We start from the raw sequence: 70,625 nt of genomic DNA, 5'->3' as shown, positions 1-70,625 counted from the left end.
CTATGAATGATTTGGCAGACAGCTGATCTGAAGAAAATTTTAAATGTGAGTACCTCTTACACAAACCATTTAAATGTGAAGTCAGAAAAGTTTCTAATTTGCTTATGTCTCGCTCTGTGTCTTTACTCTTTCAATCTTAATTCAGACCTTCTATGCAACTCACAACTTGAGTTGCCTGCTAGCATTCCTCTTATCTATAATAGTGAAACAGCTAATTAGCAAAGAGAATATGGTCGTTAGTAGTACTTGAACTCTTTCTAATATGTATTTCTAGTTATGTAATATATGGGATGATACCCTTCTTATCAACGTCTTCACTGTGGTTTGAAATGAAATTTATCTGTAGTTTACCTAACGATTATGCTTCAGATATTAGTATTCTCTATTAACTTATTTGTTAGAGTACAGTTTGTGTCCTAACAGACCTTTCTATTTCTTTAAATGTGCTTTCATAAATAGATCTTGTTATTTGCTTTCAATACTCAAAAGATACCCTTTTGATTTCCTTAATCATTTTGATGTCGATATGCTATATAATTCTCGATTAGTTCCTCCATGTGATATGGTGTATCATTGTGTGTTGGATGCATCAAGGCACCCAAAAAATAGCAGAGTTTGTTGCATTGGTAAGCAGGATTAGTTAAATGATACAACCATATGTAGACTGATAAAAGTGACAGATTTTACACTGTACAGTAGGACAATAAGTTATGTCTTGGTACACCAGAACCAGGCTTACGGCAGGTTGGAATGGTGTGGGTACAGATAATCTGTAGTTTGCTAGTTTTGTTTTGGAGTAAGTTTCCTGATGTAAGAGTGTTTGAGCAGACCACTTGCTGATAAAAAAAATATAAATAAATAACTATAGCGTTAAAGGCAGTTTCAACATCAATCAACTTTGTAATAGTTTAAGGCTTGGGGATTTTAAGCGGTGTGTATTGTTCAATTTTGTCTTTCAGATTAGGGAATTTCTGCAAGTTATGAGCATCATTCATAAGCGTTTGTTACTGTACGTTAGAACTTAGAAACTTGTCAGAGAGAGGTTCATCAGGGATATTGTAGGGTGGTAAAACTATTGTCAAGAATGCTCCTCTCTAGTCTCCTCATATATAGTTTATGAGGTAGAAGGTGTTAAGGTGGCATAATCAGGGACTTCATTTGGGATGACATTGAGAAGAACCAAAATTACCATGTTGTCTTTCTCGATGAGATATAGTTTATCTGTCATATGGCAAGGGTTCAGTGTCACAAATTATAGTTACCATGAATGTGACCCTTCTTTTGAAATCGTTTGTTTTTGTATAGAGGTGTCTTTCAAGCTTAATTGTAAGGATTTTCTGGAAGAAAGTGACAGGATGGCTCTTGTATCTGCTTCTGGAAAAGAATATCGTCTTTCTATTGTTTTTCTGTCAGTGGTCGAAAGGAATTAAATGAAGGCATTATGTTGAAATAGCAAGTAAGATTAGGGTCTGGTTTCTTGAGCAGGTTGCTCTCGACTAGGATATCCCATTTCTCACTTTATTACATAGTAACGAGATTGTTGTCTGTTAGAGACTTAGAGTTTACATCACCTGGTTTCTGGTGTCGAAGAACAAGTGTATCTACTCTGGTAGCAGTAGTAGCATTTGGTTTTTTAGGAAGAAAAGTGTCTCATCTGGTAAAAGACAATCTTTTTCCTTGCTAATTAAGTCCAACTCCCTCAGTTGATGTCATTGAATGACAGTCGTGATATAAATGCTTGCAAATCAATGGTTTTCAGTTAGGAAGTCGGTCTACAATTATTAGTTTATATCCCTATGATATCATTAAACTACTAAATAAGAGATATACATGCATCAATTACTTGCTCGTATCTTGTAGTTGTGAGATCTGTTTTTCCTAGAAATTTCGTCAAAGAAATGAAACTGGATCTCAAAGTTTGTGTTATGGACATTATTAAGAACCTCAGCTGAGCCTACCCTTTGAAAACAAAAATACCAGATCAAAAACCTCTTTTGGTTAATTAAGACAGCAATACATGATTGTACATAAACCATATCTCCTTCCAAATGTATCAAAATCTAAACAACCATAGACCATGTTTGCCAAAGCAGAGGAGTCCCTTCTTGCTCCAGCATTTTCTAGTCATATCCAGTCCCTTAGGGAGAAGTGTTGGGATTTATTATAAAAATAGCCAACATTATGCTATCATCTATAAAAAACTACTAGAAAGTAGGCATGTGCATACGCACCGGTTCTTTTGAAAACTTTTTCAATAACAAATACAAATTTTGTGACAAATCACATGTTGAAAACCTATATTAATTTTTTAACTAATCGTTTTAATTATGCTTTAAATCCTTGTTTTTAATTATGCTTTAATTATGCTAATCTACGTTTCTCAATATAGAATGAATTTTGATTGGTTATTTGTTAATATTATTCTCATATAATATCTTTAAACAGTTGAATTTCGAAAGAGAGATATGGAAGAATATGAACAAATAGAGAAGCTAGGGACAGGCTCGTTCGGATCGGTTTTTAAAATGAGAAAGAAAGGTACAAATGAATTTGTTGCCGTTAAGAAAATTCGAGTCCCCAAATTAAAAGACGAAAACGGAATTCCAATTAATATTCTCCGTGAGATTGCAGTATTAAAAATGTTGAATGATGGTCAACATATTGTTAGGTATATACACTACTTCCTTCATATTTCTTTTAGGGCTTCATTGTTTATTTATTTTATTTATCTTTATTTTATTCTACTCAGATTGCTTGATACACAAACAACTATCAACAAGTGGAGAGAAACAATCTACCATCTAATTTTCGAGTACATGGAAATGAATTTACCTACGTACATCAGTAATTTCGGCATAGATGGTGACATGGTAAAGGTAAGATGGTTTCCTTAATCGTAATATATTAGTATAATTATCACTCCATTTTTCAACTGATAATGGGAAAATTGGCCATGATAATAATGAAAGAAAAGTAAACTGGAACAAATCTTTTTGACCATATTAAGTTTGTATGCATATACTATCAACAATCTTAATTCCAGATAATGGGGTTTTTCTCGACCTACTTTGTTTGTCGAATTAATTTTTTCTATAGCCAAAAGTGAAAGAAAATAAGAAAAGCTTTGATCAGTACCCACGAGCTTGTTAACTAATTGACGATTGACATTGTAAACGCATATTTGGGCATTACACCATATATGATCTTAGCTTGGTAGAGATTCATTGTAGAAGTATTTGATTAGTAGAGATTGCTCATAATAAAGAGAATGACACGAGATTTTACGTGGTTCAGCATGGTCGTTGCCCACGTCTGCAAGGGTTGGGTTTGATCTTCATTAATGGATGTTGTGGTGATTACAATGATTTGAGTGTGTATGGAATGAGTTTATAGTCTACTCCATTCCATTTACATATAAAGGGCATTGGAAGCCATTAAAGAGTGTGGAAGAAAATAGTAGAGAGGAAGCCCCCTGAGAGTGTGGAGAGGTGTCTCTTATGTAGTTGTGATTGAGGGAGTAGGTGGCAGGATGAGTGACACTTGTAGCAGTATGTCCAACACTTGGTGGCAGGTAGCAGCATGTGCATTATTTGTGAGAGTAGTGTAAAGTATGTTGAGTGAGCAAGTGGTTATTTGTGAGAGTAGTGTAAAGTATGTTGAGTGAGCAAGTGGTTGATAATGACAAGTCTTGAGGTAGAGTGGAGTAATTTAGTAGATAATGACATTGGCTGTCCCTTACAGATACACACAACAAGCACATTTGCTTCTCGTGGATTTCCACGAACAGAATTGGGATATGGATATTTTTTTAATATGTATAACTAGTAAGCTCACATTATTTTCTGTTATTATTTCTAATAATCACTCTGTGATGTAGAATTTGGTGAGGATCACATCAAAAGCTTTTCCTTTCAATTTTTGGTGTCCAATGCCTTTGTTTATTTTTACATTGTTGATTAGTCAGTCGAATTGTTGACATATTGGACTTGTAATGCAGAAGCTGATGTACCAACTGTGCAAGGGGGTTGCTTTTCTCCACAGTCGCGCCGTGTTGCATAGGTAATTATTCTCATCCCACTCATTTAAGACTAACGGAGATAAAAAATCATGTTCGTTCAAATCATAACCTTCTGATGTGTTGGAAAAATCTGATGAACCCGTGTTAGCAATCTCCTGAATAGTTCACGATCAATATGTGAATCGGTGAATCCTATGGTCTTTCCTACAATGTGTTTTATTGCCTGAATATCTGAATTAAAAGCGTACAAGATGTTATTCAATTTTTTCATATTTGCAACATAGTGGAAAATGACTGTCTACTACCCCCAGGGTTCCTCTCTTCCTTTTCCCCGTTTCAGTATATCCACGGAATGTAAAACTGCAAACAGGCAAACTTAAACCCCGAGAGGGGGAACATGGTAGTAAAACAGGTTGGATCTCTCCTCTCTACTTGTCTCTCTCAAAACCCAGACAGACTTGAAAAATCGACTTCTTCATTGGTTTCTTATTGATCCGAATACCTGTGTTGTTCTTCTACTTATATTAAAAAAATATTCTCGCTAAAGGGTAAGTTGTGTTAATAGCGAAAGAGAGTTACAAAGGGGAAAAAAAATAGTAAAAGAATTACATATTTATGCCAAAGGGATTGAGCTCCCTTCATACTTTGGTTGAAATCTATAGTAGGTTTCATCTGGTTTCCCAATTCTAGAAAGAAAAGGAGCCCTGTGATCCCTCCATATCTTGCTGTTTATGGCCATAGACGCTCCCTTACTGGCACATACGTCCGCTGCAGAGTTTGCCTCCTCCAGGAGCTTGTATTGAAGATGGTTGTGTCGGTTGTCTTGATTTGATCCAATAGAGCTCTAGCTTTCCAAAAAAACATTATTGGTGTGAAATCATGTAGCAGCTGCTTTGGAGTCAGTCTCCACCCAAAGTTGCTTCCCCCTTGTTGTATTGCATTCTCAATTCCATGAACAATGGCCATGCACTCTGCCTCGTAATTGGTTGCTTGATCAAGACCCCCCATGTACATGCTCTTTATTTCACACTCGTCGTTTTGGTAGACTACTCCCAATCCTGCATTGCCTGTGTTTGGTTTCATGAAGCTTGGGGGCACCAGTAATGCTCTAGCCTCTAGGATATCTAGTCACTTTCTTGCCTTGGTTTCCAGCCTGAGCTTTCTCCAGTGTTAAAGTCCTGTAGCATCACTGCGCCACTTAGAATCAACATGAGCATGTCTGATTGCTTTTTTAACTGTATACACTACAGAATGAAACTTGATAGCTTTGGTGTCATACAATTGCTTGTTCCTAGCTTTCTATAACACCAGGAAACGATTCAATAAAATAAATATTCGTCAAATGCTTCGTAGCAGTTGGCACCAAAAGGTCTGAGATATTGTTATTGTTATGCGATGTCATTTTTCGAACACTATGCTGTGTTGGTTTAGGCCTTCTTTTTTTTTTTTTTTTTTTTTTGATTGGCAAGCCTATTTTAAATGAGATCAGTAACTCTTTGATGCTGGCGGGGTTCGAGCCCCAGACCTCTGGTATCATGACCCAAAGGTTTTACCGACTTTGCTAGTCGGCAACTGCATTGGTTTAGGCCTTCACTACAAATTATATAAGGTTCCCATGTCGTTAATGAATTTTATTCCTTATTTATTCCGAATTAATCATGAAACTGGACCATCTTGATTTTTTCTGGTATTGAATTTGTTGACTGTATTCTTTTGTTAGGAAAATAGAATGATAATTTGGCTTCAGCCTAGTTCCAAACTCTTACTGTATTTTGAATTGCACATGGTGTTGAATAGAGATTTGAAACCGGACAACATTTTGATAAATTCAACCAATATGGAGCTTAAAATAGCAGATTTCGGCCTCAGTCGACAATTTGTGATTCCGACAGGGGAGCATTCACTTGATGTATGTATCCGTAGAGTTCAATTGGTCTGCTTACTTCAACGGATCAATGCTCTAGCTTTACTTGTAATCTAAATTATTTTTCATTTTGGATTGAGAACAATCAGTTGATTAATACGGTTGAGCACAACCACGGTTGCAGGTAATGACTCGATGGTACAAAGCTCCTGAATTGCTTCTACAGATCAAAGAATATACAGTAGCGGCAGATATGTGGTCTGTTGGTTGCATATTCGGTTAGTGTCTTGTGTAATCATATGATATATTTTTGAAAAAATTATCTTGTTATTTCAAAGAAGTTGTAATGCGTTCATTTTGTTAATCTTTGAATTTAGCCGAACTGACTACTACCCATGTACTCTTCCGAGGAAAGAGTATCCCAGATCAGCTTCAGCGTATATATGGGTAAGCTTAAGTTCATACAGTTTTTGTGCCAAGTCTGTATATCAGTCCCTAATTATGCTAGTCTCTATTTATCATGGTGAAGGTTACTGGGAACTCCTACTGAACAATTATGGCCAGGGATAACCAAACACATTGGAGCTCAGAGTGAGTTATTGAGCGCAAAAGATTTGTCATCATACTTTCCTTCTCTTGATGCCAATGGTCAAGAATTGCTCTCTGTAAGCTGTTTATAGCCTTTTAACGATTACACCCCACCCCCCCCCCCACCCCCACCCCCAAAAACACACACACACACACAAAAAAAAAAGTTGAAATTGAAAATGAAAAAGAAAAACAATCTATAATAGTAGTGCATGATAACCACAATGTATTTCATATTTAGGTACAAAAGGTACGCGATATTCAACCTAATTTTCGTTGACTACCCCAGAATATCCCAAAAATACGGTTGACATATCGCCGGTATTGTCGTTATGCGGCACCCTCGATATAAAGTTCAATACGGATGCTGCAAACCATGCTACAACAAACAGATACAAATTAAAAATGGAAACATCAACGAAAGGCAGCCATGATTCTACATTTCTACATGTAGACCCAACCCTTCCTTCATCCACCAGCAGCTCCTCCTTTTCTTCATTACCAAAGTCCTCCTCTTCATAACAAATGAAGATGTGATGATCCCTCTTCATCTTCATCATCGTATTAGACATCCCATTCTCTTCCATCCTCGGTCCCACCTTGCTAATCCTCCATTCTACTTCTTTCAATCCCTTCCACCAGCATCTTCATCTTCTCCTTTTATCTTGGTTAAACTTACAAGTGCATATTGCACTCCCCAGCATTGGATCATTGCCGCTAAGCACTGATCTTGTTTTCCTATCTCTCCCACACTTACCAGATGTGTACCCATCTCCTTTCCCAGCATCAATCCTCATTCCCAAGAAGCTCTGAACACCTGAACCAGATCAACACCCACTAGTGCTTAGTGGATTCAGACCATATCATCCATTGGCAACATCCCTTTCACACACTCGCAACATCATTGTCACCTTCCTTCCCTCTTCACCCTAGGTCTTCTTTAGTTCTCTCAGCAAAGTCAGCACACCAACTGAAGGTCTCATTTCTGCAACCGCTTTCATCCTGATCTCTTCCTATCTTCTTTAATCTCAATGGCGTCAACCTTGATCTTGGTCTATCCAGCTCAATCAAAACCTTTGCGCGCCTCCAAGCTTTCAAGAAGCAATCTGGTCTGATCGATCTCTTTATCCACTCCAAATTTGTGCACCATCTCAGTCATGGTCTGAGCATGCCAGATGTGCAACAGTAGTCACTTAAAGTAGACTAATGTCCCTTCTATTGAACCATTCGAGAGGTGCTAAAATTAACACTGACTTCCTCCAAGCATTGATAGTGATTAATCTGTTGATCTCCATGACCAGTTGGTTCTTATTGCTATGATTCTCCCTGAGGTCAAAAGGTTCAATCTGAACCTTGACACTCTAGATTCATACAACCTCTACTCATAATAACTTTCAATTTTTTGTTTTTCTACAATCCCACACCATTATGGTCATAACAGAATTTGGATATGGCCTTTGAATCTCTAGCTTCACCTTTTCTTCAACCGGCCTAGTATGTGAACCTGAACATGTTTCATATTTGTGTATACAGTGTACAATTATGAAATTCCGAATCTAGGGCTATGCAATTGTTTGTGATGAAATTTTCCTTGCAAATTCAATAAACTTTTTCAGCTTTTGCTCAATAAATACAATATACTCGTTTAGTTCTTTCCTTTTCAGTTTTCCAAATATATTGAACACTGCACTGGTTTGTGATTGCAGGAGATGTTACAGTTCAATCCTTTAAAAAGGATTTCTGCAAAGGATGCTATGACACATTCTTACTTTCATCACTTAGATAATGTCGATATGTAGCTGCTTTTGGTGAGTGTTTCAAAAGGGTTCATTGCCCTCTTAAAGCTTGTCTTGTTTCCCAAGAACAAATTTAGTTTCAGGTGTTGATGCGGTTTTAGGTTTTATTCAGTAAATCGTTGTGTTTATCTTTGCAATTCAACTCTAAGAAAACACTACATTGGTGAATTGTGAAGCCGAACAAAACTCATATTTGTAACAGATTTGTCTCTAACTTTGAAAATTAGTTGATTTTACCCAGACTTTTAAGCATCCCTTCCACATGAATGGTAGTTTGTTAAAAAAAGACATGGAAAATATGTCATAGCATCACATAGACTGTCAGAGTGTCAGCTGTCTTTGGTTCATGAAAACTTAATTCTGCGGAGCTGTAGAGATGGACTGGCGATGGAGATGTAGTTGAAGAAGATGGGTCTCATCTTCTGACAACACCTGATGTTCAGCTCAGGTTTTACTGTTTTCATTCTCTTTTCTTTAAAATGGGGACCTATGACTCTTACTGTCCAACCTTTTTAAAAAAGGAAATAGTCCCTTGGTCCAACGCAGCATGCAGGTTCAACATTCTGTCATTTTCCTTTTAACAGTATAGTGGTTTAGTGGCTTTTGTCTTTTTGATCTGAAAAAAGTGAACCAATAAATTTCATTTTGTGTATTGTGTTGTGTTGATCTGATTAAATATCACATGTCAGTATGAGTTGAACATTCTAAATTTTTTGTTATTTTGTTTTTCTAGGAAAGGTTTCTGGAATATATCTATTGGTTTATCTTCTGGAAAGAAAATGTACCTCTAAATGAGACTCTCATTGAGCTGCACGAAATAATAATTATAGGTACAGCTCGCATAACCGCCTGGTGTTTTCCTTCCAACTCTTTTCTCAGTACTACTATTTTCATTTGCGGAGGACATACATAGATGAACTCTTTTTGCTGCGTGGGTTACATACGCTGTTATAAGAAAAAAAAAACACAAACAAACATACATGCAGCTCATTAAGGTTTTTTTTATATGTGCATGACAGCATGAGCAATTCGTAGTCTTTTCTCATTTATAACTTTTTTTTAACTTTCACCATTTTTCTGAAGTTGCAATTTTTGTGTTTGTTTTTCTGATTCTAAAAAAATATAGATATATTAGTACCAAATCGTTGAATTAATTGTTATAGTTTCATTTAACAGGCATAATTGCCTGATGTGGAAACCACTTAACATTCTATTAAGAGGGAGCATGTAAATTTTGCAGATCTCTACACTAAGAAGATGTCCCAGCTACTATTGTCTGGATATTCAACAATAAGCTTCAAGGACACAGCTCTATTTTTTGGAATGAATGAAGATTGAAGAAGATGCCAGCAACTGTAACTATTCTTAGCCATATTCTTTCGCTTTCATCCAGCTAAACCGTGGTTGAGCTATGCCTTACATCAGTGCACAACTGATGTAAGGCAGGCTTTGAATGTATTTAATAGTTTAACTAATTGGTCCCAGTTTGTATATAATCTCTTGGGCTTCACCGATGTATCGTGTCACATGGAGCTTCTTTCCTTATCACGCTTTCAAGATTTTGGGTTAATCCAGGCCACCTTGAGAAGTAGTTTTTACTGTTTGCTAAACTCTTATTTGAGCTGACAAAGAGTTTCTCATGCAGATGCACTACAGAGAGCCAGAGAGGTTGGACTGTGGACCCTGTTCCTGGAACGCTGGCTGTGAAGAAGCAGCCTATTGTGACTGAACAGACCCTGACAGTGCCTTGACTGAATTTGTGTTTCACCTTGAGCATTGATTTCAGCTCTTGTAGCTCCGGTAGTATGAGGTTGTTTAGGTCAATTTTGGATATGAGCAAAACTACTATGATCTGTATACCCAGCTTTCTTATATTATATATATGTACTTGGCTTGGATTATAGACAGTGACCTTGTCAGGTTTTATACAGTTCGATACTTCCCACATGGTATATCTTTTATTTACTGATTTTGATGTCTTGAACTGTTCAACTAAAGCACAATGGACAGAGATGCTCAGAAGGACATTGATTTGTTGTTGAGTAGGATGATTGCAATTTAGCTTCTGATAGATATATTTCTGAAGTCGATGCATGTATCACGTGGCGTGTGATACGTAATGGAAAAAATTAACGTTTGTTAACGAACAACAGTGTGTTCCACTCATACATTTTTTTGGGTCAGAATTCCACTCTCATACATTGAGTTTGTGAACCTATGATCTTTTGGTAAATGGTAATGTTGCCGTTCGTTTGGCAGAGGCACGAGTATTAACAAATAACCTGATATATGATATATAATATATGTGGTCGCTCTTATGTTGGGACTTTATTATTAACAATTTGGAAACCTTGAAGATGTGTGTGAACTGTGAAGAATTAAACATCCACTAACCCACCCCAACTGCATACAAATTAATACCGTGTAAATCAAATCATACCAACCTTACAAGGCTCTCCGGATATGTGTTTCATGGAGCATGCAAGGCTTACAGCAATCATTTCATCTGCCCTCTTTGTTATACTCTCTGTGCCTACATTGGTAGAAGAACTCGCAAAACTCCAATTACAAGAGTAGCACAATGATCAGGTAACTTGACCAATGTACATGCTAAATTTCCATTAGCTATCTATGATGTTAATATATTCGATTAATGAAACTGAAGTATTTATTTCTTCATGATTTTTCTGATGTGCTGAACTTCTGATAAGATTGAAGATGGTGCAGTGTGAGCAGGGATTCATCATTTTACATTAAGCAATACGCTTAATTGGCATAATATACAATGTATTATATATATATTTTTTTACACTTTGGCTACTACACAATTTTCTAAATACCATATTACATTGTACTATCAAATAATTTGCACTTTAATACTTAACAATATTTCTAGTCATTTTGTGCTAATGTGGCCACTGGAGGCTACTACGTGTCCAGCCATTTCAACATGTAGCGATAGTTGTGCATGTGAGGTAGTTGTGCATGTGAGGAATTGTTTTTTCATTCCGAGAAATTCAAGCAACCCCATAACAACTCCTTATCCTCAACAGTTTAGTTTTAGTTTTTTTTTTTTTTTTTATAATAATTAATCTTCAACAGTTCACACTTCAACCCAATAAATAACTAACTGTATTGCTATCAACTCCTTATCTTCAACCTCTAAATCTGAGACAATTCAAGCAACCCCATAACAACCACCAAAAAAGAATCAGAGAACCAAAAGGAACACTGTCATGGGAGATTAAGATATCGAGAAATAAACCAAAAGACCCCATTCGAATTTTAATTATAGTCCAGGACAGCTGGGTTTTGAAACCATTGATAAGGACATTTTTTAGCTTATAACTACTAAAAAAACCAGATTTCACGTTTTAATTATTAATAAGGACAGACTTGATTTTTTTTTTTTTACTCTTTCCAATTTTACCTTTCTATGTTTGGTATGCACTGACTTCTGTACATACTTCGCATACTAAGAAGTGGTATGCACTGACACTTGTGCATATCAATTTTTTTTCTTTCATGATGTTTGGTATCTGCGCCATCATACATACATCACCCACATTCAGAGATAGTATGACCGACACTCATGCATACTATTTTCTTTAATGATGTTTGGTATCGATCGACGTGCAGACATACCTCGCGATACAAGAGGTAGTATCTTGGAATGACACTTGTGCATAACATTTTCTTTTGTGATGTTTGGTATGATTGATGTTTTGCATATGCATAGAAGATATCTTAAGGTGGTATGCACCGACACCTGTGCATACTAGAATACTATTATCTTTTTCGGACAAAAGTCAACTATTGTCTTTGAGAGTGTTTTTGAAATGCGGTGGGTTTTTTGGTTCATTATTTCAAAATTGTGTCCTTTTTAGTTTTGTCCCCTTAAAATATACCTTGTCACGTCTACACCATTTTGATTTTGGATACTGAGAGAGTAAGAATCAATTTAGATTTAAATATCATATCAAATTCTAGATTAATCATCGGTCACGTGGATCAAGACGACACAAAATCAACAACCACACAACAATCTAAACATATTTTTGCCAACCAATTAAAACATTCAAACAAAATAACGCAATGTCAAGAAAAATAATTACACACCTCTGAATCTTGAATACCCAATTCTATCTCTATGAGTGGGTGCGGCTTTCGAAGAAACTATATTGAGTACTGAGTTTCTCGTAAAGGAAGAAGATGATAGGAAAGGGGGCAATTAATTATTTAATAGTGGGAGGGCTGATTGGTGGCGGAGGGGCTTGATTAGGAAGAAGTTGGGGCTATAATTAAAGTATGGGCATTAGATCATAATTTGATTTTTTTTTTCTACGGTTCAGATTAGATCTTAAGTTTGTTCTGAGATAAAATCTTTACTATTGAATTGGATGGTGGAAATTTAATCTTATTAGGTGATGACATGTTTCTTGAGCTTGTGTGTCAGCAAAAACGTGACACGTGTAGGACAGCCTTAGCTTTAGTTGAACGGAATCTGAGTCGTGGGTCGTCACTTGAAACAAAACTGACAGTACATTGTAGAAAACTGCATAGAAAATAGTATTGTACCTAAAGTGCAAAAATAGACACAGTACATTGTATAGTATACTATGCCTATTAAGTGTTAAGCAATACATTACGCAATCACTTATTTAGGTACTGAAGTGCCTGTAGATATCTTTCATATTCACGGAACTTGTATTCAAATATTAAAACACGAAAGAGAAATAGATTGCAACTCAGATTGATCTCTCTCTGGGAACTTAGATTATACATTTTTCACCAATACGGACACATTAATATGTGATGTACCTGAATTTTGATATTTCACTCACCTTCCTCAATTCTCTATTCTTTCCCTCCACAATTTATACGAACTTTTCACCATGTTCTAAAAAACGCTAGGCAGTAGTCGGGCGGTGGTAGAGTGCCTAGACGGTCTAGGTGTTAGACGGTTTTTTTCCCCCTAATATATCTTATAATATATATATTAATACACACCTATACTACAAGAAATGAAGAAAATCATTTACTATATAACTCAAAAAATAAACACAAACAAATATACTTATTACAAAAATGCGTAATAGTTGAAGAATATTGGCTTCATATAAAAACATATCATTTCTTATAGTGGCATACAATTTACATTAGACTTTAGTTTTTTAAACTCATTCAAATCTTAAGCCTACACGAGTTTTAAATTTTTGATATTTAATTATTCAAAAAAAAAAAAAAAAAAAAAAAAAAACAAACAAACAAACAAACTTGACTGGACTGCCTAGAGGCCGCCTAGCCTGCCTAATCGGTCCGCCTAGACCGCCTAATCGGCCCATCGATTTTTTAAACGACCGATTTTTTAAACGACTTGGGCCTAGGCGAGTCGGCTGGGCACCGCCTAGTGTCTAGAGACCGCCTAGACCGATTTTTAGAACAGTGGTCATCACACCAAATTTGATGGGCTTCCAGAGTTCCTGTGAAAAATTTACAGGTCAGCCTATGTCAATTATAAGCCCATGTCTATCCTTAGATATATATTATAGCTATATCTTCTTGGCTCTATTTTTTAAGGCTTTACAGAGTCTCCAACTTTTTCTAAACTTTAATACTAATTACAAAAAAAAAAAAAAATTCAAATCTTTAGATATATATTATAGTTATACCCTCACCAATCTATTTTTTGGAGCACTCGAGAGACTCCAATTTTTTCTAAACTCTATTACTAATTATGAAAAAGTAGGATATAAATAAATAAACAATCTTATCTAGAGTTTCACAGAGTGTCCAACTTTTCATAAACAATATAGTTAATTACGGGGAAAAAAAACTAAATTGCAAAAAATAATATTTTCAACCAAAAACGATTTTCCTAAAACCCTTACGCCACAAAGAATAGTTTCCACACTAATCTCAGACGAAGTTTAACATAACAAAGTTTCTTTCTATAAAATGATAATGAAACTATGAAAAAACAAAGGAAAAGATGAATTGAGTTGCTTGAACATTTACTTTATGCATTTGTTAACCACACATTTGACTGGGAAAAAAGGAAAAAAAAATAAACTAATCATAAAATAAGTAATAGTGTACACCAAAAATAAATAAAATTGTATTGTATGCACTATATATATGGGCCTAACAAATAAAGTTGAATCAATTTGAGAGGTGTAAAATTTAGTCATAGTTAAGGATTTCAAAAACCACAGGCCACAATAATTATGACATATTCTAATTAAATTTATGAATTTTATAATTTCCAATTTTAGCGGAATAACGAGATTCAGTTAAAACGGACGTTGGCTTAAATAAATTATATAACTATTGATTTAGTTAAAATAGATGTTGGGCGTAAATAAATTATATACCAAATCAAACCAAAACAAATTACATATGGAAAATTAAATTATACAAAAAATAACATCACAAAATATATAATAGCAACTGGGAAACCCCTAATAATAACAAATATTTTCAAATATATATAATACTGCATGAAACTAATGTCAAAGAACAATTAACGAGAAACATAAAACTAGATGCAAATGCATCGAACTAACTTCAAATAATATTTAATGAGAAATCAAAAATTGGATACACATGCAAGCATTAAACTAATCTTAAAAATTAATTAATGGACAATCAGAATATTGATACAACTGCATTAAACTAACCTCAAAGAATAGTTATCGGAAAATCAAAAATTGAATGCAAATACATCAAACTAACACCAACAAATAATTGTCGGAAAATCGGAAACTGGATGCAAATGCATTGAACTAACCCTCAGAGATTAAATTACCGGGAAATCGGAAACTAGATGCAACTATATTGAACTAACCTAAAAAAATAACTATAAATTGGAAACAGGATGCAAATGCGTGAAACTAATCTTTACAAATAATTAACGGGAAATCATAAACCGGATGCAACTACACTGAACTAATTTAAAAAAAAAAAAAAAAAAAAAAAATTGATGCAAATGCATTGAACTAACCTCAATAAATAATTAACGGAAAATCGGAAATTGGATGCAAATTCATTGAACTAACCTCAAACAATAATTAACGGGAAATCAGAAACTAGATGCAAATACAACCTCATAAAATAATAAACGATAAATCGGAAACTGGCCGGATGCAAATGTATTAAACTAATCTCAAAAAATTATTAACGGAAATCGGAAACTGGATGCAAATGCATTGAACTGAGCTCGAAGAATAATTAGCAGGAAATTGAAAATTGGAAATTGGATGCAAATGCATTAAACTATAGCAAAGAATAATTAATAATAAATCAGAAACTGGATGCAACTGCATTGAACTAACCTCAAAAAATAAATAATAGAAAATCAGAAACTGGATGCAAATGCATTGAAATAACCTCAAAATATAGTTGTGTTATATGTTGTGGGAATGTCTCGATAAGTATAGTTTTGCATTTAAAACGGTGTTTATCATATCTTTTTTCGTATAATTGGGAACACCTTGCTATTCAAGTAGCTTCAATATGACTTCATTTTATTAGACAATTTCACAAAACTTCAATCAAACTTCTATTATTAAACAACAAATGAAGTTGAAGAGTTTTATCAATGGTGAGTTTTTTTTTTTTAATAGAGAGTACGTGAGGTTTTCATGTTATAAGAAATTTGGATGAGTGAGCAATATAATATCTGCATATAATAGTTATGCATATATAGTTGAATATATTTTTTTAGAATAATTAATATGACAGGACCCGTTCGTAGATAATCTTTGAAGATCCCACATAGTGAGTCAGGTATATAATTTAAATAATAATTAACGGAAAATCGGGAACTGGATAATCTTTGATGATCCAATATAGTAAATCAAGCATAATTTATTTTTATGTCATGTTTGCAAGGACACTACAGATGGATAAGTAGAAAGTTGGTATTACACACCACATTGGATAATTAAAAGAAAATTGAAAACTGGATTCAAATACATTGAACTGAACTCAAATAGTAATTAACGGGAAATCGAAAACTTTATGCAAATGCAATAAACTAAACTCAAAAAGTAATTAATTAGAAATCGGAAATTGGATGCAACTGTATTAAACTAACGTCAGAGAATAACTAATAGGAAATTAGAAATTGGATGCAAATACTTGAAAAATATTTAACAATAAATCGGAAACGGTATGCAAAAATGCATTAAACAAACCTCAAATAATAATAGTGCGATGAATCGTAAACCTGGATGCAAATGTATTGAACTAATCTCAAAATATAATTAACAGGAAATCAAAAACCAAATACAACTGCATTGACCTAACCTCATAGAATAATTGACGGGAAATCAGAAGCTACATGCAAATGCATTAAAATAACCTCAAAGAATAGTTAACGGGAAATCAGAAACCGGATGAAATTGCATTGAACTAATTAAAACCTCAAAGCATAAATAATCATAAATCATAAACTAGATGCAGATGTATTGAACTAACCTCAAAGAGTTATTAATGAAAATTTGAAAATTGTATACAAATGTAATGAACTAATCTAAAGACTAATTAACGAATATAGAAACATAAAAAAATAGATGCAAATGCACTGAACTAACCTCAATGAATAATTAATGAGAAATCATAAATTTGATGCAACTGCATTGAACAAACCTCAAAAAATAATTAACGGAAATCGAAAAACTTTTTGCAAATGCATTAAACTAACCTCAAAAAAATAATTAATGGAAAATCAGAAATGGATTTAAATCGCATTGAATTAACCTCAAAGAATAATTAACGGAAAATCGAAAACTGGATGTAACTGCATTAAATTAAAATCATATATTAACTAACAGGCCGGGAAATCAGAAATTGGATGCAATATCCTTGATGAATATTTAACGGAAAATCATAAACTGGATACAAATGCATTGAAATAACCTTAAATAATAGTTAACTAGAAATCGGAAACCGGATGTAACTACATCGAACTACCCTCAAAGCATAAATAACCGGAAATTGATTGGAAGCTATATGCGAACTAACTTCAAAAAATAATTAACGGGACATCAAAAACTGGATGCAGATGTATTAAACTAACCTAAAAGAGTAATTAACGGAAAATTGGAATCTTAATGCAAATGCAATTAACTAATCTCAAAGAGTAATTAACGAAACATTGAAAACTAGATGGAACTGCACTGAATTAATTTTAATGAATAACTAACGGAAATCGTAAAACTTGGTGCAAACCGCACTAAACTAACTTCAAATAATAATTAACGGAAATCAAAAACTTGATGCAACTAAATTGAATTAACCTCAAAAGAATAATTAATGGGAAATCGAAACTAGATCCAACTACATACATTGAACTAGCCTCAAAGAATAATTAACGTAAAATTGAAAACTTGATGCAAATGCATTAAACTAATCTCGAAACATAGTTTTGCATATAGGGAGAATATAATATCTCGACAAGTATAGTTTTGCATTTTAAGTAGTGCTTATTATAATTATTTTATTATGATTGGAAATGTCTTGCTATTTAAGTAGCTTCAATATCATCTTTGCCACATTGAACATTATCACAAAATTTCAATCAAACTTCTATTATTAAACATAACAACCAAAATAAATCGATGGGTTTAAAACAAGTGATTAATATAATTTCCATATCTCATAGCTATGAATAGTTGCTAATATTTTTTAGAATAATTTAATATAACGACACCCGTTCGTAGGACGGGTTCGAAAGCTAGTGAAATCTTTAAAGCCCAACTAAGAACCAACCCGGATTGCGAAGTCAGTGCTGGAGACAAAAGGGCTTTTTTGTCATAACACCTCTAAAGGGTTTTTTCGTCATAAAACTCGAACGTTTCCGGTTTCCGATCATCTCCTTCATCTCTCCGACGAACAGCATGAATTTCGTTTTTTTTTTTTTTTTTTTTGTTTCTTTGTTTTTTTTTTTGATTTTTTTTTTTCCATTCCACAGAGAACAGTTAACGATTATATATCAGAACAAACTTTCAAACGTCAGGCGAAGGCCGATAAGGACGGTGTATGCTACCCTTATTCTTTTGTGTTTTAATTTTTACATTTTACGGTTTGGTAAGAAAGTTAGGGTTAGGGTTAGGGTTTTATTTTGATTTTTGGTATTATTAATTTCTTTTCTTGGGAAAATATGTTGTACTAGGTATATGGGCAGTGTCAAAATTTAGAAATTTTTATTTTGGATTTGAGTTTGGGTCAATTTATGACAGGACTCGGCTGCTGATGCGTTCATGTGTCCTCCCCTACACATCAGACATTTTAAGTTTCTACAGCAGCGTGGAGGTACTATTCTTCTTTCATTTTCAGTTCGTCTCTTTCAATCGGAATGTTACTTAGTAGTTTTGGTTAAGGGGTGAAGCTGCTAGTCTTAGAATTGGTGTTAAATGACCCATGCCTGAACTTGGGAGAAGTGCTATCTGTGGTCATTGGGTTTTGCTTGAATTTGACATTTTTAGACTTTGAGACTGGTTTTGTGTTTTATATGTTTAAAAGTGGTTTTCTGTTAACTTCTCTCATTCGTAATTATATGGATTTTGTAATAAAATGGTGAATCCACTATTTACCTATGTTACATGAACACGCCATAGTTTGAAAATAATCCATGTCGGATATGTATCCACTTGTCCATGTCGGGTACATATACGACAATAGTTGTATGTGATATACCTCAATTCTTAATATTTTTCCATGAATACAAAATCAATATAATAACAATTTACTATTCTGTCTACATTTGAATGTATGATTGCTTGGTGAAGAAGTTATTTTCTGAACATGCTTAGTGCCTAACACTATCTGTGAATTCTTTGGCAATGATGTGTTTATTTAGAGTACAGAGAAATATCTGCCATTGCATGATTCCATGGGCAGTGTCCAGAAACGTATTGATGTTGAGAAAAGGGCAGTCGTAGTCAATGAAGTCGCAAGACTGGCTGAGATCTTGGGGTATGGTACTCATTGCTTGTGCCTAAGTGTAGGATATTTGGATAGATTCTTATCGTCAACAGAAGTGGACAATGATGACCTTCTGGTGGTCGCTATGGCATCCTTGCTGATCTCCTCGTAAGATTACTTAACTCATACATTACATGGTTAACTAGTTAAAACTGTTTTTGTTGACATTTGGACACCTCCAAATGCCAAACGGTTTTGCTTCCAATTCTGTACCACCCAACAGGTATATGTTTAAAAACTCTTGTTACTTTCTTAAATTAACCACTGTGAATCTGTAAATTGCAATGAACAAAATAATAACTTGTGACAATTATTATCAGTTGTAATAGTATATGTTGTGTATGTTCATTTGCAGATTCTGGAGTGGGAGATGAAGCTGCTTCACCTTCTACAATATGATATTTGGACACCCACGATTATGACTTTTCTTGGGTGAGTAAAACTAACATACCTTAGGTTGTGTAAATAAATATGTCAAGTTTGAGGTACAATTTGTTATTTTTACTATTAAGTAGTTGTTTATTATATAAATTGTTGTTTTTCATTGTTTCCTTGAATGTTTGAATAAAAGATGGTTTTTAGAGATTAGAACAGTGGATGGAGGATGTGATCAAATCCAGTTAAGAATCCGCTAGATCTAAATGGTTGTAAATTGTCAGAGAAAAATAGAAAAGAAAAAGGAGTCCCAATGGCACATTGTTTCAGAGCCGATTAGGCTATCTGAGTAGCTGATGAGCTACTATCAATAAATAGCACTAGGCTTTCCTCAAGTCTCTAGCTATAATCTTCATTGAGTCATACCTGTGAATTTTAGTATCTAACTCATTTTGACGCTTTTGCCTTTTCTTTTGACTGGACTACTGTTCTGGGCTTTATATGAATTTAGTGTCTTATGACAGTTATTAAGGTGGCTTGTGATCCTTGTCGTAGTTCCGTGAAGTAGAAATCCTTAAGGTCTGCCTCTCTGTTTTCTCTTCGCTTCGATGTCTTGCTACAGGAAACCCTTTAAAAAGTTTAGAATTTTGCTCTATAAAAATGCGTTAAACCTAACTGGATAATGATCATTCTGCATAGTCACAAACTTTAAAAATATTGCAGTTAAAGCACCTATATACCGTTAGAGCACTTGAAATAACTATGTAACTACATAAAACAGTAGTTCTTGTCCTCTTAAATAGTTCTTGCCTGGTCAAAATTTTCTCTATTAAGCTTCTGTAATCTATTTTTGATGTCATTTTGTTTTCTTTCAGGAGTTTTAGCAGAGCTGCCCAAGTGCAATGCAAGGTAATAAGCAACTCTTCTCCTTTCCCTCGCCACATTGATGCAAAACAACAATTAAGAAAATTGTTCTTTTGTAGTTTGAAGATTAAAACCTAGTTGTTGTTTTACATAATTCTCATTGGTATTCATTACTGTTGTACATACATTGGGGGCCTGTTAATGTTGTGATCTTCTTTTCTGCAGTCACTTAGTTCAAGCTTTATCTTCTGCTGCTATTACTTTGCTGAGCTATCATTGTTGGAGTATGAAATGTTAAGATTTGTGCCATCGAAGGTAGCTGCAGCTATTGTGTTTCTTGCTAGTGTCACATTTAATCCAGAAAAGAATCCATGGGTAAGAAACAACATTTGCATTTGCTTATTTAGAGTTTTTTTCGCTAAAAATTCCAAAGTTGAAAGCACTGGCAAAATTATCCCTTAAAGACGAGAAAACTCTTTTCCTCTCCCACTCTGCCAAATTCATTACAAAATACCCATTTTGGCTTTTCATTTGTAAGAAAGACAACAGCTTATTATGCTTATTAACCTACCCTGCCTACCCAACCATTTTTCTTTCCGCATCTTTTCACCAAGTTCTGACATTTTTGGCACTATGATTATCCTTTAGGCCCTTTTCGTCACGTAGAATTTTAATGTTACAAAATGCTAGAGTTTTCTGTCGTTAATCTGAAATTTCCAAATTGTTAGAGATCCCATTGACCAATCCTGGATGGTAATCATAAGCATCTCTCCAGGTACCATGAACTATGTCGCGTTTCATGATAAGCAGCTCTCTTTATTCATGGTTTTTCAGAGTCCTAAATAGCGCGGCAGTTTCTAGGAAAATCGAGTGACATCCAATTAGATATTTTATTGACATACATTCTTCGATATAATATTTTGGCTAGAAAAGGACTCTAGGGGATCTTTTGTAAATCTTTTCAGCTTTGGGATATGTTGGGTATAAAACTCTGTTCTTTTCGTGCATATCTAGAAGTAAACAGTTTCTTATGTTACGAACTCTACAGAATCAGGAGTTGGAGGCTGTTTCAAAGTACAAATCCTGTCAACTGGAGGAGGTTGTGCTTTTGTTGAATAAGTTGGTTCTAAAGAGAAAGAGCTGCTCTCTGGACGAATATAAGGAGGAAATACATGGCAGTGCCATCAGGGCGAACTTCAGCCAGGAAAAGGTGTGTTTTTTCTGGTTGTTGTATCAAATTTGAACTTAGACTAATTTCTAATCAATTCTTGTTGAAACAGTTTGAGGCAGTCTCAGAAGTGGTCCCTTTGGTAGATATCCCCGTGCAGTACTTTCAGATTGGAGATATTCCTAGAGAAGAGGGTGAGTTGTTCATTTTCGCTGAGCAGTTCTTTGGACAAAGACTGATTTTAAAATACAGTATTTTTATATATTCATGAATGTTTAGCATGTCGGTTGGAAAAGGTACCTACAAACCCATATACCCATTTGTGAGTTTTCTTCATTCTAATTTTTTTTTTCCTGGAAGGTACCTGTTTGCCAAAAGTCATTGTTCCATGCTTTTCTTTTCCTTTTTTTTTGGGGAAAACATAGACCTTTATACTAAGTAGGTGTATGGTGCTATTTGGTTCCTCACTTCCTCCAATAGTTTATTTCTTGGACCTATCCACTTGTGCTATATTTTCATTAAATTTTTTTGTACATACCTTGAAATTAGCACCAAGTTTCATGAATATAGATGTTTTTGCTTATTAATAGGTTGATTGAATTTTATTTTAGTTTGCCTTTTTCGCTTTCTTACTTTTTAAGTTTGGTTGTCGTACTCTATTATAGTCGTTGCATGTCCTTAAATATCATCAAGTCAGTCATTACTCTTCACATTAACTCCAAAAGAGAATGAGCTTTGTGACTCTGTTTTTTTCCTTACAGAAACTTAGCATTTCAGTGTTATTAACGTATTATGACTTTTCCTACGACAATGGTTTATTTGTTCTACTTTAGCTGTTTGGTTAGTTGATGTCGCGTTCAAGTATAATTTCTACCTCATATGCTATGCTCCACTGAAATCTTTGATTTTTGCCAGAGGAGAAGAATGTGTCGTCTTCATCGCCTGTTCAACAAGAAAAACTAGGGTTAATGCAAGTCGATTAAGTAGTACAAGTAGCTCTAGCAGTGACTCTGGGTCCATTTTGAAGTGGTGTTCTGTTTTTCCAACGAAATTGTTTCTAATTTTCTATTGCAAGCTATTTCCAACTTATTGAAAGTCAGATTCTCTTATTCTGCTCTTAGTTCTTTCTGCTTTCATTTAACAGATTCTGATAGCGATAGCTCTTCTGCATCCCATGGTGGACACTGACTACGTGAGTTGAATTAGGTATACTCCTTTTTTTCTATTCACTCATTTACCTACCTCACATTTGATCTAATAGTATAGAAAATGTAAAGACTTCAAACTATATCAATTAGGCACAAGTCTTGATAATATCTTTCGTGCATAATACATTTGGTGTCATTGAAGAACAAATCCCTCCCCCCTCCCTCTCCTTACTGCAAGTCTGCAACTGGTAGCTTGTTGACGACTGGACATATATTTGTATGTTGTTTTTTCAGTAATTAGTATGCCTTTGTTGGGAATATCCAAGTACTCTTGTGTGGATACAGGGCTGACTTCAGAGGGGCTGATTTATTGTTTCAAAACTCGGTATCATCAAAAGAGCTTTTGTACTAATATAATGATAATTGCCGCTTTGCCTTTTGCTGCCTAATTGTGTCCAACCAGATTAGCAAAACTATTACCCTATTCTTACCAAAAGAAGCTGATTTTACGGGTTATGCATTTTGAGTTTAATTAAGAATCTATGTCTGTTAACTCTTACTCTTTATGGATTCTGCTTTTGCAGGAATTCCGTGTTGTTGCACATATCACTTTTAAGGACTCGCCCTCCTGCTGCAAATAACAAAAAGTATATTGCTCTGAAATCAGGAAAGGGTCATATTGCTTCTAGTTTTTGTTTCTGGTTTCCTCTCACCATACGCAATCTTGTATGTAAAGTTTTACTACATGTGATTAGACGCGGTTTTATCATGTGTATCAGCAGTTCAAATTTTGATCGTTAGTGTTTATCAGTATTAACACTACTCTGAAGAGGAGATCTAGCATATGGAAGTTGGCTCACCGGCTTAATGCCAGTAGGGCAGTAGGTAACAAGATGGATTAGTGCTTCCGTATCATCAACTGGAGTATAGGTTTTTCTTAAGATGTTGTGCAAGTACTTTTACGTTGTTAATGTTACGTATGCTGGCTGTACTTTATATTAGTGTTATGTTTGCTCCCTTTCTTCCAAGGGACGCGTTCTAGGGACTAGCAGATTTTACCTAATCGTTCCAGAAGTTGTCCATCCATCCATCTATCCCTGTTTGAACTTTGAAGCTTTGAATAAGCTATGCTAGGATATGCCAGTACGTCACCTCCACCACCACCTCCATAACCATCACTGGCACCACCACCAGTCCACCACAAGCTGCCACGTCCAACTGCTGTGGAGTGTTTATTGCCACAGCGTCTGCAATGTTTATCTGGATCTTTGCCACATGCAAAGGTAACAGTTGAAATTGCTGAGAAAGATGTTGCAGCCACTGAGCCGCGGAAAGCAGAAGAAAGGCCTCTGGAAATTGAAACAAAGAATCGTTCCCTTTACCTCCAGAACTAACATGATTAGGATGTTTTTTTTTGTGAGCACATGATTAGCATGTTAAGACTGCATAGCCAATCGTTTATAAAGGTTAGTAGGCCATATTTTCTTGTTCAAACGTCCAACACGTAAAGTGCCACATAAGACTTCGGTGAATAAATATTACCTGGCTCGTTCTGCAATTTGTTTCCCCAAGTCTCGGCAAAGTATTGACTATGGACTGTGGAATGTCGATTGTTTACTTTTCAATATTAGACAGAGATTGCGAATTTGTATTAGTGAAGTCTTCCATGTTTATTTTTATTTTTCTTGAAAACCTTTAAAACGTTTTTGTAAATATCCATTCCTTTCGGAACAACAAAACCTATCATTGCTCCAGATACATATTCACTTGATAGTTGTGAGCAAGCATGCCAGTCAATTCTTTGTCCCAATCCCAATAAATTGTTTTTGGAAAGGAACACAGTTTTGGTACTTTTGGTTAGCCAATTAATCAATGGAAGATTCATAATGCATTGGTTTACTAATTGATGAAGTTTACAAATTCATCGAAAATCACATGATAAAGTTTACTATATTCTGCAAACTAAACAGAGTGGTGCATCATATAACCATAAACGCGTCGTAAACTCTGCCACAGGTAGGTCTGTTGGAATGGATTTTTGCACTTGGGTGTTTCGTATGACTTCATACGCCAGTTCAGTTCATCCGTTGGTGTAATGTACTCCTCCCCTTTCCTTTTGACCCTCGTATAGATAGCAACAAGCCAGCGAACTGTATTACCCTGAGTCCTTGATGGGCCACCAGGCGGGTAAAGTGATGGGTGAGTGGTGAGTGGTGAGTGGTGAGTGGTGATGGCCTCCTAACAGTGTAGGGCCGAAATAAATTTCACCTACATAGTTTCAGAATACAGTTGAAATTTTTATAAATCGTGGCAGTTGACCCATTTTCTACGAACTCTATATAAGCTTTTATTAGAGTTTTAGCGTTAGAAATTCTAATGCATGTTTAGGAGTTTATCATCATCCCAAACATTAATAGAAGAAAATAACTTGGGGTTCCGGGATCATACCATGGACTGTGGTGGTGTAGTGTTTTTGACATAAAAAAATGGGTCTGTTACTGCCGGACCCATATTGTGTTGGGCAGACTCAAAAAAAAAAATTATTACAAGTGTTATATTGGTCCCAAAAAATCTTTAAAAAAACAATTATTACAAGTGTGTCATTGGTCTCAAAAAATTGAATTCGAAAATCCCAAACTTAAATGACCCGGCCACACCATTTGGACTTAGTCCCAAACGACTTGCACACCGCTTGAGTTTTACTTAAAAACGACGATGCCCACACCGGTCAAGAGGCCAAAAAACCGAACTTTATTTTTTTCAAAGTTCAAATCCCAAACGACATAGCCACACCGTTTGGGATTTAGTCTAAACGGTGTGACCATATCGTTGGGGATTTTTCAAAATTCAAATCCCAAACAACATGGCCACACCGTTTGGAACTTAGTCCAAACGGTGTGGCCATATCGTTGGAGACTTAGTCAAAACAGTGTGGCCATATCGTTAGGGATTTTTCAAAATTTAAATCCCAAATGACATGGCCACACCGTTTGGAACTTAGTCCAAACGGTGTGGCCATATCGTTGGAGATTTTTCTAAGTCCAAATCTCAAACGACATGGCTACATCGTTTTGGACTCAGTCCAGATGGTGTGACCAGATCGTTTGGTGTGCACAACGAATGACCTAGCCGGGTCGTTTAAGTTTGGGGTTTTCAAATTTTCTAATTCAACCACTGTACACATGCATATTCAGCCCTAGTTACGTGCATATTCAGCCCTAGTGTTTAATGTTAGTATTAGGATATAGTTTTCATGGTTTAAAATTTAAGATGGTGGAAGAGAAGAGAAGATAATAGAGAGAAAGACTGAAAATGGGAAATTCACGTTGGTTTGGGAGGTATCCAACACAAAACAACTTTTTGGAACCAATGACACACTTGTAATAATTATTATTTTTTGGACTTTTTTGAACTAATAGCACACTTGTAATAATTGTTTTTTTTTTTACTTTTTGGAACCAATGACACACTTGTAATAATTATTATTTTTTGGACTTTTTTAAACTAATAGCACACTTGCAATAATTGTTTTTTTTTTTGGGTCTACCCAACACAGCGTCTGTCAGTAACAAGTACCTAAAAAAATCGAGTTGTTTTATATGAGTGTTGTATTAGGCGCCACTGAAATTAGATTGGGCAGCCTCCAGCCCAAGTCCAAACAACAAAGCCCAACTAAAGGCCCAGTACACCCCCCACCAAATCGCCGAAACCGGAAAAACCTCTTCAACCGGTCATCTCTATCGCGCAAAATCCTTCGCGAAACCCTAACAAAAAATACCCAAAATCAACTTCGTGAATTGAAGCAATCTAATCCATAAACAATCGCGAAATTACAACCTCACAACATAAACAATCAAACAATCTATTGTTTATTATAAGAACTTGAGCAGGTTAGTTCGAAATTTGATGGATTTCAAAATTTGATGGATTGAAGAACTTGAGCAGATTGGTTCTTCGCGATTGAACTAATTTAGTTCTTCTCACAACAACAATCTCTCGAAATTTGATGGATTGAAGCCCAGCAACAGGTTAGTTCTTCGCGAATGGTCTTCAAAAATCAGCTATTTCGAAATTGAAGCAAAACATAACACCCACAGCTATTTCGAAATCAGCTTCTTATCCTCACTCCGCGGCTATTTTGAAAAAGTCACTCCAACTTCAACTTCAAAAAATCATTTGCCGATTGTTACTCCAACTTCAAACCGTCGTCGTCGGGACTCGGGCATCAATCAATTGAGACAAATTTAGAAGTCATCAATCACGTGGAAAGATATAGGTAAGTTCTTACTTGATTACTTTAAGTTTCTAATGTCGGTCAAAGTTCTTGTTAAAATATCGCATTATAATTGGTACACCATTCTATATTTCCAAGTTAAACAAGCTCTCTCTCAACGAGCGGCGAACTTCGGTCTATCTGGAACATTCATTAAAGATGTCAAGCGTGTCGATCGTTAAGGTTCATTTTTGTCGTTGATTTTATTTTTAGGAAACTATAATTATTGAACTATAATCATTTTTGTCGTTGTAATTGAGATTGAACAGTTGTCTTTATTATTGTAATAATTCAACATTGTGTAGAGTAGATTGTTAGTTTTTTTTTCCAAGTAGTGACAAAGTTTGACAACCAATGCCAAAGTTTGATGATCAAATTTCTTGCTAAATTTGCCTTTTGACTGTTACGGTGAGAACTCAAGTCAAGATCTCTTTATTGTTCTTATAAGATGCATTTTACTTGATTTGTTTATATTTATATTTCACTGTGGCTAAGTTTAGGTCAGTTATATGAAGAGACAGTACTAAGCTAGATTGGCCCGAGTAGACAAATATTGTATGGGCTCTTCTTGTGCCATTGGCTCGACGGGAGGCTCAGGCACACTAACTAAAACTTATTGATTAACCGAGCTTGTACTGTTGTACATATTGAAGTTCAGTTGGCTCGAATCGAAGTCTTGACAGTTGATACTTGATACTAGTCTTAGTCTACGTTGGGGCCAAAGGTTATTGCTTCCGCCTGTTGGTCTGCATGAAAGAATAAAGTAGCTCTGTAGCTCCATTAGTTAAAAAAAATCTCAGGACACATAATTCTTTATTTAACGTATATATAAGATAAAGAAAATCATTGCACGCACTCATGATAAAGAAAGCACCCAGTTGAATTTTTATGACGAGGAAGAGTAATGCTATTCTAAGCTATTAAGTTAACAGGTAAGTTATACAAGCTAGTTTTCAATTACCCTAGGTTTTGAGTAGTGTTATTTGTATAGTGGTTATTTAGCATTATAGTTTTTTTTTTCGACCAATAGAAATGATATCGGTGTATATTATTATCTTTTTTATACATTTTGATGGTAATAAGTAATACGATGATGGTATAGTAGAGTTTTTGTTTAGTTTAGCACCATTCACTGTTATGATGATAAATGGTATCATTAATTTCCCTTTAGTTGCATTTAATCGAAAATCATTTGTTTTACCAATTTAAAGAATTTCGTGTATTTGGGATTTGGTATAATGTATGAGGCGATTATGATAAGGATGACTATAGAGTAAGTAAGGATTAGGAGGTATATCAACTTGTTTATCAATTGGTTTGAGTGTCTCCCTCGCATTTTCAACAGTGTGAGTTTAAAAGGATTGAAGGAATTGTGAATATGTCGTAGTCTTGATTGCATTATTGAGTGGCGTTAGAATCCTTTAGAGTTGTAGCTGATAGCTCCTGTACTTGATTTGCGCAGGAGTTTCACCAGATAGCCATCCAGCTTACATCTTCTCACAATCCAATCGTCTCACAATCCAGGTATGGCGCACTAGATATAACTGTTATTTTCCTCTCACATTACACTCGAAGTATGTCTTCTACTCACATTTTCTGTAATGTTTCTATTCTTGTCTTTGGGTTCACCAATTTTTTTGGTGTAGAAACTGAGAATCTCTTATTAGCTTCTACAAGATATTTTATTTACTTTGAAAGATTAGTTTTTTATGTGTGAGTGGTAACGTGAAATTAAGAAATGGGTTGTTCACCATTTTTTGTTTTTGTTTTTGTAGTTTTATAAGTGTGTGTTAGTAATTGAGTTTGTTTGAGAAGTAGAATATTTGTTCTGAAGGTCAAATGAATTTGCAGTTTATACAAGTGACCCAACCATGTACTATAAAGCATTACATTATACATTGCATATGCCAATTAAACTAAAGAAAGCTATTGTTTTGTTTTTTCGGATGTTGATGGAATAGTGACAATTGCAATTTGGCACATGCCATTGTGTTCTAAATAGTATTGTTGTGGCTGAACAGTTATATTTGAACTAGATGCTTAATCAGCCCACGCCCATTCCGTGTGGGTTATATTGAAACAAATTTACAAATGTAGACCGGAGGATTTGTAGGCTAAACAGAGTCCAACAAACCCACACCCACTTTCTCATGAGTTAGGACACAATGAGGTTTTCAAAGCTTTAAGACCTATAGACCATCCAACATGCTTTCGACCTTTAACCCTCTCAAAAGCAATCTTGCTTTCCAAGCTTTGAAGCCTTAGTCGTAAAAGCTATATTACGCATTTTACGAAGGTAACTACTAACTAAACTAATATTGAAACTGAATGTTTTAAATTATGAGGCTCATTATTTTAATTCTGACCAATGGACTTCACTCACTTTGTATATTTCTCTCTTTATTGTGTTTATGAATTCTTTAGCATGCGTTTTAAAATGTAATGGTTTGTGTTTCACATATAGGATTTAAAATGTACATATATTTAGCTAAGATTGATCTATACTTGGGTGTCGGCAGAGTAGTTGGCTTCTCTTTAAGGAGAAGTTAAGTAGCAAAAGCCGAGCTTGAGATATTATAAACACTTACCTGTTTTACTACCTCTGCCAGTGTGGAATGTTAGACCCAAAAGCACATATGACAGCATTAGGCTCTGATTCTATCCAAATTGATGTTAGCAATGCCATATAACTAGACCCAAAAGCCGAGTGTGTTATCCCATGTACTTTCTGGTACTAGCCATGTACTTTCTGGTACGGCAATCTCCATAAGCTTCCTAATCATAACCCTCTGCTCTTCTTCAGAAACCATTTCAAACCTATTCATGAACAAGTCCATCGAAGGTGCAACATCGGGACCAACACCCACTGACACATTGGGAGAAGCAGACAATGTTTTCCAAAAGGGGTCGATAGCAGTCAAAGGGATGGACCGCTCTTGCTCTTCAAACTCAATTAATTCATGAGCACATGGCAGTCCATGGCTTGTGCGCAAATAGCACCAACACCTTATCTCTCCATCTTTAACACGCTTTACGCGGGTATCTATTTCTTCAAATAACAAGTCTAAACACTTGCGTGAGACAAGGCCTCTGAGTTCACGAAACAAAGGAATTCGGTGGTGGTGCTGAGTTACAATCATACTTCTCTCGAAGGTAGCTCTAATCTCGGACATCTGGATCTCTAGAATCGGGTGGATTAAGCTAAACATACTCAAAAAATCATGACAGTTTGCATTTCCTAGTACACGCTTCACCTGAGCATGAAACCCTTCAACTCGATTGGTCGTTGTACTCCCAAAGTGAATGTGTTGGTCAGTCCAACAACATACGAATCGATCCCTGTGAGGAAACCAAGTCTCTCGTAAATAACAAACAAAATTGGAGTACTCAACCCTGTAATATTTTTCCAAATCATCCCATCTACGCTGGAAAATAACCTTTGTCTTCGATTTGACTCTGGTGTTCCACGAGAACTGGGCCTTCTCTACAAGTTACGTAGTTGGAAAAATATCGTAACATTTTGAAAGGGCGCGCGTAGCGATATGCCATCTACATAGATGCTTGTGTCGCGTTAGGAAAAACTCTGTCGTGGCACTGCACTCATCGGGGCTAAGTCCCTCGGACCACGATCATCGGATGGGCTTATGTCACCAAGGAAGCCACTAAAATGATGCAGGGGCCCACTCATAGTCGATTGTTGTTTTGGATGAAGCAAAGACGACACACGATGAAAGATTTCCACGTTGAAGTCACCCCAACAAACCGTCATGCGAAAGGCCGGCGATACGTTAGTTTTGTAGGTAAGCGTCTAACATGAAAACTGTTGGAAAAGTCCGAGCCAACTTAACACCCTTACGGATGGGCCCATAACAATCCGTTATCTCCTCGGTATTCTCATCCTGTCTCAACTCCTCAAAATAATGTTCTTTTGCTAACAACTCACTTAATCTGTAATTGTGTGAGACCGTTCATATCGATTTCCTCGCGTTACGCTTGCGGTGTAGACTTGGGATATACTAGAGATGTTATCATGATACCTATTCTTGATGGAATCCAATATTTGTTTAGGTTTTATTCCACACTTACTCATCTCGACAAATACTTTCGAACTCTGGAGCGGTTAGTCGAAAGTAGCAAATGCATGTCCTTCAAGGGTCTTCGCCAATGGATGGTTGTGAACACCATTAAGAGCGACAATTTTCCAACTATCGGCGATCTTGCGTTGGAAAACACCTTTTAACTTAAATGGACATCCCGATTTCTTGGTTCCCGACCTTCTCTTATTAGCCTTCTCTTAGCCTTCCTTCTTGTGTGACCGATACACACCCGAGTACTTTCGCAAGCCAAATTCAATCTTTACTTCGGTTTCCTTTGGCACACTCAGGCTTTTCAATGACCACAACAACATTAACTTGTCTTCCTCTAGCGGTTTGCCCAATCGATTGCCTCGCTTCGTGTATGAAAGACCTAAACACATAAAAACAACAACTATTATTAATACACTAATAAAATTATATTTAGAAAATTTAAAAAAAAATGAAATCAATGCCTACAATCATACCTCTTTTCGTAGTAAAATTTCGTTGTATCACTTAAAATCGGTTGACAATCCACATCATTCGAGTTTTGCGGAAGATCGGTTCCGGATAGCGGCAAAAGAATTCTACATATAGAAGAATAAAACAAGAGTCTCAAACAATTTGCATTTAGTTTCAAACGACCCGACCATGTCGTTTCATCAAGAGTCCAAACGACCCGGCCATGTAGTTCTATAGTGTAATGAAACGACCGGCTATGTAGTGCTATAGTGTAATGAAGCGACCCGGATGTGGATTACGTAGTGTTCTCAAACTACACAGCCATGTCGTTCAGTAGTGTTCTCAAACTCAGGCCCATGTCGTTTGATAGTGTTCCCAAACCGACCGACCATATCGTTTGGGCTCGGGTTTTGCATTCATTCATTTTGCATCCATTCATTCATTCATTCAATCAATCAAGTGTTTTGTATTCATTTTAATCAAGTGTTACCTCATTATTTAGGTTTGCATTTTGTCGTCGACGATTTCTCGAATTTCATTTGCTTTCGACTTGTCGATCTTCAAATTCTTCACCTTGACCTTCAACATTTTGTTCCACTTCTTCACTTTCAACATATCTTCTATTTTCTCCTTCTCTAATTTGTTGTTCTTTCTCTAATTTGTTGTTGTACCTCAAACATTACCTCAAATACTTCTTCTTCATCTTCATGTTCCATTTAGAGAAACTTGAGTGTATAGAGAAACTTGAGTATGTAGAGAAACTTGAGTATTCTATGTAAACCCTAAACTCTAAACCGAAAGTGAATGAGTATTCTATATATATTTGAAATTTTGATATATTTGAATAATTGAGTGAAATATATTTGTAAACCCCCAAACTAGTTTATTATTTACAATTGAATAAAAAAAATGGAAAAATAACAAGTTTAGATATAAAACAAATTATTATTTTAGATTTGGATAATTTAGTGAAATATGTTTGAAATTAAATTTTTTTTTTATGTAAGATTTAAATTTGTAAACCCTAAACCCAAACCCCAAACCCCCAAACTAGTTTATGATTCAAAATTTGAAAAGAAAAAAAAAAATAATAAGTTTATAAATAAAACAAATTATTATTTTGAATAATTAAGTAAAATATGTTAGCACGAAATTTGTAAACAACTCTAAACCCTAAACCCTAAATCTCAACCTAGTTTATGATTCACAATTTTAAAAATAAAATAAAAAATAACAAGTTTAGATATAAAACAAATTATTATTTCAAATAATTAAAGTGAAATATGTTGGTGCGAAATTTCTAAACCTTGAACTCTGAACTCTAAACCCCAAACTAGTTTATGATTCACAATTGAAAAAATAATAATAATAACAAATTTAGATATAAAACAAATTATTATTTTAGATTTTATGGCATGTTTGATTACATGTTTTAACTTGGTTATAAAGATACTATGTCATATGTAGGATAAAGAGTGTAAAGAGTGCATGTAGTTTTATTGATGTAATTGTGTTGTTTCTAACCCAATTTTTTAAATCGGATTTCAATTTTTCTAATTCAATTGAAATCGTTTGAGTGCATTTGGAATCGTTTGAGTCGCGTGTCCACGTTGTTTGAGTGTACACTCAAACACGTGACCAAGTCGTTGAGTGTATACTCAAATTACATGTCCAAGTCGTTTGAGTGTATACTCAAAACTACATGGACAAGTCGTTTGAGTGTTACTCACACTAACACTCAAAACTTCTGGCGGCCATATCGTTTGAGTGCATACGACACGCCATGTCAAACGACCATATCGTTTTGAGCATACACTCAAAACTACGTAGTTTGTACACTCAAAACTTGGTCAAGCCATGTTTTATTTTACACTCAAACGACATTTTGCCGTTGTGTTACTCAAACGACCATCACTGGCCGCCATGTCGTTTGAGTGTACACTCAAACTGTCGTTTGAGTGTTAGTTCGTTTTGCATGCTTAATCGTATGGACGCGGTTGTTTACGGCGACACAAACTCACACTAACAAACTCAAACTACCATGTTGTTTGAGTGCCCAAATGGTGTATATGCCGGCCATTAGCCGGTAGTAGGATACTTTGTACAGTACTACTGCTTGTATTGTAGCATTACTAGGTGCCAAAATAACCGACACCTATTTTGGCTGGCTTCTGACTTGAAAAAGAAAACCAAGTGTTAGTGCGCGAGATGTAGGGTACGCCCTCACATCTCGGCCACTCATCACAAAAACTATTGCATCCAAAGTAGTGTTTCTTGCGCAGGATACATCTCGCGCACCGAAGTAGTGCTCAAAATATAAACCCGTGTTCAAATTTAGAAGCCTAAGCAAAATTTTATTTTTTGTTTAAAAAGGGACTAGAAACTGTCGACTTTATTTATTCATCTAATCAAATATTTATGTATGATGATTCCGGAGTGTTGATATTCTTCAAGATCCAGGTTTCGCCTCTGTTTTTTATTTTTATATTATTGGTTGCTTAGAATTGCGACATGAAAGTTTAATTGAAAAAGATTAACTCTTTCATGTTTTTTTTAGGGTGTTAGTTATGCTTTCATTAGTAAACTGTTCAAAGAAACAAGTAGTGGGGATGTGTTAGGTTGAATTTGATTATATGTAAAATTTCAAGCTTTATTGGTTTGAGTTTTTCTTTATATAACAAGGAAGCTGTGGGGAGTGCTACGATTTTCTTCAAATTTGAGTGTAGGTGCTTTGTTTACGTTTGGTTTGATTGGTTTAAAAAGCTGGAAACACCTATATGGCAGGAATTCCCACTGCTTTCACGTTTTATTTCTTAATATGCTCCTTTGTATTTCATCTGTCACTGTTATTGTATATTCCTGGATGGGTTCGGCATTAGTTCTAGTTTGGTGAATTTGCATCCCTAGCAGCAGTTTTACAGCTTCAGCTGCTCTATTCTTTTCAGGAGCTTCTTCTTCATTTGGTGCCCTCTGGTTTGCGGTCTACTATTTAATTATTTATCTAAGTTATTTATCGCTCTGGTCAAAGGTGTAAAAAGCATCTCTGTCAATGCTCTCGTAATCCCACTCTAGCTCCCACACACAAATATCAGCACACTGTTTTCTCTCTCTGTATATATACATATTGGACATGATTGCATGATTGGGATTGGGTCCACAAAATCATATAAGTTTTCACTGAGGTTTGTCAAACTTGTAATATGGCAAATAGTTATAGTTTTGGTCTTGGATACATGCATTTTGGTATTATTGACTCATGTTGGCTTTCATTGATTGGAATTTTTAAACGTGTTTGTTTGCAGGTACAGACTTCGTTCTGAGATGTTCACATTAAAGAAACATAAACCCACAATTTCTTCTTCATCCATTACTAGGATCACTGACTTAGATGACTATATATTGGCGGAGATCATAAGCAAATTGCCTATAAAGCATATGATTGGTTGCCAATCTGTATCTAGGTTATGGCACCACGTGATTTCTAGTATATGTATTCCAAAGATAACATCATCTCCTGTGTACGGTTTGATTTTCAACACTTGCATCCCTTTTCCTAAATGCAAAATGGGTACTTGGAGTTTTGCTTGCATAAATGCTTTTAGTGAAAAGGTAGGTTCGCCCAATACCTCTTTGGTAGAATCTTGTCTTGGTAGAAGGTTACCTTTTGATCCTTCTCCAAATAGTTTACTCGATTGTTGCAATGGAATGCTCCTCTTCTTTGATCGATCTTCTATGCAGTTTTATGTCTATAACCCTTCCACCGAACAGTATATTGCTATCCCTAATTCACCTCGGAGGGGTGGCCCTCCGGATGGTGCTTTGTTCTTTGATCCTCACTTCAAAATTGTACATGTATCAGGCTTATCTCCAAGATTGAATATTTATTCTCAAGCTACTCGCAAGTGGTCGGTATATAATTTAGATTTGGATCCTTGTGTCGTTGATTCCTTTTGGTCCCCGCGTTATGTTTTTTTAGATGGATTTCTCTATAAGCTATCGATGTCGGGACATCTGGTGATAATTGATTTACAACAGATAGATTCTCAAGCAATCAAACTTCCGGATCTCGTTGTGGCAGGTGATCTCATTGGGTGTTTAGGGGTGTCTCAGGGTATTCTCCATTATTCTTGGGCTGATAAACAGTCAAATATGAGTGTTTGGATGTTCGTTCAGAGAGGTGACACTAAAGAATGGGTCTTAAAGCACACTATCTCCCTAGAGTACCGCTACAAGCATCCGGTATTGAATAATGACCGTGATTTCTTATGGTTTTCAGTGTTTGCATTTCATCCAACTTCAGATATGCTTTTTGCTGGTAACCTGGGGGAGTTATTTTGTTACGATCCGGGCACGAAGAGATTGGAGAGAATTTGTAGACTAAGGGAAGACACTGTCATATATAGCGGCCAGTGTCTTGTTTTTCCTTTCTCAGTCAACCTGACTCCTCTATGTGCACCCCTGAAAGAAATAGCTGGTGAGCCAAAACATGCTTTAACTTTTTCTTTTGTTTGAATCTAGTCCTTGCTTTCTTACTTAAAATGCTTCAATTGAGCCTTTTTCTACTTCCATGTTGGTTTGTAGTATATGCAATAGAATAAATCTATCCATTTCATTGTTAGACTATCTTGAATTAGACTGTTTTATTGTTATAATTGTGTTATTATATCATTATATATATTAAATATGGACATCTAACTCAAAACCAATTGGTTATGAGTGAAGAGGCTAGAAATTTATATACATTTTTGAAAGCTTTATGGAATGTGGTACTAAACAGCTCAACACCCCCCCTCACGGGTGGCTTTACTTGAGCCTCAAACAAACACACTTGGGTGACGTGGAGTAAACAACAAACCCTTTGGGCCAAACAAAATAGCCCGTCTGATACCATATTAAATCTGGAAGTCCAAGTGAAACCCGATTTGTTATGAGTGGAGAGTCCCAAGAACTATACATATCCCATGGGGGACTAAACATCTCAACAATTTTATTATCATGTGTGTTTTGTTGTAAAATTTCAATTTTATTTGTCTAAACTACATAGTTGGTATATTTGGGTAGTGATTTGTTGTCTCACCAAGAATACCATCCAGTGGACTGAGTTCATATAATTTTATCACGACCTAACTAATAATATAGACCCGTGATCCCTTTAAGGCTTTAACTTGTGGATGGTTGAATACTTGTCACTAATGACATTGTTCCTAAGACCATCTTCATCTCTACCAAACTTCGAAATACACGTAGAAACAAAAGACTTGTCACCTCTTTGGTACGTGCTTCAACCTGATGGTCAGAGAAAGTAAAACTGTAGAACGAGCACCTTCAAGAGACTGAAATCCATAAAACCAAAATTACTAGCAAATTTCTTGAAGAACTCATGTTTCTGTTTAGATGGCCACCTCCTCGTTTTTCACCAGTGTGTCTGGTGGCATTAAAATCCCTGCCTATGCACAAGGGATGATTGGAGTAGCCTCAATCATCTTCCAATTCGACCACAGTTGTTCTTCATCACCATCAGCAACACACCGATATATATCTGTAAAACAAACTTGGAACCATCTCCAGAGGAACACGCGAAATAGAAAATTGAAGGCACCTCTAAGAGATTCTTCACTTTCCAACCAATCAGTATCCCATATTACAATCTGCCCAGCTTGTCATTACCCAAGGCTGACCTCCCCAAGGCGGCTGTCATTATTAACACCCCCCCCCCGACTTCTAAGTCGTTTGTAAGTACAATTTTATTGGTTTCTGGATCTAAACTCATTTTGCTTCAGATTTTGGAATTCTATGTTTATGAAGAATAAGCGTGAGTCAATGTTGTAGAATTGTAAATCGTATCTTAAACCATAGAGGTTAAGAGTTAGATTAAATCTTAAACCGTATCATAAGATTTTTTTTCTCGAAGTATTTTAAACTTCAAAAAATATATGGATGATTAGAAACCTATACAAGTATGAAGTTATGTCAATTTTTCCATGATTTCCATAAATTACCAGGCATTAAGTTTACCTAAGGTAAATAACACATAATGACTCCAAATCCAAATTTAAATCCAAGAACTTTAGAATAAAGAACCATAAACTTTGTCTTGTATGAGTTGAATTGGTGTACTAAGATTTTATAGGCAAAAAGAATGAAGTATGTGCCTTTTGTCTGTCTTTTTTTTTATTTAGTATAATTATTATAGTAGTTGACTAGTTGGGTCCCCATGATTTTTGAGTAGAAGATAGAAATGCAAGAAAACCCATGGTAAATTTACATTTTCTTGTTTGCGGTTTTCCAATTAATGTATTATTTGCACCCACATATTCATTGTTTACACCCACCTATTTAAGTAAACCCTACCTCTAAGATTAGATCTAGAAGAGAAGTCGTCACAAATAATCCTATCTTTCTCTCCCTCTCCAGAGTACAAACCGTAAGATTTAAGTTTCAACTCGAGATTTACGATTTTTATATAAACCGCATGCGATTCAATACAGTTTTGTAAATTTCCGGTTTTCCCAACGAGTTATCTCGTTTTCTATGCAGTTCCGAGTTAACTCGAGAGTCAACTCACGGTTTTTTCCGGTTCCTACAACAACTGAGCATGACTGTTAGGACCTTCTAATTTTGATGGGATGAGAACTGGTAAAGGGCCCTGGTGGGTTGGGATGTGTCAATCGATGCGGCATTGATTGCCTTCTTGGGGGAGGGGAGGGGGAGGGGGAGGGGGGGTTCTACTGTTGTATTTAATGTCATTCTCCTATGTAAATATGGTTGAGTTTTGAATGTTTTGGTCCCAAGCATCACTTGGAACTCTGGGAGTCTACTGGAGTATTTAATGTCATTCTCCTATGTAAATATGGTTGAGTTTTGAATTTTTTGGTCCCAAGCATCACTTGGAACTCTGGCAAGGTCGCCTTAAAGTTGGTATTTCTTACCATGAACTGGTGGGTGTTAATTTAGAGGATCTGACATGATTTTCCTTTACAAAGTGCATATGTCCCAAGGTTGTATAACTTTAGTTGGTATGTCTTTCCATGAACTGGGAAGTTGTTGTATACATATTTTTGGGTACCCTATGTTTTTTGATGGACGGGAAAGTGTCATTTGTATGCATACCTATCCTGGTTGGACCACCATGGCTAAATTGTTTTCTGCTTATAGAATAGGCCTTACCTACTTGGTCAGTTGGGTAAATAATAAGAAAATTGAGACAACAAACAATGATATGAATTGAATTTTCTCTTTTGATTTGATAGTCAATTAATCATTATTTTTTCAAATACTTTTACACTTTGATTAGCTAATTAAACTTGTAATTTCCTTATATTTCTTGTAATTCTTCATGGGGCATGATGATTCTAATAAGATCCTTTGCTTTCAGGGAAGGACGAGATACATAAGAAGTTGCGATTTGATTGACTCTGAGGAATTTTCCTGGATGGGTTCGGTGTTAGTTCTGTTAATTGTAATCATCTAGTTTGGTGAATTACAATTGGTGATCCATTTATTTTCCTACAGTTGGTCAATGCCCTAGCAATGGTTTTACAGTTTCAGTCGCTCTATTCTTTTCAGGAACTTCTTCTTCATTTGGTGCCCACTGTGTTGCAGTCTACTAGTTAATTATTTATCCAAGTTATTTATCAGTCTGGTTTGATTATGTCTTTGTGTCTTTAATGTTTCAATATTAACATATACTTCACACCTTCTATGCCACTCACAACTTGAGTTGCCTGCTAGCATTCCTTTTATCTATATGGTGAAACAGCTAAGTAGCAAAGATAATTATGGTGCTTAGGAGTACTTTACCTCTTTCTCATATGTATTGCTAGTTATGTAATATGGGATGATACGTTGATACCTTTCATATCATGGTCTTGACTGTGGTTTGAAATGAAATTGATCTGTACTTACCTAACTGTATAGATCTTGATATCTTATGATTCAGATATTAGGACTCACTATTCACTTATTTGTTAGAGTGCATTTTGTGTCCTGAAAGACTTTTTCTATTTCTGTTTAGTTGCTTTTCATAAGTAAAACATATTATTTGCTTTCAATACTCCATAGATACCCCTTCGATTTCCTTAATCTTTTTGATGTCGATATGCTATATAATTTACAATTAGCTCCTCCACTGTGATATGGTGTATCATTGTGAGTTTGATACATTTGTAAGTTTGGTAAGCAGGATTAGAGAAATGAAGAAGAATTTCAAAGATACATTTGGACAGAAATAAAAATACCTCTTGTACAACAGCATCTAGACTGATAAAAATGACAGATTTTACACTGTACAGTAAGACAATAAGTTATCTCTTGGTAAACTGGAACAAGGTTTAAGGCCGGTAGGAATGGTTTGGGTAGATAGTTTGCAGTTTGCTGGTTTTGTTTAGGAGTAAGTTCCTTGATTTAAGAGTGTTTAAGGAGATCATTGGAGCGTTTAAGACCACCTCAACATCAATCAACTTTGTAATCTTAGGGAAAATAAGGGGAGTTTAGTGTCCAATTTTGTCTTTCAGATTTGGGAATCTCTGCAAGTTATGAGTATCATTCATAAGCGTTTGTTATTGTCAGAACTCTGTCAGAGATGTTCGTCAGGGAACTTGTGGTGTGGTAAAAACGATTTCCAAGAATGCTCCTCTCTGGTCTCCTCATATATGGTTTATGAGTTGAAGGTGGCATAATCAGCGACTTCATTTGGGATGACACTGAGAAGAACCAAATTACAGTGTAGTTTTTCTAGATAAGATATAATTTATCTGTTCAGTGTTACAAATTATAATTAGTTAATTACCATAAATGTGACCCATCTTTTGAAATGGTTTGTTTATGTACAGAGGTGTCTTCCAAGCTTAATTGTAGGGAAGAAAGTGGCAGTATGACTCTTGGCTGTGGGTCTGGAAAAGAATATCCTCTTTCTATTACGTCACCTGGTTTCTAGTGTAGAAGAACAAGTGTATTTCTACTCCGGTAGCAGTACTGCAGTAGTAGTCCATTTGGTTTGCCTGTTCAAAAATTTTGTGTTGTCGACATTATGAAGAACCTCAGCAGAGCATAACCTATGAAAACGAAAACCTCTTTGGTTAATTAAGACAGCAATACATGGTTGTACATAACCGTGGACCATATATGAACCAGAGCTGAGGCATCAGTTCTTGCCCCAGCATCTTCCAGCTATAATTATCTTTGAGGACCCCAGTAGTAAACGTGAAACAACTGAAGCAGAAACAACTCCCGATTGCAATTAAACTAGTGGGCTTTTTTCATCGGGCTTATCAACTAATGGGCCATGTTTTTTGTTTGGCATTAAAACTTATAAAAGCACACCAAACAAACCAGAACTCTAAACTGCTCTTAGTAGTAGACAAAACCTTCTGCTTCCACCGAAGGTACTTTGTTTTTGAACCAGTGCAAGATTCTTCTTTTTTCTGTTTTTTGTTCTTGTAATGTCGTCTCTATTTATTTAATTGAAACTATATGAGAGGACCAGCATTATTCCCAACAGATAACATGGTTTGTGCTTGCTGATATGTTTTATTATTATATCTTCTTTCCTATCAAGGGTTTTGTTATTTAGTCCCTTCTTTCCCCTGAAGAATTTGGTTTACGAAAACTCATAAGAGTCCAGGCGAGTCAAAAAGGCTGTTGAGGAATATTAGCCTAACTGTTTGAACATAGGTTTGTCCTTCACTGATTTTGTTCCCTACTATTGTATTGGTGGTTTGTGTATAGGAAACCTGATTCTGAGCTGAGCTGATAGGGGCCAGCAAGAACTCAGTGGTGAGGTGGGTATATAGATGGCTAGATGTACACAAGAAAAATACAGATTAAAACTAATCGCCCCAACAACACTTGTTGACAGCTTTTAAATTTTTATGGATATTGGTTTTTCCTCTATTGCGCTGGTACTTCATATTTTGTGATGTGTCCTGTGTCGGGGACTCGTACACGACTCAGATACGACGCCAACACTTCTAGATGAAGAGGTGGATGATAATGTACCTTAAATAAGATATGACCTTGTTATGTACTACCAAACATTTGGATAACAAATTATCAATAAAGAACATAAACATATATGGGGAAACTTCTCTGCTTCAACTGAAGACTAGAGCCTCTCTTCTTTTCTTTTTTCTTCTTGTCTGTTTTTCTTTTCCTCTCTTTTAGTACATATATCTCTCGTCCTTTTTCTCTCTATGCTAACAACCTGAAATTATCTAAGCCATCCATGTGGCTGCATCTAACAACGCTTCACTCTACAAGACAAAAATACCAAACTATCCTAATACAGATAAAGTAAGACACCTAGACCCTTTGTCCATGTCCAGGGACATGACAATACCTCAAAGCATCCTTGCCCTCAAGGATGAAAGTTTGGGAACCTTGTTGTTAGATGGGTTAAATCCTCCCAAGTAGCATCCTCGGGCATTGAGTTGGACCATTGTACCAGGAGTTGAGTAACGGCTTTGTTGTGTTTGGGTACCATTCGTCGCCCCAAAACTGCAAATGGTTCAACTACTATCTGTCCCTCATTGTCCACCATTGGCAAGTGTGGCATTGGGACCATGGCTTATCCTATTTTCTTTTTCAGCTGTGACACCTGAAAGACAGGGTGTATGCGAGACCCAATAGGAAGCTGTAGTTTATAAACGACATCGCCAATCTTTGTTAGAACTGGAAAAGGGCCATAGTACCTGGCAGACAGCTTGTGGTTCTTCCGAAGTGCCACGGAAGTTTGCCGATACGGCTGAAGCTTAAGGTAAACCAAATCACCAACATTAAAGGTCCTCTCAATATGTTTTTTGTCTGCATACCACTTCATGTTCTCTTGAGCTTTGAGAAGCCCCTCTTTAATAAGCTCCACCATAACTGCCCTTTGTTTCAAGAATTCTTCCACAGTAGCTACCAATGTACTGATTTCAACTGGAATGGCAAGATGAGGTGGCGTGTACCCGTATAAGGCTTTGAAAGGGGGCATTTTCAGACTTGTGTGATAGTTTGTATTGAACCACCATTCGGCCAGAGAAACCCATTTATACCAGCTCTTAGGTTGATGACCTGTCATGCAACGTAAGTAACATTCAAGGCAGGAGTTTGTTCTCTCAGTCTGCCCATCGGTTTGAGGGTGAAATGAGGTGCTAAGATGGATGGCAGTGCCCAGGATTTTGAACAAGTCGCGCCAGAAAGAGCTAGTGAACACTTTATCCCGATCAGAAGTAATCGAAGCCGGAAGTCCATGAAGTTTGTAAACATTGTCCATGAATACTCTTGCTACAGTTGCAGCAGTATATGGGTGGGACAATTCGATGAAATGGCTATACTTAGTGAGGCGATCAACCACCACCATTATCACATCTTTCCCCTCAAACCTTGGTAGTCCTTCTATAAAATCCATGGTTAGGTGTTGCCAAGCTTGTTCTGGAATGGGTAACAGTTGTAAAAGACCAGCAGGAAAAACATGCTCCCCTTTGTTTCGTTGGCAAGTATCACAAGAACTAACAAACTCCACTGTACTCTTCTTTAACCCAGGCTAATAAAAATAAGTTTTAGCCCTTTGATAACTTGCTTGAATATCTAAATGTCCACCTACTGAAGAAGAGTGAGTTGCTGCCAACAATCGTTTTTTGAGATCATTACCCTTCCCAATATAAATTCTCTGCTTGTAGCATGTGATACCTGCGGTGAGGGTGTAGTTCGGGGTACCTTGAGGTGCCAATAAAAGTTGAGAAATAAGTCGTTGAGTGACTTCATCCTGCTCATAACTTGAAGCTACTTCTTGCATCCAATGTGGTTGGACGGTAGAAATAATATTGCAAGTGGCTTGATCTTCCATCACTCTTGAGAGTGCATCTGCAGCTCTGTTTTCAAGTCCTCTCTTGTACTTAATTTCGTAATCGAATCCCAATAGCTTGGTAAGCCACCTTTGTTGCAATAAATTGGTAATCCTCTGTTCCATAAAGAATTTGATGTTTTGGTGGTCAGTGTGAATGACAAAAGGATGACCAGCCAAGTAGGACTTCCACTTGTTGACTGCCATAACAATTGCTAACAATTCTTTTTCATATGTGGAGAATCCCAATGCTTTAGGTCCTAAAGCTTTGCTGAAAAAGGCAATTGGTTGTCCTCGTTGCATTAATAAAGCACCGTCACCTCTAGCACAAGCATCCGTCTCTAAGATAAATGGTTGTGTAAAATCTGGTAACGTAAGTACGGGGGTTGTAGTCATGGCTAATTTGAGGTGCTCAAAAGCTGCTTCAACTGCTGAATTCCACTTAAAGTTATTTTTCTTTAGCAATTCTGTTAGTGGCCTGCTGATAGTACCATAACTCTTGACAAATCTGCGGTAATAGCCTGTGAGTTCCAAGAATCCCCTTAGTCCCTTCAAGGTTTGAGGCTTAGGCCAGTTAACCATGGCCTCTATTTTTGATGGATCGGCTGCGACACCTGCTACAGTGATTAAATGACCCAAATATTCCAACTGTTCTTGAGAAAAACTACATTTAGAGAGCTTAGCAAACAACTGGTGCTCTCTAAGAACAGTTAAGGCTTGTTGTAAATGAATTAGATGCTCGTCCAAGTTGGAACTATAGATTAGTATGTCATCAAAGAATACTAGGACAAATTTCCGGAGAAATGGGCGGAATACCTCGTTCATAAGTGCTTGGAAGGTCCCTGGGGCATTTGTGAGGCCGAACGGCATAACTTTGAACTCATAGTGCCCTTCATGTGTGCGAAATGCAGTCTTATATATGTCTGCTTCATGGACTCTAATTTGGTGATATCCCGCTCGAAGATCTATCTTAGAGAAGACTGTGGCACCATGTAACTTGTCTAACAGTTCATCTATAATTGGTATAGGAAACTTATCCTTGATTGTGAGGTCATTAAGTTTTCTATAGTCCACACAAAACCGCCAAGTCCCATCTTTCTTCTTGACTAACAAGATTGGGGAAGCAAATGGACTATAGCTTGATTGTATTATGCCGGCCTTTAGCATTTCATTGATAAGCTGCTCAATGACAGCCTTTTGAACATATGGGCATCTATAGGGTCTTTGGTTGATCGGTTCAGCATCAGGTTTAAAAGGGATACAATGATCCAGGACTCTTGGTGGTGGTAAGCCTATGGGTTCAGCAAACACATCGGCATATTCATGTAGTAAGGTGGTTACAGGTGGAGGGATTTCAGGTTGTACTTGTGTAGCGGTGATGGAGAATAACTATCCTACCAATCCATGGGTGTTTTTTCTTAAAAATCTCTTTAAGGCATGCCCGCTCATCATCTTTAATGTTGCTTCCTCTTTACCTCCAGTCAAGGTGATTTTCTTGCCATTTCTTTTGAAACTAAGTTGCAACTTGCTCAAATTCATTAGCACATCGCCACATTTCTTAAGCTAGTCCCCTCCTAACACCATATCACACCTGCCCAACGGCAACAATCTGATATCATCTTTGAATTGTTGCCCTTGCATCTCCCATTTCAACTGTGGGCAGTTGGCTTTACTAATCGTCCTCTCTCCATTTGCCACTGTCACTAACATGTGGGCCGTAGGCTCCACTTTGCACCCAACTTGCTTTGCAACCTCCGGATCTAAGAAACTGTGCGTGCTCCCCGCGTCAATCAAAACAGTAATTTGTCTTTTCTTAATGTGACCTTGAATCCGAATAGTATTGACTTACATTGCCTGTTAAAGCATGTAAGGAAATTTCCATATCAGTCTCTATTTGTTGTAACAACTCTCCTTCTTCACTCTCAGTGCCACTTTCCTTTTCTTGATTCTCATCACTGCCAACCAGTATATATAAGTGCTGGGTTTTGCAAAGGTGTCCAGGCTTATATTGTTCATCGCAATTGTAGCATAAGCCCTTTTCTTGTCTGACCCTCATTTGAGCTGGGGTCAATCGCTTTATGGGTGGTGTTGTGGGTGTTGTTTTGTTGAGGGGGTGCATATTTAGAAGGGGTAAGTGGTTTGGTAGGTGGGATACTCGTATTCTTGATTGAAAATGAATTGGTTGGAAAGTAAGAGGGGGTAGATGTAAATGGTTTCTGAATTGGCATAGGTTTTTGTTGTTGAGCTGCAAAAGCAGCTTCTTGCATTTGGGCTAAGTACAACACTTGCATTAGTCGAGTAGGTTTGAACATTTGAACGGAAGCTTTTAGTTTGTTCTTGAGGCCACTCAAGAAACTAAGTACAAAATATTCTTCGGTGAGATGCTTATTATTGCTAACTATCAAGGTTTTTAGTTCTTCAAATTGTTCGTAATATTCTTCCACAGTGGAAGACTGAACCAATTTGTTGAAGGTTCCTACGTAGTTTTCTTTTCCCACCAATTCGAATCGCACAAATAAATCTTCAATCATATCGTCCCATTTAATTAAATCCTTACCCGCTTGATACTCTAAGAACCATGAGTCTGCCTTTCCTCAAAATACAGCCATAGTCACTTTTTGATTCTCTTCAACAGGATGAAGTAGAAAGAACTTTTCACACTTGCGAACCCAAGCTCTAGAATTAGTACCATCAAACCGAGGGAAATCAATTTTCGGGGGTCTGAGAAAATTACCTTGAGCTTCCATTGATACGTGGAACTGATGTCTAGGTTGCGTTGCCGAAGTGCCATGTCAGTGACGATGGTGGCCAACTCTCCCGCACTAACCCCATCTCCCCCATCTACTTGTTTCTCCTTCCCTTTCTGTATTCCCTCATTAAGTAGCTTAAAGAGTTGTTCAAATCTGTTTTCTGTTCTCTTCTCTGCTTCTTCTCTTGCTTGAGTGTCTTTCACCATTCTCTCTGATAACTTTAAAATATTTTGTTGTAGTTCCATCATTTTTGTCTAAGCTTCTATATCTTTGGGATTGGGAGCCATTGACTCAAGCCGAGGATCAACTGCTCTTGATACCAATTGTTATGTACTACCAAACATTTGGATAACAAATTATCAATAAAGAACATAAACATATATGGGGAAACTTCTCTGCTTCAACTGAAGACCAGAGCCTCTCTTCTTTTCTTTTTTCTTCTTTTCTGTTTTTCGTTTCCTCTCTTTTAGTATATATATCTCTCGTCCTTTTTCTCTCTATGCTAACAACCTGAAATTATCTAAGCCATCCATGTGGCAGCATCTAACAACGCCTCACTCTACAAGACAGAAATACCAAACTATCCTAATACAGATAAAGGAAGACACCTAGACCCTTTGTCCATGTCCAGGGACATGACAGACCTCAAGAAACATGGAATCAAAATCCTGTAACTACAGAGTTTTACTTATCTTTACTATAACTTTCTCGTCATATAGTCTATTTAATAAAAAAATTAAAATTAAAATGAATATTAGCCGTGTCAACGAATCTGATATTTTAGACTATGCCGTACCCAAATCTCCGTACCTGTGTCTAAATCAGACACTTGTACTTTCTTCCAACATTTTTTTTCTTCTTCTTTTAATTCCATATTAGGGTTTTTGTTGTTTTTGGAAATGCAAACCTATGCGGTGTAAAATTTATGCAAAATAGTATGCATTTTGGAGTTACTATGGGTGTTGAAATGCTGTTTTCCCAATTTTTTTGTTATTTTTGTTCTTTTGATCTTCTGTATTTAGGTTTTGTGGCATAATCTAGCACGTGTGGAAGCCAAACAACTTCTGAACAATTCACCTTTATGACATTCAGTACTATACTTCAATCTTGATTAATACATAATTTGTTACTGCCAAACAGGGTCTAAAAGTATTTTTAGTCGGTTTTGCTAATGCAGAGAGTTTATTTTGCCTTGTTTAGCTTACTTCAGTAATTGTTCTTTTATATATGTTTCACATGACATATCAGTATTAACAAATGTGATTGTTGGTTGTGTTTGTCCCTGCTGAATTAATTTCCTTTTTTCCTTAAAAAACTGTGAGTACATCATCAGTTTAAGAAAACACTTAAGAGCCTTGAGGCACCAAACCTTTTAGAGGGTGATTGGGATTGGGGTGTAAGCTTTTTTTTTATAGTTAGAACTTGATTCCCCTTTCTATTTCCTTGGGAAGGTCGGAATTAAACCCAAGACAATGGGACCAAGTCCCAAGGCTCAGCCTGACTGTTCCAACTATCCACCCTTATACATCCTTAGAAATATTAATAATTGTGTCACACATAACATGCCTTATGAATATTATTATCAAATGAGTTGGAAAATCTGTCAAGGCTTTAGGTTATCCTTGGGGATACACTGTCAAGCTCTATGCTGTCAAAGCTGTTAGGCGAGACACTGACCTGTGCATAAACGCCTTGTGCACGCCTGCGATTTGACCTGCTGTTTTAACTTTTAACAAAAGGCTCAACTATTTGAAGATGAGATGGAAACTATAAAACCCAAATCTTTGAAATTTAAATGGCAAAAGCTCAGTAGCAAATATTATGTCCAGTGGCAAATAACAAGCCCAGTAGCAAATTAAAGACCCTCCAACTTAAAATCAAAACCGGAAAATTTGGATCTGTGTTGTTCTTCTTCCCCTAATGCATTTTGAAGTTGAGATGTGGGAGTTGTGTGGGTGTAATCATTGTTGCTCTGAAGGTTTCTAAATTACAAGTTATAGGTTTGTAGGGTTTTTCTTCCCCTAAGCGCGTTTTTTGTTTTTTCCAAAATAGTACGTTATGAATATTTAAACAAATTACAATGGGAGAAGGGACAAACTCGCTACAAGTTGCGCTGGTAGTCCCTTTGGAGTAGAAAAACCTACCCTCTTAAAAACAAACTCATTAGAGCCAGCATTCATCACATTGCTATCCATAACCTTGTGAAATGTTTTGATCAACTCAATGGAGTGTGATGCCATGAAACCAAAAGTGTCAAAGCTACTAGTTGGAACAATAGCTGCAGTTTATTAATTTATTTATCTATCTTGTTTGAGTGGTTATGGTACAATAGCTACTAGTTTAGAACAAGATTCAGACTGTATTGCTTGGAATTTCTAGCTAAATGAATTTGAGTTAATTGGGTTGAGTTGACAAATTTTAATGGATTGGTGTTATTAAGGAAATGGTTTCATTTTTTTGTGGAATGGTTTGTCATTATTCTGATTTGTAATTAGATAATTTTGGAATACATAGATGTCAAGAGATAGCAAGGTTTTGTGTGATTCTAAGGAGAGTAGTGGATTGAACGTAGAAAACACAATAGTGTGATTTTATCAAGAGTTTCCCAACTTTTTGGAATTGCAATTATGTTAGATTCTTGAAAGTATGTTTTTCATTTTGTTTCTCAACTTTTTGGAATTTGGGTTGGTTTTTATTCTTTTTGTTGTAAATTTTCTTCCAACGCACTTAAATTATAGGATTGGTATGGATTAACCTTTTTTTTATCCTTGCATGTATTGACTAAGTTTTTTAGTATACTGGCAATGTGCTTGACCAACATGTATATTAATACATCGTTCATTGTTTCTACAATTGTGTATTGTTCTGTATGTTGATTGTTCATTTTTCTCTCATTGCTTATACAATCCAGCTGTTTTGACTTTTCAGGTACTTGTCCCATTGCAAAGACATGGATCAATATGAAAAGATAAATTTGTTAGATGCAGGATGTTTCGGAACAGTCTTCAAAGTGAAGAAGAAAGGTACAGAGGAGTTTCTAGCCATGAAGGAGATCCTGGTTTCCAAGTCAGATGCGGAAAACGGAATTCAAGTGACTACCCTCCGTGAGATTGCACTGCTCAGAATGCTCAGTGACGGTCCAAACATTGTTAGGTGTGTAATTCCTCTCTTTTCTTGTTTGTTATCACTCGGTACGTCTATTCTACTGGCCTCCTTTTTTTTCCTTAGCTAGGAGTTTATAGTATCTTTTCTATTCAGATTGAAGGATACACTAAAAACTATCAACAAGAGAGGAGAAACAATCTACTGCTTGTTTTTTGAGTACATGGAGATGAATCTTCGGGAGTACAATGAAATGCATGGCGGAGATTTAGCAGTGGTGAAGGTAGGATGTGTATTATAATTCAGTACAATTTTTGTTTTAGAACATTCTGCTTGATCTTTTTTTTTTTGATAATTAGTTATATTTTGGACCAAAGGCTCGCATTAGTGGCTTACTGTTGGTTCAAAACTTTCATCTGTTTCTGTGGTTGAACCATGATGATTGTGAGTAGTGCCTATACACAGGATAGGACAGTTGCTCTTATACCAAATATGTTATGAATTTCTGATTCTCAGAGAAAGATCTTTTGAGTTCTATTAAAAAAAAAGAAAAGGTAAACGGGAATAATGTTTCTTCGTTGCTTGCTGACAGATTGCATAGAACTGTATGTGATGCTCACAATTTGAATTCAATAAACGTTAACCTACTTGGTAGTTTGAGGATACTAGATATGGTTAACTAGTAATTACTAGATGTGGCATGTGACAAAAATTGCAGCACAAATTTTCGTATTCATCTTATATTGTCTTTTGATTGTTTTATCTCTATTACATTGTCAACTGAATGATCGTTTAATTGATGCAGAAGCTGATGTTCGAATTATGCAAGGGTGTTGCTTTTCTCCATGGCCGCGCAGTGATGCATAGGTAATACACTAATACTCCTTGAGGAATTGCACAGAATCACATTAATTTGTGTTGTTTCATTAAAAAACCTCCTGATGGTGAATAAATCTTATCAATTTTTCTTAGAAATCTCTCGTATAAATCATGTAAAGTACACGGATTTTATGCATTTACCACAAAAGTATCATGCGCCACAATCTTAGAATTATTTGAGTTCTATATTTGTAAAGACTGTATATTTTGAGGATTTTAGAACTATATATGAGTACATCCCTCTTTTTATTTTTATTTTAGTTTTTTTAAAAACAGTGAAAGAAGACCAGCTTGCTACTCGAGGGTCTCATCTCCTCCTTTTCCATTTTCAATGTTCATGGTTAGTGACGTTGAAAGTTGGCAAACTGAAACAGCAGCACAAGTTAGATTAATCCTCTTTCTTGTTCTGTCAAAACCCTGACAAGCTTCAACTCTCAACTTTCCTGTTCTGTTGACATTTCTTTTAACGGAAAAAGTATAGATAATATATATGATCAAGAAAAGGGTACAGAGTAGATATGTAGGATGAGATATCCTCCGAAACAAGTAGAAAAGATTAAAAAAAATAAGAGAAGTACAACTCCCAGATTGATACCCACAAGGTAATGCACATATAAGATACCCGGCAATAAAAGAAGCTCCCGAACAGTGTATCCTTCCACTGCGTCCCATATCTTCGACGAAATAATTATCTTCTCCTTTGACCTATGGTGACAAGGATCTATTGTTACTTGTACATTATATATCTTGTACTTCAATGGATTTGACTTACTGTATTATCATGGATTGGGATGTTGTGCTTGTGGTTGCTTAAATTTTTTGAACCAGATTGGGGAAGTTTGTGCAAAGTATGTTTCCAAAGCGAACATATCTTAAATCTCACTGTAAAACATATCATGGAGAGGAGGGCTACATCTGTAGATTCACTTTCCCAATTGGGATTGAGTATGCCTTCCTAAAGAAGAGGGTGGTATGAGCGGTAAGCGGGTACTGTGAATGAATATAAACTTGTTGGGAAAGTGGCTAGGGTGATATGAGGAAGAGGAAGACCACTTTTGGAAGAAGGTGGCAGTGGACGAGTATGGAGATGGAGGAAGCAAGTGGTAATTTGTGGAGGGGTATTACTAAGTGTATTTCTTTTGTTCCTGGTTCTGGAGAGTCTTATCTCTTTTTTGGGATGACATTTGAGTGGGGATACCTTACATAAAGAACTTGATGGAACCTTCTATTAGTGTATAACAAAAACAAAAGCGCATTTGTTTCAGATTATGGAGAGAGGTGCTATTGGTGTGCATTGAAATGTTTTACATAGAAGGTGCCTAATGATTCGTAGATTGAAAGTTATGAAGAGCTCTTAAGTTTTACTTATCAAGCGGGCCATAATTTTGGAGAAGTCGATAGAAGAATATGAGTATGGGATGATAACAAGTGTTCATGGTGAAGTTGTTTCACCCAAGTCTTGAAAGTTTGTATGCTTCAGTTGTGCTAGAGCGTACAAGTGGGTTTGGAAGAACTCTACCCCATCTGAGTGGATTTCTTTTGTTGCTTACTTAGGTAGGATTTAAACTATTGAAATTTGAATTGGACGAGTATGATTAACAACTATTGTGCTCTTTTAGCAATGGTGTGGTGGAAAACATGGAGCATCTTCTTCTCATTTGTCCCTTTCCTTATCGAATTTGTCGCTATTCTTCGCATTTTCAACGTTGCTTCGGTGCCTCCATCCAATATTAACGAGGCTTTGGGAAGGATATGGTTAGCGAATTATCTCCTAAGGCTATCATATGGATACTTGAGCAGGCTATTTCTCTGGCCCAAAGAGCCAATTTACTTTTCCCCACCCAATTAAAAAATTGACAATGTGTTTGGCTCAAGAATACAACACAAGTGATGGGGCGTGTTTAGATTTATAATCCCATACCGGGGGGGTGGTCTAAAGCCTTTGCATTTGAATATATAAAACCTGGGGCCTCTTCACTTGTCACCAATTGGTTTTAAGTTTGATGCCCCTCTTCAATACTATCAAATGCTGAATACCAGTTATGCCTAATGGTCCACTATGTATAATTAGGTTGGAAAAGATTGGTATCGTGCTATGTGTTGTTAAACAATGTTATGTGTTGTCAAACTAAAGTTATTTTTGGTTTTAGGCATTTCTTACGAAGAAGTGAAGTATATGAGGTATTCATGTTCCTTGACAAATTTTATTCTGTTTGGTTAAAGGGTGATTTAATTAAAATTATATATCACTTTGATGTCAAAACCTCTGTGGTTCATATACATATAATTCTCAAATATTAGGACCCCGGTTGTTTTTAAGCAATCTTGAATCAAACAAGAATCTAACCCATCTCTAAACTTTTATGTTTTCAAATTTTGACTGGATCCTTTTTTAATTTGTTAAAAAATGAATTAATACTTAGATCCTTTCTCATTGCAATATTTTTGATCTATCACATCGTTTGAACAGGGATTTGAAGCCTCAAAACATTCTGATTAATCCTAAAAGTTGGGAACTTAAAATTGCCGATTTTGGACTGAGTCGGCAATTTAACATTCCAACGGAGGTGTATTCCCTTGATGTATGTATCCTCAAAAGTTCAAGTTGATTTGCTTACTTAAAAAGAATAATGCTTATGATTTAATTTCAAGTTTTTCCAGAGCCAAAGCATTGTTGTTTGACAAGATTAAGCACATTGTTGCAGGTCTGCACAAGACCGTATAGAGCTCCCGAGTTGCTTCTAAACATCGAAGAGTATACAATAGCCGCAGATATGTGGTCTGTTGGATGCATATTCGGTAAGATTCTCTATATAAATGTGCCATTAAACATCCAATTACTTTCAAAGAACACATTTTAAAGCATTCATTCATTTTGTTAATTTATGAATCTAGCGGAATTGGTTCAAGAAGGTGTACTTTTCGAAGGATCTAGTGTTTCCGATCAGCTTCAGGAAATTTACAAGTTCGGTTCACTTCCCCATTTCTTCTCTACCATGTCTTCATTTTTAAAATTTATCTGTGATCTTTAGTGATATCTCTGTCATGGTGAAGGTTATTGGGAACTCCAACTGAAGAAGAAATTCCTGGGATAAGCATACATATTGAAACTCCAAGTGATACTATTACTGCACAAGATTTATCATCAACCTTTCCTCAACTTGAAGCCAGTGGTGTAGATTTACTCTTTGTAAGTTGTTTATTATTTACTACGTTTCTTTACCCATATTTAAATTATATATACATTTACAACAAGTATGCGTTACCCCATTTGTCCATAAACTAAAGTGTAACTAAGAATTTCAGATAGTGTCACAATGTATACTAATTTCAGGTATATAGGGTACCGATATTCAATAAAAATAAAAAATAAGTTGAGATTTTTCAATAGGAATCTATACCACTCTTGAAGACTGCAACAATAATTGTCAAATTACAAGCATCTCTTCGCTCCCTTGAGCTTACACTATTCCAATATATTTTACCTTATTAGATGCTTTTGTGCCACACAAAACCTGGAGAAAAGTTTGTTTAAACGTAACTTTCATATTGGCCGGACTTTGTAGCTGCAGTTGCCGTATACAAGGCAAATGCTACACCATAATGACAAGAAGGTCAAGCGCATCCTACCATTTAAACAGGAAGCTTCTCTAGCGCCAAGAAACGGACTTAGAGCTCACTGAAACATATTAGTGTGCCATCTCGGATGGTTGAGATCAATTCGGTGTAGCATGCATCCTGTGTAAAAAAAATTTGACTGATATAACGACATAGGCATTTACTATACTTCTAGAATCAGGACCACTTCATCAATAGAACTGCACCAATTTCGGTAGCTCTGAGACTTTAAACTGCGCAGCTAAATCTGAAATTGGTTGCCTGCTGGTCATTGAGCAGCTTGACAATGGGATGTGTCACATTTTGTGTAATCAGAGAAAATATATGTTGTAGTTATTGCCTAGTTATCAGGATAACGACGTACATATTACTATTTTTTTCTGAAAGCACTTCAAATTAATTATAATTTGGGTTTACCTCAACGGTAACAAAACAAAGAAGCATCATGGATTTTTTTAAAAAGATTATGCCGAATACACTTGTTGGTGGACAAAATTGTTCCAAAATGAAGAACTAGGAGAAGATGTTTGGCTAACTGCTGCGTGGAGAGTGAGGACAGAGACAGAGAGTTAGAGAGACGAACCTAGACCCATGCTAGATATGTTGAAAATACAATGCACAATTTTAGAATCTTGTGACTCTATTAGTATATAATTATTTGAGATTTAATTAGTTGAAAACTCAGTAAATTATCTTAATTTTTGGCCATCCAGTTGGAAGTAGTGTTCAAGAAAAAGAAATACTACTAATTTCATACTATCTGCCTTTTTTTTTAGTATATCTTACCTTGTGCTGGTTATTAATTGCAGCAAATGTTGCAGTACGATCATTCAAAGCGGATATCTGCAAAGGCTGCTTTGGAGCATCCTTATTTTACTGACTTGGGAAACATTGGCAAGTGAGCCACACACTGTTTTAATTGTGTATTTGCTTCTAAGTAAAGCTTGTCTTGTTATTTTTATCCACGACAAGTTTGGTTTACTTTCCTAAGTTGCTGCTATTTGAGTTTTCGTTTTTGTTCAGTAGATAATTTCATTTATCTTTGCAATTGAACTATAGGACGTCAACACTGTTGAATAGGAGTTGTTACTGTAGTCATTTAACTGTAGTTGTTTAACTGTCTGTAAGGAAGTCTCACTTTTAACCACCTCTGTTTCTATATGATTTGTTGTACAATTTAAAATCACAAATTGCCATGATTAATGTGATGGGATGAATGACTTTTCCTTTGTTTCTTCTTCTCCTGCTCTTCCTATCCTTTCTGGTGTACTTAGCAGTTTATAAAAGAAAAAACACCAGTCTTTACAAATTGTTGCGAGTGCTAGTGTGACCCTGCATTCGCTCATGGTTACCAGAACACTCCACAGAAGACGAAAAAATCGTAATTAATAACTACCGTCATCCTTTTTTATCAACTTGTTGGTGCTACTGTCTTTTTTATTATTTTTGATGAACTTGTTAGTAATGAAGCGGAGATGTTGATCCACAATGTAGACCTCACAATCTGCGCTGTGTCAATCTCTCCCATCATATTCAGTTGGAAATTCAGTTAACAAATGAACCATGAAAGGGAGAGGAATTGAACCCCATCTCACAATCAATTCTACCTGTACCTGCCCGAATCTTCATGTGGCTGGGCGGTAAACTTGTAATTCTTGTTTCAAATCAGATGTCAGATTAAAAGGAGGTAAGTATGAAATCCAGTTACTTGTTACAGCAAGAAGCCATGAACCTGGTAAAGAAAGAAAAAAATCAGCACCACAATGCAGTCCTTGGTACTCAGTACGAAATTTTGGAGCCAAACTTTGGTTGTTTTCCTTTTTTTTTTCTGGATAAATAACTCCAGTTGGGATGATGAAGATGTGCGCAAGTTTAAAGATAATTCGGCTTACATGCACTTTCTAATGGAGTTGAAAACATTGTATAAGTGTTTATGATAGGATCGTAGGACTATGGGCAATCGCACCAATTTTGGGAAAAAACAAATTGCATGCATGTCTAATGTTGAAATGGAGTTACTAAAAAATGGTGACGGTGAGAACTCTTGGGATCTTTATATCACCTCTATCTATATTAAAACAGAGTCCAGCTGAGTAGTGTGTCTGTTGAAATGAAAGACCATCTAAGACCATTAATACTGAGTAGTTGAGAATGCTCCCAGTGACCCACGTCAGTCTCCCTTTTTTCTCTCATGCTGACACATCAGATTTTACCTAAAAAAATAAATTCTACGCCTTTATTTTGCGATTTCAATTGTTCGTAGTCCAAAATACATAAAAACCCAAAATAGATAAGTAGATAAAAACCTCTTTCTTAAATCTTATCTCCATTTTTAAACAAAACGAAACCTATTCTTCCAAAATTAAACTAAGAAATTGTTCTATCACCCAATATCCCCAATATCCTGTAAGTCTGTAACAAACTTCTCTTCACAACCAAACCGATCCTTTAGATCAATCAACCTTGCAACAGTAACGCCGTACAACTCAAAACTTCGAGCTTCATAATCCACCGGTTCAAAGGATCCAAGATTGTCAATTGGATGGTCGAGTTCTTGGTTATCTAAGAAGAAGCATTAATTTGACTTTCCAGCTGTACTAGAAGGTTATTCCAATGCGAGTTGGATAACTAGAGGTACCCACATTAATAAATCCCCATCTGGGTGGATATCCACAATCGCAAGAGGAACGGTTTCGTGGGCATCCAAGAAACAGACATCCATGTATCTCTCATTCAACTATAGAATCCAAGTTTATTGTGCTAGCAGCAGCTACAGGAGATGCTGGCTGAGTAAAGCTGCCTACCACTATTTGCGGCGAAGATTGAAGCATTGAAACAGTGCAAACGATGGAGAAGAACAGGGCAAACGATGATCTCCCTTATGAGATAATTGAGAAGATACTCTCAAGGTTACCGGTCAAGTCTATTCTGCGATTCAGGTGCGTATCAAAATCATGGTGTTCTTGACGATCCCAATTTTGTTGATAGGCACTTTAGGGGTAGTTGATCCCCAGCCTGCCATGATGATGATGCAGGAATCCTCCAGACCATGTGACGAAATTATTACTAAATCTAGGACTGCTTGAACACCTCGAAACTGCAATGCCACTGTAGGAGGTAATTTTGGAGTGCAAACCAGATTCACTGGAATTATTAACTGGGGAGCAACTGGTGAATCTGGAAATGCACATTTGTAATGTTGCAATGGATGGTGGGTGTTAATGACTGAGAATAGTCCAACTGGGGAAACATTGCAAGTGAAATCAACATTTTAATCTATTGCTAACTTTGTGTCATCCCGTGTGCTGATTGTTTTATTAGTTTCTCTTTTTTTCTACTTTTTCTTAAAAGATACAGAAAATATACTATCAGGAATTATAGTTAGGTTCATTTTCTTGAACCAAATGTTGCCAACGTTTTGTTGGGTCCTTAGGAGTGATTGTACTGTTTATTGTTCTTAATAACTATTTTTGACAGAGTTTAATTACAACTTTGAGTGGAGAGTTTAGTGAGGATCGGCCCTTTTAAACTAGGACATAAGCTTTGCTTTCCTATAGTACTCACATATCTGGACCACTCCTACTCCGTCTTGAATCTCTAGATCCTACTTTTATCCTTTTGAGTCTTACCACTGATCCATCTCAACATGATAACATTCTCATACCAAGTCTTTCAAGACCTTGGAGATCACATATTGCCCGCCATCTAGAGTATTTTAATTATTTATTTTTGAAATACTTAAAGGTTTGGAAGACCCTAACCTATATTAATAAAAATCCTAAGTACATGGTGCCATGTGTAATTGTGTATGCTCTGATAAATATTTTGAAAGATCCTTCTAGAGGAGCAGTAAAGTAGAGATATCAAATTCAAAAGGGCTGTTGTTTCCTTTTGCCAAGCAGTCTGCAGGCAGCAGCTCTATTACACTCTCTGACGGTGTGTGGGACTGTGGGTGATATAGATCTATTAATATCACATAAGTTTAGCCTTTTGCACTTTTATATGCATTGACCAACACCGACACCAACACCAGTTGAGCAACTATTATCAGATCATCGGATGTACCAGAAGCCATTATGAGTTCGTCAAAAACACTTAGAAAATTGGAAGTTGTATCTCCAGTTCCAGCAGATATAGATATTACCAACTCAGTTGCACCTTTTCACATCTCTGCAAGGATAGATTTTTCGGTTCAGTTTCGCAAGATCCAGTAGTACTACAATCTCAGATTCCGGTTGAAATATCGGGAGATTCGCCCAATTGAGATTGAGAGGAGAATGAAGAGTTGCAGAGAATACGATGGCAAATATAGCGAATCAAGAGCAAGCTATGTTTAAGAAAAATAGTGATGAAGCTTTAGTTAGAGCGTTCAATGCCGATTATTATGTTCATCGGAATATACGAAAAATCGGTTCAAAGACCGGTGTCGACAACCCCACCGCCCACAGTACATGAACATTACAACAGTGGGTATCCGATAACCGTCACCCACCTGGAATATATCAAACTTTGACAAATGCGGTACAACCGGGTTCTTGGACGGTAAGTCAAGGTTATTATGCAGTTCCACAAGGTGGTTCTGAGGAACAATAGGAGGTTTTGGTATTATTGGCCTCGCTATAATATATTTTTGTTATTGTCTCTTTACTTGACTTTTGATGATTATGGCTTATTATTTTAAAGACCCCACATGTCTTTGATTGCCAATGGCCAAGAAATTAAAATGAGGTAGCTGCTATTGACATTGGTTGTGGAAAGATTTACCTATCTCTTAACCTCTTTGATGAAGCTGACTTCTCCTACCAGAAGGTCCTGACCGTTTTCAAATCCACCAAGGGAGATAACCAACCTTCAGTTGCATCAGTCTTTACCCTCCTGCCTGATCTCTATTATCAGAAAGACAGGCTCCGCGAGTCTGACTCTTACTGTTAGAACACTTTAAGAATATATACAAAGCCTATGCCAGGGACCACAGTAGAGGAGAGTGCCAGTGGGATGATGGATATATCTGCCATATATGAAGATGTGGATGAGCCTGAGTAAGCATTAAAACTTCTTCAGAGGGCAATGAAATTGTTGGAAGATACGCCTGGTCAGCGAAATACGATTGCAGGAATAGAAGCACAGAGATGGGTGTGATGCTTTACATGGTTGCCAGGTTGGAAGACATGGGAAGGTTTGCAGAGCTCTTTTGAGAGCGTTGTAGCAAAATTTAGAGCCAGTGGAGATAGAAAATCAGCCTTCTTTGGTGTTGTACTGATCCCAAATGGCTTGGGTACAGTTGTACAAGGTTGATGAGGCTGCTGAATTGTTTGAAGAAGCAAGAAGGATACTTAAACAGGAGTGTGACCCATGTCATCCAGATACGATTGAAGTCTATAGCAATCTCGCGGCAACTTATGATGCCATGGGCAGGTGAGGTTTCCTTCACTTTTAGCTATTCTGCACCTAGGTAACTTATTGATAGGCTTTCTTAAGTCACTCAAAACATATCTTACTATTTTTTTCAAGTAAAATGCCATGAAATCTTTAGAATTGACTAATACAAATGACACGAACCAGATTACTAGAAGTATCATTTAGTAAAATGGTTCACCATCCATTGCTCAAAGTTTAGTGTTGTTTTGCTCATCCAGTATCAAATTTCTTTTAGGGATCCCTTTCTTTTATACCCATTTCATGAAATTGTTTTTTAATTGGCTTATTGTTTGAACAGAGGACATTACCATGTAAGCCTTAAGGGAGATGCAATTGGAAGTTGTAGTGTCAACTGTAGTAGTTTCAATTAGCTTAAACAATGAGTACTAGGAAGGACATTACATTTATTATTACTATTACCTTTTTCTTTTGTTTGTTTTTTTTTTTTAATGGAAAGAAAATGACAAAACTGATTTGAATTGGATACCATTTTCTTTTGGCACCATGAGTAGCAAAATATAATCAATGGCATGACACACCATGGGAAAGTAGCTTCAGATGGGCGATGATGGAAAGAATCATTGTAACATACACTTTGTACTTGGCAATTTGAGTTGCACTTTGAGAATTTTAAATTTTGCAGAGTGAGGGTTGAATCGTGAAGTCAGTTCCTTGGGTAAGGTCTGCCTCACCAAAAGCATTTTCATATCAAAACAATTTCTTTAAAGTTAAAAGCATCTATGCAATTAATAATTGTTACTCGGGACAGTCCAAATGCATTGAGATCTCATGTTCTGGAGGTATCCTCAGGTGCTGATATAATGGATTGTGTGTCAAACTACGCAAGGCGAAGAGGCCGGGGAGTTTGTGTACTTTCGATGGTGGCGACACGCGGTTGTAAATGTTATCGCTGCGTCGGCCCGACCCTCTTAACCGAGGTGTGGTCACACTTCATGGGCGGTTCGAGATACTATCACCGCCGGGTATTATCTTGCTCCCACCACCGCCACCACCGGGCGGACGAGGACTTGCAATATTTTTATCGGGGAGGTCAAGGGTAGGTTGTTGGTGGAAGTGTCGTTGGACCGTTGATGGCATCAGTCCAAGTGGTGTTGATGGCCACTTCATTTGCAAATGCAGTGTTTGAAAGGCTACCATTAGATGATGAGGAGTCTCCCGTCCACATCCAACCCTCTGACCTCCAAATCCTCGGGGTTTACGGGTAGTGGCGGAGGGTGCGAACTCGGCCGATGGTGGCAAAGTGGAAATGGTGCAAATGGTAGAGAATCGATAATTGGATCTACTTTTTTTTTTTTTTTTACTAAATTGGTTTGGTCATTACCGCAGATGTTAGTAAAGAGAGAAAGTGAAGAGAAAGTGAAGTAAAAGTCAATTCATCGAGGTCACCCCATGTACTTTCGAACCAAGTCCAATCACCAATTACTAAGGTCACCCCATGTACTTTCGAACCAAGTCCAATCCAATTGCTCAGGGAAAGTACTATAAAAAGCGAAGGAAAAAGCATCCACACAATATCATCACTACTCTTTTGTAAATAAATTCTATTACAAACGAGATGTTCCAATGTAAAACTAATGTATTTTATCAAAATAAGTCCTAATTGGCCAGAACTATGTCATTACTGAAACATACACCATCTTTCCCTGAAACTCCAATGAAAATTCAAATCATGGACATAGGCGACAATGATTGATATAGTAACTAACAGTCTTGAGCACTGTGAAAAGATATATGTACGCTTTACACTTACTAGATCAAGGTTTGAGAGCTTGCAATCTCCTTCAAAAAATATTAGAAAAACATAAACCCTTCAAACAAAATATGCAATGAATCATTAGCTATGTAGCAAGTCCGGCCATAGGCCGGGCCAAATGGCTAGTTAATACTTAATACTGAGTAGTGGAAAATGCTTCTAGTGACTCACGTCAGCCTCTTTTTTTTTTCGAGACTGACACATCAGATTTTTCATAAAAAAATGAATTATACGTTTTTTTTTTTTGCCCATTTTAATTGTTTGTAACTCAAAATAGATAAAAACCTCTTTCTATATTCTATTTTCAATTCTACAAAACACTCCCAACTCTGAAAAAAAAAATCATCTCTTCAGCTTCTCTCTCTTATTCTTCTCTATCATCTCTTCAACCCCTCTCTCTTATTCTTCTCTTCTTCTAAAATTAAACTAAGAAATTGTTAAGGATGATAGAATGATATCAAAATTACAGAAAATGCTGTTCTCTGGCAACACCTCTCAAATCCCTCTATACCGAATTTCATTTTTGTTTTATCATATTAGAACTCAGATTTCAAATTTATCTTCTTCTTATTCCATTACCAAATGACAAGTTTGACTTGAGAAGCGAAGCCCAGGCTGAGACAAATAGAATCTATGAAATTGAGATGGAAAAAAAATGCAAATGAACTTGAATTCCCTTTACAATGCTCTTTGGGCAGCACAAGCACATATGAGGTTACATGTGTATGAGTTGGAGTTTAACTTGTGAGTTATGACTGATACTTTTGGTTCCAGATCTGCAAAAACCTCAGATAAAGATGCTCCTGTTCACAAATGAGGACGATCCTTTTGGGAGTATTAGAGGGGGGACTAAAGCAGATATGATTAGGACAACACTGCAATGGGCAAAAGTAGTTGATACATACCATTGTTTTAGCTTCCAATTTAAAAATTATGACATTTCTATTGTTGTTACAACTGTTTTGTTTTTAGGATGCACAAGATCTTGGCATATCAGTTGAACTTCTTCCACTAAGTCGGCCTGACGAGGAGTTTGGTGTATCTACATGCAGTATGTCTAAACCATCTCAAATGTGTATTTTAACTTGGGGTTTAGATATCTACGAACCATCATTTACTCTTAAATTTCTCTATTTCAGGACTTAATTGGATTGGAGGGTGAAGACCACCGCTTTACATTACACGTGGGTCATTTCTCATATGATTTGTTTCACCGCTTATACGTACAAGTGAGTTATGATTTATCTTGTTTTCAGATTGGAAGATATGAAAGATCGGTTGAGAAAGCTTAATGTTCAAGAAGTGTAAAGTCGGAAGAATCACTTTCTCATTAGTTAATGGTGTATCGATAGAAGTGAATACATATGCTTTGATTCGAGTCAACACTTCGGTATATGCATCACCATAATTTTCTTAAAGCTCTCCGTGATTTTGGTTGATCTCCGAAGTCATTCATAAATATGTATTTTGTCCTTGCAGTGCGATTCGTGGCTTGATTCTCGTTACTAATCTTCCTTTAAAAGTTAGTATCTCTTAGTCTTTCTTCACAATGAATAATTCAGGAAGAGGATTTACGTGCACGGTAAAAGAATTGGAAGAAAGGGAAGTGAAACTCAAAGGTGAGTGGTCCAAGGAGCGTAAATCGACATTGTGGAATTACAAAGGCAACTCAAGATGAAGAGGCGGTTGAGATCAACATTTGAATATCAGCATTAATTCATTGCAAGCGGAGAGGAAAAAGCTTCAAGAAGAGATCGCAGAGGAGCGGCAATGGAGAAAGGAGCTTGAGATGGCAAGGAACAGGATAAAGGAGAGCTGCAGAGGTAGATAGAATTTTCGAGTCTAACCAAACTAAGGGCCGGTTGTTGATGCTTAAACAATAAGTTACTTGGTCTTCAAGCAAAGGAGCAGAAGCATTTAAGATAGCCGAGCTTGAGAAGAAACTCAATTCTATGAGAGATTTTGAGGTAGTAGTTATGGACCTGTAAGTCCCTCAGTATGGCAAGACAAGTAGTTAAATGATACCAAGATTCTACTTTTTAGTGTGGTCTTTGCATATATGTGGCAGGTTTTGGGAGCGGCAGTCATGGCCATCAACTCAAAAATGGAACTGGGGTAACTCAAAGATGATGTGCATCACAGGATTCATATGGTGGAGTCTATGGGATTCAATGAATGTGTCATCTCTTCCGCCACCGTAAAGAAAAAGTTATCAAAGGTAATAAAATGCTTTAATTTAGAATCTCTACATGTTGATATTTGTGTTTTCCTTTCTTTTAGGTATTTTTTCAAAATGTTTTATTTAGGCATGAATTCTGCAAAATTGGTCATTGTGTGAGATTTTTTTTATGAGAATGATATAAGTATTATATATTTCTTTTTGCGGTATATGTAGAACTATTTGTAATGTGAGAACCATATTACATGCCATCTGTGTTACAATTGCTTATTTCTTCAAACTTTTCGAGAAATTGTTTTAAATGTCAAACCATTTAGGCAAGATCAGTCAAGTATCCCCTAGATAGCAATTCATTCTCCAAACACAAGAAATATCTCATTCCAACAGAAAACGAGGGGTGGTCAACCCATTTGTTTAATTCAATTCACTAGTTTCCTTTATATCTTGGTTTTTATGAGTTTCTTGAAAAGAGACAATGGTCTGTAATTGCATTCTTTTCTTTTTGCTATTACATTTTCTACTTTAACTTATTTGATATATCTTTTTTCCCATGGTTTGTTGAGAAGAGATGGTTGCATCTTGCACTTTTCATCCATATACTATAAAAAAAATCATGATATTCTTTTGTCTCTTAATTTGGATGTTGAGTTAGTGAACTCATAAATCTATGTTGGAGGAAACTTAGATTGTTAATTGAAGGGGTGCTCAATAAATTTACATGAAGTAGCAGAGGGGTGTGAAGTGGCTGAAGGGCCAAAAGTACACCATGTATTATTTTTTGTTTACCTGGCCCCCTACATGAGTTGGATGGAAAGGATCAACCAATTCATATATGCTTTTCGTGAAGGGGTGAATTTTCCAGTGAGATGTTAGTTTTCTTAACATATTCATATATGCTTTTGGTTACAATGATGATATGTATTTTTTTTTCCCTCACACCAATTTTTGGCTCATACTAGCATATATAAATGCATCCTAGCATTTACCACCAAATAGGGCAGACCATTTTAGATGTTTCATCTTATATGGTGATTGCTGTTTTATGAAATCATTTAAGCTTAAATTATTTCTATCACTAACAATATTTATTTGGTTAAATGAGAACTTATTGATGTAATCACATAGATGCAATTTGGTTAGTAGGTACCTGTTGATGCAATTTGGTCATTTCTATTTTGACACCTAATTTTTATTGTAATCTTACCGGGATTTGGTTATATGTAAGGACTTTAGTTGCTATTCCTCATCATTTGAAGTCTCCTCTATCAAGGACAAAGGAGGTACTTTTTTTTCTACTAAAATGTACAGAGTCTGATCACACTATTATTAAAATGATAGTCATATATTTTACAGTTTTACCATCCGTGATTAATTGCTTGATTAAGACGAAAACCACAGAGGGAGAGGATGTAAATTGTTGGACCACGATAAAAAGACAGTAGTGCTTATCGTTGAGGAAGGGTCAATTCATGGTCATTTCAAACAACCTAAGAGTGGTTATGTATAATTTTGGTTCATTTTAGCAATTATTCATGTTCATCATACATATTTAAAGAACCTCCAATTTTCAAGAAAATGTTAACTTACCTAATTGTGTTTGCTTTTTGGGTGATGTTCCATGGCGGTACCTTGCTTACAATAGGATGATTGGGCCTTCTCGAAATAAAGAATTTAGCATGGTTGATGCAGTTCTGAGGTTGCTATAAAGTTAGCAGCCAAACAAGCTTTGGAATTCCCTATTACTGAGGCAAGTACTTCCTGTAGCCCATTCCTTATGCATCTCCTTGCTCTTTTCATTTGTGACTTATTATGTTGATCTCTTAGACCTCTCACTGCCATCTTAATTTGAGTCATATAATATCAGCGGGCTATGTATCTTATCATTTTAAGTAATCTTTTTAGATCTAAAATGTGGAGATTTAGCTGAAATTATATTGTGCTTTATAGTAGAGAACTATATACCTGTTTGGTTGAGGACTTGATCGAGGGTTTAAATTTAAATTGATTGAAATCTGATATAAATGGTTGGAGGATTTAAATTTATCTTCAAAATTGCAAATTTCTTGGTTATTTAGAAAAAGGTTACAGGATGGCGATAAAGGGATTTCGATTGCTACTTGGCCAATGTTCAATATAAACTAAAGGATAGTGAAAAACTATTCGAGAAGGATTTGTAAAAAATTCAAGGAATTGGTAAGCCAAATATGTTCCTTCCAATTCTTAAAAAAGTATGACTTGAAGAGAAATGTCATAAATTACCAAATACATGTAGTCAAGACAATGGGATTTGGTCTCTAGGGGCCAAAATGCTAAGATGTCTCTACCTAGAACCAGATCAATTTGTTGATTGGTAATAATAGATAAGTAACAATCAACAAAAGGGTCTTAAGGAATCTATATTAATAACTAAGACATCCCAGCTAGGCTCATACCTCTTAGCCCATTGTGTCATCATGTTCCTTAGCAAGGCAGTAAGGTAAACAATAAAGTCCCAGTTATGATTGTTTCAACATATTGGAGCTCCACTTAAAGACACTGCCTTGGGATTTCAATCCTCGAAACAGAGCCCTTGCAGAAGCCCAACCAAGGAGAAATGTCTTGACATCTTGGCTACTATTTCTGAGCATGCACTATTTCTTTGAACTTTCTTTTCTTTTAGAGTTTATTTTATATTTTTTGCCTTTTGTCTCATGATAAATGTGTAAGTGGACCTTCATATATTGGGCAGAGACAACGAAAGAGTTCATTGCAAAGTTGGATCTTAAAACTGGCCAGAAAGTTCTTGGTGGTGGTTGCGGCATTGGTGGAGGAGACTTTTACATGCCTGACAACTTTGGTGTTATGGTTTCTTTCAATCTTGAACGTGCCATTGGATGCAAATGCTTTGTTGAATTTAATGTTACTAAATGTATACAAATGCTTCGTTGAAGTTGATGTTGCTGACTGTATGAAAAAGACATACCCACATACAAATGTGTTAATATTTGTACCAAAGTTTTTTTCTTAATCTTTTGTAGAAGCAGCCCATACAAAGCACTTTATACTTTATATGTTCTGTTTACTTTCTTCTTGGAGGAGGTTACTTACAAGAATGTTCACATAGAAGTAAACAAAGCAGCAGATCATCTAGGAAGGTTGGGTGTTCACAACGATGATGGATTCGTAGTATATGGCCCATATCTTGGTTGTAGTTTACTGCCTACAGAGTAAACTGATGTAAGACTGTAATTAAGAGGAAGAATATATGACATTTCACAGAGTATCATTTATGGGTCTGCCCAAGTTTGCAATAAGTTGCATTCAGTTGCGTCAGATTGTAATCAAGTTCGCATTGATTTCATCACTCTTGGCTAATCTATATTCCAAATCGTTGCACATGTAAATTTGATTACAAATTAAATTAACATCAATCAACTTCATAGTAGATCATTTTAATTACATTTCATGGTTCCATGATTTAGTCGAAGTGTTAATCAACTTCATAGTAGATCATTTTAATTACATTTCATGGTTCCATGATTTAGTCGAAGTAGTCAAGTAGCTTGAAGTTTTTGGCAATGTAAACCATATGTAGGCATGCAACGTTGGTCTTAAGGAAATTGGTCATAAAGAAAGTGATTGCCAAGATGGTGGTATTGCCTATGGTTGTTGATGTGTTATTTGATTTTAAAACTTTGAAAGAGTTCTACCGGAAAGTGATGACATGCTCTTGCTCCCATAATCCAAGACAACATGCCTCCCTATTCTTAGTTAAACCCTGAATATATGCCAACGACGTACCATTAATATAGGTTTATTCGTAATCCATTATTCTCTTTGTTGGAGTTTCTTTGCATGCCAAGTGAGAACGAGATATTTTATTCTTTAATCGGAATTTTTTTTCATCTATACAAGTATTGTGTGTGTATAGTATTTTGATTGCAATCTCTTAAAAAAATAGAAAAACATAAACCCTTCAAACAAAGTATGTAGTGAATTATTATCTATCAATATACATATATTATTTATTCAAGTGGACTTTACGCATTTGAGTCATTAGCTATCTATGTAGCAAGTCCGGCCATAGGCCGGGCCAAATGGCTAGTTTTACATACAAACCGGTAGAAACATAATTATGGCAGCTGTTAGACAAGACCACAAATTTGGCTGGGTTTATCACACTAGCCAAATATAAGACCATTATAGCAGCCACATTGGAATGACATTTTGGCCCATGTAGCACCCCATTAGACTTGCTCTTAGGGGGTGAAACAAAACAAAATGTATATGCTCGCTAACCCCCTTCTTCCCTAATTTTTATTTCTCATATTCCTTTCACCCATACTCCCTCAGAATTTATCTTTCTCCCTCATGATCTCTCCTCCACAATTTTTCAAACCCTCATATTCTCGTTATGCTCACGCCCCACTGCACATCAGTTTCCTAGTTCTAAAACCCAATATTGTTTATGATTTTTGGGTTAAAAGTCAGCGAACGCAACAAAAAAGTAAAACCAGTCCCGCATTTAGTGAACCTTTCATATCTCACTATTGTTCAACACGAAAACACTATGATTTTTTCTTTTGCAACAAAAATTCTATTAAATAATCACATATGACAAGTTATTAGTATCTACTCGTTTCAATTTAGGCTTAATCACCTAAAAATGCTTTGGTGTTTTTTTGATAATTAATGCTGTAAGGGAGTAATATTCTCATTAAGGAATATCAAGCATGCGTTAAGCATAAGCAGAGATCGTAACGAACTCATGTCATCGACCTCCAAGATCGAGTCGTGAGCAGCTCGCTTCATGTAGGTGGTACACTTCAGCTCGCTCAAGAATACCTCAAGACGAACGAACGAACGACCTAATGTTGAACGCTTCGAATAAAGACACCATCCCTAATCCAGATGTAATCATCACCAGAGCCTTACCTGTACTTCCAATCACCGTGAAATATGAACTACTGCACCCACTCCCAATCATCACACAATTCCTACCAAAACCAATCTAGCACACTTTCATAATCTCCACCCTACATATGTACATGTCAGTACACGTGTCTCATGGATCAACACCCCCTTGTGCCTATAAATACCATCTATATGAACTATGTGAGACCTGATTCTTCTCTCCCCCCAGAATCAAGAGAAGATACGTAGGCAGCTCGCTCATCAGCGAACTCGGTCTTTCCTAAATCCAATCCCATCCTCCTATCTCCCTTGTATGTAAAGGAAAACCAAAACGCTCATTTACATTGGTGCCGTCTGTGGTCTCGATTACTTGAGAAACCACTTTCACACAAATCAAAAACCAAAAATCTCAAGCCCACGAAGCATGGCAAGTCTCGAAGCTCAAGTTTAAAGCCTCGCAAACCAGCTAGGTCTAACGAATGAGAGCATTTCACTGCTCAGGCAGGAGAATGCTGCTCTACGTGCACAAGTAGACGCACAACAACAACCAGTTGGTAACGTCGCTGAGAATGGCATCAACGAAGTTAATCAACAGATTAACGAACTGTCGTAAAGGATCCGCCAGAGTGCAGTAAGAAAAGATGCGACCCAGATCGTTCAGAAAATGCTCAAGACGTACCGTGCATCTCTGTTCACTGCTGAGGTACTCAGTAAACCCTCTCCTTAAGATTTCGTTCAGCCACGTTTTCCGATGTATGATGGCAGCACGAAGTTCAGGACGCAACGCAGGGGATATCACTTTCACAGAGGCCGACCTCAACAAGGTCTGCCTCCCTCACAATGATGCACTTGTCGTCCATGTCAAGATCAGTGACTGGACAGTCAAGCGCGTCCTGATAGACCCTGGTAGTTCGTGCAACATTTTGTTCTACCATACCATCCAAGAGATGAACTTACCCAAGTCAGTCTTTATAGATCCGATTGCTCCTCTTTACGGGTTCAATAGCTCCAGAGCCGACCCAATTGGTGATATCATACTCCCAGTTTCTATGGGATCACGTGAAGATAAAGTCAGTTTCAATACGCGTTTCAGCATCCTGGATATCAAGTAATCTTACAATGCCATACTAAGACGGCGGTGGATTCATCAAATGCAAGCTGTACCATCGACATTACATCAGGTTCTCCACTTCCCAGGCCCTAGGGGCATGATGGAGCTTCAAAGCAATCAGCTCGAGGCTTATCATTGTAACCAAATCCTCTCAGCGGATAAGACCTCCGATCCACCTCTTAACACAAGGAACGAGCCCACCAGCTATACCATGGCCAAAGACTTGGTCGCTGAAGTTAGAGCCAAAGTACCAAAACAACACGCTGGGGGCTCCAGCAAGAAGGTCTATTCATCAGTTCAGATCCCAGAAGTCAATCAACCCATTGTTGCTCCACCAGTCGGGACCCCAGAGGTCGATTCAGTTGTTGTTGCTCCACCAGTCAGGACCCCAGAGGTCGATTCAGTTGTTGTTGCGCCACCAGTCAGGACCCCGGAGGTCACACCATCATGTGTCGCACAACCAGCACCGATTTTGGAGGTCACTCCAACCCCTGTTGTTATGACCACAGAGGCCACCTCAGCCCCTGTTGTTGTCGCCACAGAGGTTGCTCCAACCCCAGCTGCCAATTACACCGTCCCTCCGAGCGGCAAAGTGTCGCCAGAAATCAATCCCTTGGAAGACGCATCATCATCAAAAGCAGCCTCTCAACCTGCAGACAGAGAGCGAGTGAACCTAGGAACAGAAGATGACCCTAAGTTCATATACGTAGGGGCTAACTTAGACCCTACACTCAAGGCTCAGCTTGTAAACTTTTTAGCAATTAATAAAGATGTTTTCGCTTGGCCGTATATCGATGTACTGGGTATAGACCCTAATGTTGCATGCCATAGACTAAATGTAAATCCTAATGCTAGGCCAGTTCGTCAGCGACCTAGACGGTTATCTTTGAGATTTCAAAAAGTAATCAATGATGAGGTCGACAAACTGAAGCAAGTCGGTTTCATCAGAAAAGTAGACTATCCAGATTGGATCGCTAACATCGTTGCAGTTCCAAAGAAGAATGGCACAGTTCGCCTATGCGTCGACTTCACGAATGTCAATCAAGAAACGCCAATAGATAGCTTCCATTTACCTCGCATCGACCGACTTGTGGACCAGACCTATGGCCATGAGCTCCTCTCCTTCATGGATGCATACAGTGGATACAACCAAATCCCACTCACTGAAGAAGACCAAGAGAAAACATCATTCATCACTGAGCAAGGAATCTATTGTTATAACGTTCTCCAGTTCGGCCTTAAGAACGCTGGTGCCACTTATCAGCGTCTCGTTACCGACATGTTCCAGGACATGTTAGGTGACACCATGGAAGTCTACATCAACGACATGGTCATCAAAAGTAAGAAGGGAGAAGACCATCTCAGTCATCTCGAGCAAGCGTTCTCTAGGTTGCGCCGAACTCGAATGAAGCTTAATCCAGAGAAGTGTCTCTTTGGAGCGTCCTCCGGGAAGTTT

General features: G+C 36.6%; 5 protein-coding genes and 2 long non-coding RNA genes across 32 annotated transcripts in view; 6 read left to right on the top strand and 1 right to left on the bottom strand.

The window, feature by feature from the left end:
- Positions 1-10,213, top strand: part of LOC147480211 (cyclin-dependent kinase B2-2-like) — an 11,303-nt gene extending 1,090 nt beyond the window's left edge. For 3 of the 17 annotated variants that reach the window (XR_015206941.1, XR_015206936.1, XR_015206935.1), the window contains 12 exons: positions 1-45; positions 2,446-2,668; positions 2,750-2,876; positions 3,998-4,059; positions 5,816-5,927; positions 6,067-6,160; positions 6,260-6,329; positions 6,412-6,547; positions 8,177-8,278; positions 9,000-9,096; positions 9,507-9,621; positions 9,912-10,213. The exon at positions 1-45 is cut by the window's left edge. Coding sequence is in view for 4 of the 17 variants with exons in the window: in XM_086581420.1 (XP_086437546.1) it covers positions 2,466-2,668; positions 2,750-2,876; positions 3,998-4,059; positions 5,816-5,927; positions 6,067-6,160; positions 6,260-6,329; positions 6,412-6,547; positions 8,177-8,269 (897 nt within the window). In the remaining 13 variants the exon portion in view is untranslated. Of the gene's footprint in view, positions 46-105; positions 2,669-2,749; positions 2,877-3,997; positions 4,060-5,815; positions 5,928-6,066; positions 6,161-6,259; positions 6,330-6,411; positions 6,548-8,176 lie in introns of those variants that run through there. The other 14 variants (XR_015206947.1, XR_015206946.1, XR_015206944.1 and 11 more) reach the window with 13 other exon arrangements.
- On the bottom strand, positions 6,646-12,892 carry LOC147480210 (uncharacterized). Its single transcript, XR_015206950.1, has 2 exons — positions 12,386-12,892; positions 6,646-10,825 (listed from the first exon to the last, which is right to left on the bottom strand). It is a non-coding gene; the product is annotated as an uncharacterized LOC147480210 (long non-coding RNA).
- A 5,040-nt stretch (positions 12,893-17,932) lies between these two features.
- On the top strand, positions 17,933-23,855 carry LOC147480209 (cyclin-A3-2-like). Of its 4 annotated transcripts, XR_015206948.1 has the most exons (11): positions 17,933-18,308; positions 18,511-18,583; positions 19,131-19,478; positions 19,611-19,687; positions 20,506-20,539; positions 20,720-20,869; positions 21,543-21,704; positions 21,775-21,856; positions 22,578-22,691; positions 22,807-22,868; positions 23,395-23,855. XR_015206948.1 is itself a non-coding variant. In XM_086581424.1 (10 exons), the coding sequence occupies exons 4-9, from the start codon at positions 19,626-19,628 to the stop codon at positions 22,848-22,850; spliced, it is 531 nt and encodes a 176-aa protein (XP_086437550.1). In that variant the 5' UTR covers positions 18,030-18,308; positions 18,511-18,583; positions 19,279-19,478; positions 19,611-19,625; the 3' UTR covers positions 22,851-22,868; positions 23,395-23,855. The 4 variants fall into 4 exon arrangements, 3 of the variants coding, with proteins under 3 accessions (XP_086437550.1, XP_086437549.1, XP_086437548.1); XM_086581424.1 differs by lacking the exon at positions 22,578-22,691 and having other exon boundaries at positions 18,030-18,308; positions 19,279-19,478; positions 20,509-20,539; XM_086581423.1 differs by lacking the exon at positions 22,578-22,691 and having other exon boundaries at positions 18,030-18,308; positions 19,138-19,478.
- Positions 23,856-33,927: 10,072 nt separating this feature from the next.
- Positions 33,928-39,272, top strand: LOC147480208 (F-box protein At5g07610-like). Its single transcript, XM_086576341.1, has 3 exons — positions 33,928-34,081; positions 34,924-36,095; positions 38,997-39,272. The coding sequence occupies exons 2-3, from the start codon at positions 34,943-34,945 to the stop codon at positions 39,032-39,034; spliced, it is 1,191 nt and encodes a 396-aa protein (XP_086432467.1). The 5' UTR covers positions 33,928-34,081; positions 34,924-34,942; the 3' UTR covers positions 39,035-39,272.
- Positions 39,273-40,882: 1,610 nt separating this feature from the next.
- Positions 40,883-54,990, top strand: LOC147480207 (cyclin-dependent kinase B2-1-like). Of its 5 annotated transcripts, none has more exons than XM_086576337.1 (9): positions 40,883-41,004; positions 49,124-49,348; positions 49,454-49,580; positions 50,103-50,164; positions 52,647-52,758; positions 52,882-52,975; positions 53,072-53,141; positions 53,231-53,366; positions 54,604-54,990. In XM_086576337.1, exons 1-9 carry the CDS (start codon positions 40,898-40,900, stop codon positions 54,694-54,696), a joined length of 1,026 nt encoding a protein of 341 aa, XP_086432463.1. In that variant the 5' UTR covers positions 40,883-40,897; the 3' UTR covers positions 54,697-54,990. The 5 variants fall into 5 exon arrangements, with proteins under 5 accessions (XP_086432463.1, XP_086432462.1, XP_086432464.1 ...); XM_086576336.1 differs by lacking the exon at positions 54,604-54,990 and adding an exon at positions 53,743-54,216; XM_086576338.1 differs by lacking the exons at positions 40,883-41,004; positions 54,604-54,990 and adding exons at positions 41,120-41,293; positions 53,743-54,216.
- Positions 54,991-55,883: 893 nt separating this feature from the next.
- Positions 55,884-66,955, top strand: LOC147480205 (uncharacterized). Of its 3 annotated transcripts, XR_015205671.1 has the most exons (6): positions 60,735-61,876; positions 61,959-62,037; positions 62,126-62,376; positions 62,466-63,204; positions 64,808-64,912; positions 65,894-66,955. It is a non-coding gene; the product is annotated as an uncharacterized LOC147480205 (long non-coding RNA). The 3 variants fall into 3 exon arrangements; XR_015205670.1 differs by lacking the exons at positions 60,735-61,876; positions 61,959-62,037; positions 62,126-62,376; ... (1 more) ...; positions 64,808-64,912; positions 65,894-66,955 and adding exons at positions 55,884-56,733; positions 56,830-57,278; XR_015205669.1 differs by lacking the exons at positions 60,735-61,876; positions 61,959-62,037; positions 62,126-62,376; positions 62,466-63,204 and having other exon boundaries at positions 63,236-64,912; positions 65,894-66,239.
- On the top strand, positions 58,521-60,438 carry LOC147480206 (AT-hook motif nuclear-localized protein 26-like). Its single transcript, XM_086576160.1, has 3 exons — positions 58,521-59,209; positions 60,023-60,093; positions 60,274-60,438. Exons 1-3 carry the CDS (start codon positions 59,089-59,091, stop codon positions 60,436-60,438), a joined length of 357 nt encoding a protein of 118 aa, XP_086432286.1. The 5' UTR covers positions 58,521-59,088.
- Positions 66,956-70,625: the final 3,670 nt, after the last annotated feature.

Source organism: Coptis chinensis, chromosome 8 (genome assembly GCF_015680905.1).
Source record: "Coptis chinensis isolate HL-2020 chromosome 8, ASM1568090v1, whole genome shotgun sequence".
Lineage (NCBI taxonomy): Eukaryota > Viridiplantae > Streptophyta > Magnoliopsida > Ranunculales > Ranunculaceae > Coptis > Coptis chinensis.
This window is presented reverse-complemented; position numbering and strand designations above follow the sequence as displayed.

Excerpts from the sequence above, each read along its gene's own strand:
- LOC147480209 (XM_086581423.1), top strand. The coding sequence starts at position 19,626 with ATGAAGCTGCTTCACCTTCTACAATATGATATTTGGACACCCACGATT. Across the intron at positions 21,705-21,774 it reads CGAACTTCAGCCAGGAAAAG|TTTGAGGCAGTCTCAGAAGT; the intron begins GTGTGTTTTTTC and ends TTGTTGAAACAG. Across the intron at positions 21,857-22,806 it reads AGATATTCCTAGAGAAGAGG|ATTCTGATAGCGATAGCTCT; the intron begins GTGAGTTGTTCA and ends TTCATTTAACAG.
- LOC147480208 (XM_086576341.1), top strand. The coding sequence starts at position 34,943 with ATGTTCACATTAAAGAAACATAAACCCACAATTTCTTCTTCATCCATT. Across the intron at positions 36,096-38,996 it reads ACCCCTGAAAGAAATAGCTG|GGAAGGACGAGATACATAAG; the intron begins GTGAGCCAAAAC and ends CTTTGCTTTCAG.
- LOC147480207 (XM_086576336.1), top strand. The coding sequence starts at position 40,898 with ATGGGCCATGTTTTTTGTTTGGCATTAAAACTTATAAAAGCACACCAA. Across the intron at positions 41,005-49,123 it reads ACCTTCTGCTTCCACCGAAG|GTACTTGTCCCATTGCAAAG; the intron begins GTACTTTGTTTT and ends TTGACTTTTCAG. Across the intron at positions 52,976-53,071 it reads GTCTGTTGGATGCATATTCG|CGGAATTGGTTCAAGAAGGT; the intron begins GTAAGATTCTCT and ends TTATGAATCTAG.
- LOC147480206 (XM_086576160.1), top strand. The coding sequence starts at position 59,089 with ATGAGGCTGCTGAATTGTTTGAAGAAGCAAGAAGGATACTTAAACAGG. Across the intron at positions 59,210-60,022 it reads ACTTATGATGCCATGGGCAG|GTGCTGATATAATGGATTGT; the intron begins GTGAGGTTTCCT and ends AGGTATCCTCAG. Across the intron at positions 60,094-60,273 it reads GAGTTTGTGTACTTTCGATG|GTTGTTGGTGGAAGTGTCGT; the intron begins GTGGCGACACGC and ends GGTCAAGGGTAG.